This window comes from Zingiber officinale, chromosome 3A (genome assembly GCF_018446385.1).
Source record: "Zingiber officinale cultivar Zhangliang chromosome 3A, Zo_v1.1, whole genome shotgun sequence".
Lineage (NCBI taxonomy): Eukaryota > Viridiplantae > Streptophyta > Magnoliopsida > Zingiberales > Zingiberaceae > Zingiber > Zingiber officinale.
In genome coordinates, this window is record NC_055990.1 from 27,445,587 (window position 1) to 27,517,675 (window position 72,089).

The following is a 72,089-nucleotide window of genomic DNA, read 5'->3' on the forward strand; positions in this document are numbered from 1 at the left end:
TTATTTTTAAACTTAATTTAACAATTAAATAGATTATTTTTTAAAACTAAATTAAAATTATTTTAACACTTAATTAAATTATTAATTAAAATTATTATTAATTTTTTTAAAAAAAACTTAATCAAAATTATTTTAAAACTTAATTAAATTATTTTTAAACTTAATTAAATTGTTTTTAATTAAAATTATTATTAAAATTATTTTAACACTTAAATAAATTATTTTTTAAAAACTTAATTAAAATTATTTTAACACTTAATTAAATTATTTTTAATTAAAATTATTTTTGAACTTAATTAAAATTATTTTAACACTTAAATAAATAATTTTTAAACTTAATTAAAATTATTTTAACACTTAAATTATTTTCAAAACTTAATTAAAATTATTTTTAAAACTTAATTAAAATTATTTTAACACTTAATTAATTTCAAAACCTAATTAAAATTATTTTTAAAATTATTTTAACACTTAATTATTTTCAAAACTTAATTAAATATTTAAAAAAAAAACTCAATCAAAATTTTTTTAAAACTTAATTATTTTTTAAAAACCTTAATAAAAATATTTTTAAACTTAATTAAAATTATTTTAACACTTATTAAAACTATTTTTAAAACATAATAATTAAAACTATTTTAAAAAAAAAACTTAATTAAAACTATTTAAAATTATTTTAAAACTATTTTGTAAGTTACTTAAAACTATTTTAAAACTTAATTAGTTAAACTATTTTAAAACTTAATTATTTAAACTTTAAAAAAAACATCGATCGAATGATATTTTCAGTCGACCGTTTGAACAATTAATCGCGTTCAATTTATCGGTTGACCAAAACATTTTATCGGTCAACCGAAAATGTAATCCTGAACTCTTCAATTGTTCGGTCGACCGAACAATGGTTCAGTCGACAGAAATCTTGAATTCGCACCCATTCGATCCCTCTATGATCAATGTATCGGTCGACCGAAAACTCGATTCGGTCGACCGAAAACTCAGTTCGGTCGACCGAAAACTCGGTTTTGTCGATCGAAAACTAACACCCTCGTTTTGATTGGTCGAAAACACGACGATTTTAAGGGATCGGTCCACCAAACCCTTTATCGGTTGACCGATCGAAGGCTATAAAACCGCCCCTCGGGCAGAAGCCAAATCACATTCCACTTCATCCTCTTCTTCTTATTCTCCGCATTCTTCGCCAGTTTCACCTCCTACAACCTTCCTCGAAATGAGAATGTCTCGATAATCACCTTCCGCCTCTTCTCTTCTACATTTATTTACAATTTATTTATTTTATTTCCTTAATATTAGTGAAAAGAGTCATACATCTTCACAAAGGCTAGCTCCTTAAATCCCAGCCAAGATCCTAGGTTTTTCTTCAAAGAATTACGTTAATTTTTTCCTAATAAAAAGTTTAAGGTGATAGGAACTCGTTATCTTGATCTTCAATTCTATCAAACATACTATCCAGATATCATAGGCATCACACAACATTTTCAACTTGATAGCATTGTCTTTTACCGGCATACATACAATTCAATTCTATGTTCTGAATTTTATCACAACTTGTGTGAACTTGACCCCCATCACTATAAGACTAGAGTTGCAACCCGGGATATATGTTGTTTGATCTTGATATGTTTCTCAAGTTTTTATGAATCCAACCTTATGTTAATCACATCTTTTTCAGTGCCTCAATTCCTGACATCCTACCTACTCCTTTCGCTCATCTAACCCTTGACCTTATGTATGCTGATTTCTTTGAGGGACCTCGTCCCAAAAAGATGTCCACTGTACCACTCAGTCCAAATGACAATGCCTTTTATAAGATGATCGTGTCTTGCATTCATCCCTTGTCATCTAGAGATCAGAGCGTTTTGCGTCTAGTCCATCTTTTTCTGATGTATGCACTGAGACACAGACTAGACTTTGACTTAGGATACTGGGTGTTTAGATCTATCATCTAGTATTCGGGGTACAACACCTCGAATAAAGTTCACATGATTCAGTGTCATATTCTCACTGCATACATTGCTTATTTAGGTGTAGGAGTTCACCATGGTGGGTTGATTGAGTTGTCTGATTTTGATTTTGTCAGGATTAGGCAGTTGTCTTTAGCTGGGATTAGGACTAGAGCCGAGGGACTTGTGTATAAACGGACTCATCCACAGTACGTTCCACCAGCAGTCGAGGAAGACATTGTTGAGGATGATCTGATTTTAGTCGAAGTACCTCTTCCACCGATTGTTGATCTAGGATATACCTTAACGCCTTATTTTGATAATGCTCAGAGCAGTTCCTATGCGCCTCCTCCTAGCGATTTCTTTAGCCGACTTCGAGATGACATTTTTAGTTGGTTTGACTCATTAGAGACTAAGATGCATTATCAGTACAATTCTCTCCAAGGACAAATTGCGGACTTTCATCAGGAGATGACAAACCGTACTGATGCATTAGAAAGGGAGCAGCGGAGGATGTTTGATTATCTTCAAGCTGATGATGTGGATGAGGATGAGTGACCTCTAGGAACTATTACTTTTGACTTATTGTACTTATGAGATACTTTGCATTATGACTATGTATGCTTTTGGGTACTTTTCGGTTATGACCTTCCTTCAATATTTTTTGCTTATTCTTTACATGTTTATAGAATAGGTTTCTTAACATGTTTTTGAAAATATTACTTAGTAGTTTTTTTAAATTATTTTTGTAAAATTTCTCCTTTCAAAATTTTATTTACAAAATTTTTAAAAAATATTTTATTTTTCTGGAGTAGTTTAGGTCTTTCCCGTAGAATTGCATGATCATATAGTTTTAGCAGTCAGCATCTCACAAGCACAGTAGGATCTCTTGCTTGTACAACTTAGAATGTGTGAGATGCTTAGGACTTAACCTAAGATTTTAGATGCTTATGTCAGTGCATCGCTATAAATCTAGACTTTAAACAACATACATTGATCAATTTGAGTTTTCTACCTAGTTAGTCCCAAATGCTCAAATTGACTAACCGGAGTCAATAACTACTATCTTGTGGTAGTTAGCTTTGTACAAAGGTTGGACATTTCATCATAAAGATATTTTTTTTTTAGTTTTTAAACCATACTTAGACTTTTAGGAAATTATCGATTTTAGGGGGAGCTTCACACTAAACTTTCAAAACCCTTTCTTTTTCTTTTAACAAAATATTTTGAAATTTTATCTATAGTTTTCAAATTATTTTCTTTACAGTTTTTTCAAAATTATTCCTTAGTAATTTTTCAATATAATTTCTCAAAATTTTTTGTTCGGTCGATCGAAAAAGGTGATCGGTCGACCGAACACTTTAATGACAATAAATTTCCGAAGATTGAATCAGTATCAGATCTCATCGAAGTTGGAAGGGAGCTAGTTCGTTTGACCGAACCTAGGGATCCGTCGATCGAACATCGAAGACTCTTATAAAAGAGAGCTCGATGTCCAAGGCTGGGAACACAATCTGTCGGGTTCGAAGTTCATCTCTTTGCAAGTTGCGATTCATGCTATGACTACTCATCTACTGCTCCAAGAAGTGCCGACCGAGCCTTAACTTTTATATACTGTTGGTATAACTTTCTTTTGCTTGCATTGTACTTAATTCAAGTAAGATAGTAGGTTGTTATTATCTTACTTATCTTCTTGTACACACTACTTCTTTCTGAGATTTTCGGAAAGAAGAGATTTAGTGGATTACCCATTAGTGCGATCAAGGATCGCAGGCCTTAAAGTAGGAGTCGACCTAGGCTCTGTACCAAGCAACCGAACCTATTCTCTACTTTTTCGCTGCACGACTTTGTTTTAAATGAGTAAAAGAAAAGTTTTTAAAAAGTGCAATATTCACCCCCCTCTATCGCACTCTGTCGATCCTACATTGACCTTTGTAATAATCGAGAATTTAGAATATATGAATCATCAACTATTGAAATCTCCTCATCTAAGTCACTGTACTACTCTGGGGAAAGTTCAAATTGTTCAATCTGCATATCATCAGTTAAGAATTCTTATACATATGTATTGCATTATAATTCCTCTGCAATCCGAATATAATGCTCTTGCTCCTCACTCCCAGTAGGCTCAAAGTATTTAACAAGTGTTGTACAAGGATTCAGAACTTTATCTTCTAGGATACTTGCTTCTTCATTTAGATCAAATACCAAATTCTTGTATTTCTATTTGTGTTTCGCACACCACTATACTTAGATGACGATGGAATATTAGTTCTGGATAATTCTATTACATTAACTCCACATCCCATGACAGAATTTGCATCAAGCGTATTCCATATCTTAGAGAAAATTTCTTTAGTAATATGATTGCCCTTGAAAAATAAATTATAAACTAAGTTAGCAAAGTTACAACTACATAATCAAGTGGTGCTATAATTCAAAGAGTAAGTAACGATAGATATGATGTATATACTAGATTTTCATAATTTATTAATGGTTTTGACAAAATCTCACTTATGAACCTAGGTGTTAGGATGTATACTAAAAGCCTAGCTTTTTGTATGAACATTTATTTTGAAATAAGAATCACATTGGTCAAATGTCTACATTTAGTAAAATGCAGTTATCTATTTAATTTATATTGTAGATAACATGGTGTGTGGTGTCACACAGAAGATCATGTTATCAGTTCTTTATAAATTATAAATAGTAGCTCACAACCAAGATAGATTGGGATAAACCATTGGAATGATTGTAGTGTAATTTGACATTAGTTTATCTTGACTATAAAATTACACTAGTACACTATGTGTGTATTGAGCTGGACCATTTAAGGTTGTTCTTTTTATACTGACTGCATAAAAAAACACAACCTCTGTTATTATGGATGTGTGTACTCTTAATCTCATATAATAACAAACACATATACTTAGTATTTATTTCTTTAATTTATCAATGGGTGAGATTTATTTATTAAATCAATAGGCTCGATAAGTTGAGAAATAATATTATTTATATGGTGTGTTGTTGATTATAGAAGGAAATTGTGTTATAGTTATCTAGGTTGATGATGCCCCTTTGAGAAACTCATAAGGATTGTCATGTAAACCCTGTAGGTGGACTTAGTTCCGACATGACAATAAAGTTGAGTGGTACTACTCTTGGAGATAGATGTTAATTAAGTGAGTTGTCAGTAACTCATTTAATTAATGGACATTCGATATCTTAAACACATGGAGATTAACACACTCATGATAAGAAGGAGTCCATAATGTAATATGGGATTTGTGCGGTAGTTCAATAATAACTCTTTAGTGGTATGAGTTATTATTGATGAACTTGAGTCGGGTGTTCGGGGCGAACACAGGAAGCTCAAGCTCATCAGGAGGCCAAAACCAATTCCTCCTCTCGGTCCCTATTGTAGCCTCTTATTAAAAGTCTTTTTATCCTTCCAAAGCCTAACTTCTTACCTAAGTTAGGGGCCGGCCACATCCTTGCTTAGTGCCGAAGCAAGGGGCTGGCCAAGCCCATCTTGGTGTCCAAGATGTGGCCGACCAAGTCTTGCTTGGTGACCAAGCAAGGGGCCAACCACTAAAGAAATAAAAGAGATTTTAATTTTTTGTTAAAATCTCTCCTTGTATAGCAATCTATAAAAGTTTTAAAAGAGAGATTTTAATTTTAAAATCTTTCATTTTTTAGAGCCATCCACATTATTTTAAAATAGAGTTTTAAATTTTAAAATCTTTCCTTTTTTGTTGCCATCTATATTGGTTTAAAAAGAGAGATTTTAATTTTGGTAAAACTTTCCTTTTTTGTAACCATGATTTAAAAGAGAAGTTTAATTTTTAAACTTTCCTTTTGTAGTCATCACAATAGGAAATTTAAAAGAGAGAGATTTTAATTATTATTAAAATTTCCTTTTTTGTCATTATTGGAATTAAAAGGAAATTTTAATTATATTTAAAACTTTCATTTTTTGCATTCACCAATGATTATAAAAGAGAGGTAGATGGTGCCTTATGGAACAATAACACAACCAAAAGGTTCCCTCTTCTCTTTTCCTTGGTGGTCGACCCTTCTCTTTCTCTTCTCCCTTTGTTTTCTTCTCTTGAGGCCGACGGCACATCAAGCTCCATCTTATTGTGGCCGGTTTGCTTGGAGGGGAAGAAGAAGAGAAGGAAGTTTCCTATTGTGGCATTCCTTGGGTGCCCGAAACTTGTAGGCAAAGAAGAAAGACTCGAGTGTATTTCATCTTGGTAGATCGTCGCTCACACGATACCCAAGAGGAGGAGAGGAATACAGCAGAAGATCAAGAGGTCTTTAATTTACAAATAAAGGTATAACTAGTTCTTAATTCCGCAGCGAAACTAGTTTTTCTTTGTATGGATCCTGAAATATCAACACAAGAGGCTAGCGATTTCGTGTTTCGTTTTTTGTGTTTCGATTTAGTGTTTTGATCTTGTGCTTCTATTGAGGTCTCTGCAGTTAAACATAGAGTTACTGTAAGAAGTTTAAATATCCAATTTCTTTGAAAAATTTTGTCTAGGAAGTGGTGGATGATCCCATACCCAAGAAGGCTGAGTGTCTCGCCATGTTTAACTTGGAAGCCAATTCTTGAAATAGATATTTAATCAACTTCTGTAACATGGGATGAACTTGGATTAATAATGTTAAGTATCGTTTGCAATCCAAGTTTTAACTACTGAATAACACATGAGTTGAACTTGAAGTAAAAATGTTAAGTTCCGTTTCCAATTCAAGTTTAACTCATGAGGAACACATAGGTTGTTAGGAAAGTTCTGTGCTTGTACAAATTTTTGTACAGGGGAAGCAGAACGGAATTCCGAGTAACATCCAACACTAGGGTTTTTATATTTTTACAAAATTGCAACCGATAGAAAGGGTTGAGTGAGGATAAGGTAGATATGGTGCAAAACTAAAGTTGTAATCAATGATCAAAGTGTGCCTGATATAATAATATCAGATCCAACATGGGCCTGATATGAGATCAAATCAGACCCACATTTAAGATGAAACTTATCATAACGTTGGAGCACCTCTAAGAGCCATAAATAAGCAATGGATAACACCATTTGAGTCCTTGCAACACCAGAAACTCATAAGACTTCAAATGAGTACAATCAAACAAGTCTAGGTCCATCAGTGAGTTTTGATCAAAACTCACTGACGGACCTAAGATATTTGGATTTATGCAAACTTAGGAGAAGGTAGATATGGTATCAAATTAAAGTTTTGATCAATGAACAAAGTGAGCCTGATATATAATCATATCAGGTCCAACGTGTTGATTTTTATCATATTAGTCGAAACGTGCATGACCAAGGTCTAACTGAAATCTAACATCACAGTGGAGCACCTCACAAACTAATTAATGGAGGACACCATATTACAGGTGTTGTTCCATAATTCTTTCCCACACATCTATTGACATCATAAACATATTTTTTGTAATCATTTTTTGTTACAAAAGTGTACAATATATTTTTTTTATACTACAAACCAATTTTACAATAACAAATTAATACGTACATTGTAAAATTTTTATCTATCTTCTTTTACCAATTTACTATTGCTTGAAATTTGTCTTTCAATGATAATGTTTTTCAATGACGTTGTTCTTGAATGTTGTTGTTCTTTGAAGTTGCCTCTTGAAACCCTTACGATAATACTCCCACTAATTTGCAATCATGCTAAACTGCACGATGAGGTATGATAAGCAGAGGAGATTCGTGATAGTGTCGTGTTTATAAGAGCAAGAAGATGTATGGACGAAGAGAGAGAGTGAAAACATGTATGTCCAAACCACATAAATTATTTTTAAATAAAAATATAGTTCGGATGTCCTGAAAAATGAGATTGGGAATGGGGAGATTGAATGGAGAGGTAGTATAGGAATATTGCAGACTGTGTCATTTGATAAATACGAAAATTATGATACCCATTTTGATAAATTCATAATTTGAGGTATGTCATTTGATAAATTGATGATTATAGATTAATATCCTCTTATTATTCATGACCATATAAACATTTTTGTTAATTAATTGTAAGGACGAAATAAATTTTTTTCCATATAATTAATATTCTTATTATACATAATAAATTTAGCACCCCGAGAAATTTATGATCGAGAAAATAAATATAAAACATTAAATTTTTAATATTTTTACAAATTATTTTAACACTAAAACAATCCTTAAAATAAAATTTAATACAAAAAATATAATTTCATCATTAAAATTGTGTTAAAAAAAAACTCCCTATTTATATGTTGAACTATCGAAGCAAACCCCGTCACGACGTCTCCTCCCTTCCCCTTCCATTGGAATTGGCTGCGCCGAAATCGCCGTGCTTGTACAAAAACCTTGAAAAATTGCCTCCTTTTGGCTCCCCCTCCCCGTAGTCCGGTGACAGAGACCGTGTTGGCGTCTAGGAGGGTTGGGTCGGACCAGGGGATTCATCGTCATCGGTAAGATGGTTAGGGCTGGCTGGGGGTTTTGTTTTTTTCACAAGCCTTTTATGTTTCTGTTTGGTTTTCTTCTGTTTGCTCACACCTTGCCGTCTTCGATCGAAGAGTGCAACACTCTTCCTTCCTTCCTTCCGTTCCAATTTGTGCCGACTGTTTTGTCCTATGCCTATCGTGATAAGTTGTGTTCTAGACAGCATGCTATGTACACTTCTTCAGTGTTTATTTTGGTTAGTTTATCTAAAGTTGTGTGCCTTTTGGCAGTCGGCATTGAATCTATGGTCCGCGCACCATCTCAAAGAAAAGATGGCATTGGTAGCTCCAAGAGCAAGGGAGCCCCTCCAAACACGAAAGATCTTCTTGATTTGGGCATCTCTCCGACAATGCAAAATGCTAATTCTAGTAGTAAAGTTTCTGGCGGCAGAGGGAAGAACAGAAAAGATATGGTCGCCTCTAGTAATGGACCCAAGGATTCCTCTACCTTGAGGAGATCCGCTAGGGAATTTCGCATGACAATTTCAACCACGTCAAATTCCAACTCGAGGAAATCAGAACGGCTGGAAAACCAAAGCTTGGCCACCCCTTCAAAGAAGGTGAAGATAGAAAGGGAAGTCAAGAAATTGTGTCAGAATTCTCTAAGAAGGTCAGAGAGGATTGACAAATCTTCTGCCTCAGGTTCCTCAAGTTCTAAGAAGGCTAGCAACAGCTCAGATTCCCCCGTGAAGAAGAAAGGTAATGTAGTGACGAATGGAAAAAAGAAGTCAGTTTTAGTTGCTGAAGGAGAGGTTAAGTCTAAAAATCTCAATGAGAGAACTCCTCTGACGGGTAAAAAGAGAAAGCAGATGACGGCTAGGACCTATAGAGCTTTATTATCTCCACAACCTGCTAAGAAAGTTAGAAAGTCAGGTATACGTTTCTTGCTTGTTTGTACTACTAATTTTTTTTTTCACGAGTAAAAAGATTCCAGACAAAATTGTACTTATTGGCAACCTTTGTCTTGCTATGTTTAACCAGTATTTAGTGTCGGCCTTTGTGATTCTAGCTCAATGAATCTTTTGACTCTGGTTCTATATTTATTGTTTCATGCTACCTGACTTCTGCCTGGGCACCTTCTAGATTCTGCTGGAACACAGCATGAGTGTGATTCACTAGCTGTTAATTCTGAAACAGCGTTGGAGGGTGGAGATGGTTGCTGTCGAAAAAAGATCAGTGAGCAAAATGTGGAACTTTGCAAAAAGGAGATAAAAGAAGATGCAGTGTGTTCTAGTTCAGGTTCAAAAGAAGATTCAGAGAAGACCCTGGGAGTTGAAGGAGATGCAACTTCAGCTTGTGTCGATGCAGCTCCAAACCTTATTAAAGCAGTAGAACCCAAGTATGCCGATAACTTGGAACATTTTAAATGCAGTAATAACTCATTGCAACCTACTCTTGGAGTAATTTCGATGGAAGAAACTTTACATGATGCATTTCAGAGAGTGTTGGATGGTGATGACAATGATCCTGATGCATGTGAAAAAAATGCTGAAGATTTGGAGATCTTTAAGCTAAAAGAATTTTCTTTTCCACATAGATCCAATTGTGCTGATACTTCAAGAGAAAATGAGATCAGTCCAGTGGCTTCCACAAGCTCCCTGCCGACTCATTATCTTGATCCAGACATGGATTTGACACCAAATGAAAAGGATAAACTAGCTCAGGGAGTTCCTGCTGAAGATGTTTGTCTTTCAACCTCTTCCGCTAAGGGGGAAAATTTTGAGAAGTGCACGAAGTGTGTAAAGCTACAAAGGTGCTTGTATTATAATTATATCTTATTTTTATTCTTTTTTGTGCACACTTTGTTCTTTGATGTTGGGTGGGTGGTTTGATATGTAATTGCTAATTTTTGTTTAATGTGTTGCAAACTATGTGCAGGGTGCAAGACATGCTTGCTATGGATCCATGTTCCTGCATTGCTAAAAGGAAAAATGATTTATCTTTTGCTCCACTTGAGGTATAACCCAATTTCAGCATATTTATTTTGTTGCAATTTTGCCTTTCTCTAACTTAGCTTACATCATGTATATAGTGCAGAAATTGTTTTTATCTTGGATTTGCTGGTTTGTTTTGTTTACAATGCAGTTCAGTGGTTGTGATCAAATTCAATGTTTCATCTAATTCCAGATTCAATTTTTGGCGTAAGATGAAATGAGATTTAGCACCATGATACTGTGATCTCCACAGCTACTTGCCAAATGCTTGCTTTTCTGGATTGCTTATATTTCTAAAGTTTTGAATTTTGATAAACATCCCCATGATTGAGGCTGCTGAGTGCTTGGCATGCTCATCATCATGTATTTTTGGTGACATGCCATGGCCGAGGGTTCATCAACACTCAAAACACAGAAAGACTCAGAGGGTTACCTTGTACGATTAAATTAAGATAGAAAATAACGACCATACGGTGCACTTGTTCTCCTAAGTTATTATAAGCATATAACATTGTTTTGGTGGTAGGACATGACATGGCATAGATTTGATGGTGTGATAAGAATCACAGCCCACCTTGGGCTGTTAGTACTCACTGCTTGTTGTTGTCATTGGCTGTGACAGTACCAGAATAGGACAATGTCAGTCTGTAACTAGAAAATAAAAGTTAACTAGTTTCCATGTAATTGTGAGATACTGAATATCTGCCTGTAATGCTCTTTAATTTGCCGAATCAACCACAATAGGAAGAATGAGGTGTTTAACTATTGATTGCCTGGAAACCCAATTTTTCTTATAAATCTGCCAATTTGTTCCATTTCTGGTCAACCACTCTTGTAATAAGTATGATAACAGCAAAAGAGAAGAAGAGGAATGAATTTGACACCAAGATGGCTAGGAGAGACAGAGAAATTGTGAGAGGTGGATCAGGACAAGAAATGTACTGGAAGGAGAGCTGCAGTGTGTTGATTGTTATTATCTCTTTGCTTGATAACAAAAGGAGAAGCAAAGGTAGGAGGGAAGGCTATGGAAGGACAAGAACATGCACAAGTTGTTGTAGGCTTTGTTTTGTTTTATCTCCATGTGTGAAGGCACAATGGTGAAAAAGAGAGTAATCATGCCCTTAAAGGGGCATTTTTTTAAGACAGCCCCATATGTGTTTGAGGTACTAGAAAGTGAGTCAAACTCTCAACACCATTATGTTAATAAACACAAACATTTCTAATATATAACTTACTAAGCAGAAACTGTAACATCAATGCATATAGCAGAATTTTAAAAGAATGGGGAAACGATACATATTACTCAATTGAGAGATAGTTCAACTTTGTCTTGCTGACCTGTAGTTTGGTTTCTGTCAATTGACCACTTGCTGTCATCTTTTTGTACATATTTGCGAGCTCCTGTTACCTTTCTTAGCTAATTACCTAAGTTCATATCTAATTTATTGATTGGGTTGGGCACATGCAATTTCATCCTTGCTCCACTTTTGGTGGAATCTTGTGTTCTTGCTGATTCTTTTCCCATTAAACAATTTCCTCATTTTTCGTGTCCGGCCTGCCACATGTCACCAATGAGAGAAGCACAAGAAACCATCAGCTAGAAGGATGAAAAAAAATAACAACCACTTCTGTGGGAGGATGAAATTGGGTGATTCCATCCCAATGGAAACCGGTTTTTCTCATCAGTTATAGCTCCCTTTTCTCTCAGGAAGAATGATTTTGCTTTTGTTAGCCTATAATGCACAAGAACAAACCAGTTTCTCCCATTAGCAACGTACGGACTGTGAAACCTAGTTTCTTGCAAGATGATGATATTCCTGAAATAAATCCAATCAGCACCACCTTCATTACAGTAAGCTAAAGCACCAAAAGATTGAGGGCTGGAAAAACATGTTGGGTTTTAGACTGGGCGCAGATTATCTTAATGTTGGAATGATATTGACAGGGATTGTCAGCGAAAGAGTAAATATTGATGGATGGTACTGCAACTGGACTAATTATTATGAACTGAACAATTTTTCCTCAAAAAATGTGGGATTAGTAAAATGCCAGTATTGTTTAGGTTACTCAGAATTTTATTTATATGTATATTCTGAACTCTCATAAGATAGAAAGTAATAATGTTGAAATAACATAAATTTATTAAATTTGAAATCAGTTAGTCTGTGAATGCACCATTAAAAGTTGCTTGCCAATTTCATTTCTTATAAGATTGTTTCTTTTTCTTTTCTTTGCTTTTTAATGTTTTTCTTTTGTTAGCCTATAATGCACAAGAACAAACCAGTTTCTCCCATCAGCAATGTACAGACTGTGAAACCTATTTTCTTGCAAGATGATGATATTCCTGAAGTAAATCCAATTGGCACCACCTACATTACAGTAAGCTAATGCTTCAAAAAATTGAGGGCTGGAAAAACATGTTGGGTTTTAGACTCGGTGTAGATTATCTCAATGTTAGAATGATATTGACAGGGATTGTTAGTGAGAATCAATATTGATGGATGGTAATGCAAGTGGACTAATTATTATGAACCAAACAATTTTTCCTAAAAAATGTGTGATTAGTAAAATACCAGTATTGTTTAGGTTATTCAGAATATTATTTATATGTATATTCTGAACTCTCATAAGATAGAAAGTAATAATGTTGAAATAACATAAATTTATTAAATTTGAAATCAGTTAGTTTGTGAATGCACCATTAAAAGTTGCTAGCCAATTTCATTTCTTATAAGATTGTTTCCTTTTTTTTTTCTTTGCTTTTTACTGTAGGTAGTTGATAAAAAATTTGCTCCAGAAACACTTGAAATTGATGCCAATACTATGAAAGAAGTTGAAGAAAAGGGAAGTCCATTGTCAAAAGAAGAATTAAATGGAGCAAAAAAGTATTGACATCTAAGCTTTCTTTTGTGCCTGTTATATGTTTTTCAATTTAGGGTAAACGATTACTTTCGTTCCTTAATTGGCTATTATTGCAGTTTACACATCTTAGCAATGTATGTCATGATGTGCATATGAAGGAATTAGTAATTAATTGAGGCCAAGTAAAATTAGCGTAACATGAGTATCAAAGTTAAAAAGATGAAATAGTGTATCTTATTGGGTTTATGTTTTAGCATGATCCATTTTACACTCAACTCAAAATGCTCCTCCCCAATAACACACACTGTAGTGTTTGGTCACTATAAATTTGATGTTCAAATTCGCTAAATACAAGCTTTCCAACTTATGTACCAGTTTCAACCTCTACCCTTTTATCTCAAGTTGAACTGCTCCTTCCCAATAACACACTTCCCAATAACACATACACTAGCGATTGATTACTATAAACTTGATACCATTAGCTATACTTCTCACCCAACACACAATATTAGTAGTTTATTACACCACTCACAACATCCATAAGTATGCAGGGGTAGTGCACGCATACACTCCATATTTAAGGCATATACTTGATGGACAATTATTCTCTTCCTCACAATTATTACTGTCAATCCCTCGAGATAAAACATTGACAAACCAACTGATAAATTCGAACACCACATTACATCCACCTCCAACGATGATAACCTTCTCACTAGCAAAGCAAACACCAACTTGATGACTGAACAAACTACTCTGACAACATATAAAGGCACCTGATTTTTGACCGCTACATGACAATTCATTTATACAAGTTTTTAATGACCAAACCCCACCATGGATTAGTAACATCTAAAGAACCAAAGAAGAACATATTACCTACAATCCTCAATCATGATCTTTTGACATTGAAGCTTGGCTTGGTTGCACATACAATTGACATGTTACCATTTATGGATATAGATGCGGACATCCTACTTGATCAAGACAAAGCCAACCAAAAGAGAAAGATATCACTTAATTCTGGTAGTGGAGAGGCTCATCGTTATAATCTAGATCTATTTAACCTAGTTATTTTCTCCCTCTTTTCTCTCCCTTCTTTCTCTCTCTCTCTCTCTCCCCCCCCCTCTCATTGTTATTCTTTTTGTGCCCCCTGGGCATAGTCGAGATGGTTATCACATGGCAAGAGGGTTGATTCCTGACGAAGCCGATGGAAATACCCAAGGGCTTACTTCAGTGGGCCAGTCAGGAGTTGGATACCTAGTAGAAAAATGTTATTCTTTTTGTTATGCCCACTTAGATGAGAGAATTTGCATGTTGCCATGAGCTTGAAATCCTTAGACCCATATAACTTATTCATTTAACCTCACAAAACCTCTATATTAGTCCATAATTCACAATGTGAGATTAAGAGATACTTTAGGCTTGACTACCAAAATCTAGCTCATCCTAGAATCATCCCTAATTTGCAGACTGTGAAGTTTGATCTTGCTACACCATCAGATACATGACCCTTTTCACACCTCACCGCATATGATTATGCTTGCTCTAATACCAATTTTTTAAGCCTTACTTAGATGAGAGATACAACCTCTTAACCTCTCAAGCTCAACCACTGACATAAAATACTTAAGCCCAAGTCAATAATAACCCATCCATCTAAATTGGAGTATCATATCTTCCTCATCGCTTTTCCTATCTTTCTTGTTTCCTATCTGCTCATGTTCCCTCCTTCCTCCTCTCAGCAAAGATTGTGCTCTGTAGAGTTGATTGTTAAATGGATGATGGTACCATCATCTTTTTCTTTCTCTCTTATATGCTTGCTCTCCCTCCCTCCTTCCTCCTCTTAGCAAAGATTGTGCTAAGAGTTGATTGTCAAATGGACGAAGGTACCATCATTAGAGATGTGCCCTTGGACAATGCCTCCTTTCTTCATACCCTCTCTCCCTTTTGCCTTGTTCTTTCTCCCCTCTCTTCTTTCTCTCTTCTTCTTTCTTGCTTTGCTTCTCTCTCTTCTTCCTTCTCCCTCTTCTTTGTTGTTCTTCCTCTTCCCTGAACTCTTATTTGTCTTCCTACATCTTCCCTCCTATCACCCTCTTCTTTCTCTCTCCCCATTATTTCTTTCCCTCTTGCTCTCATGCTCTTTCTTCCTTCCTCTTCTTCTTGCATATTCCCCCCTATCTTCTCTTTTCCTTGGTCCCTTTACTCTCTATCTTAGTCTCTCGTTCCTCTTCCTCTCTCCTCTTTTCTTCTTCCTGCTTCCTCTACCACTTTTTTTCTTCTTCTTCTTCTTCTTCTTCTTCTTCTTCTTCCTCCTCCTCCTTGTTCATCTTTTATTCTTCCTTGTTGGAGCCTCGGTGAAGCTTTTTCTTGGGTCAATGGAAACAGTGAGAAAAGTGCAGGAAGATGAGAGGAAGAAGAAAAGAAGTAATAAAGAGAGAAAGATTGAAAAAGAAAACAAACCAATATTTCTTGACTAAAAACTGTCAACTGAATATCCTAGGAAGTTTTTTGTCACTTCAATTTGACAGAATAACACTATGTTCAAAATTGTGGGTTATTTTCATATAAATTCTAAAGGATAAAAAATTGATCTACGAAATTACAATAATACTTGTAGTTCATGCATGGTCATTTGAAGGGGAGCCTTGGCGCAACGGTAAAGATGTTGCTTTGTGACCAAAATGTCACAAGTTCGAATCCTGGAAATAACCTCTTGCAAAATGCAGGGTAAGGCTCCGTACAATGGATCCTTCCCCGAGACCCCGCATAGCGGGAGCTTCGTGCACCGGACTGTCTTTTTTTTCATGCATGGTCATTTACCCTTTAACTCATTTAATTAAATTGTTCTAGTAAGAGTGGATGGATCTAAATGTTTCTTCTACTTAAATAGGCCAAGTTGTTGTGTATCCCCAGTTTGTTCAACCAGTGTTGATGGCAATATGGAAAAGGTACTACATCTTTGCAACTATTTCTTTGCCATTCATTGAAAAGCATTGATTAGTTGGACTATGAGCTGCTTGATGTTATAGTTAATTGTTTGCTCTCTTGATATATTATATTAGGCGATTGAGAGTCCCTTATGTCATATTATGGGTAGCTCGAAGAAAGATGTTTGCTCAACCCTTATGAAGGAGCAGTTGGTTGAAATTCAAACAGATTGCCATCCTAATGCTTGTGTTTTTTGTAAACAACCAGAAGCAGAATTGTAAGTCTCTTTCTTCCACATCAATACAGTGTCTGTGCTAGTCGATGCATCGTAATTCTCAGATTGCTTATAACCCATAGTTTTTTTGTTGGCAATGCTTACCTAGAGCTTTTGTTTCTGTGTGAAGCTAAGATTGTCTGCTACTTAATAATCATATGGCAAGTTTTGCCTTGATAACTACAATGTTATTCTTATTTTATAACAGATCTTTTGGTAAATATCTTTCAATCACAGGTTCTGTTGTGGTAAAGGATGCAGCATACGCTATCATATTTCTTGTTTGGATCCACCCTTACCAAATGCTCCTCCTGGTATTTGGCTGTGTGTTTCTTGTATAAAAAGGAAAATAGAGTTTGGTGTATACTCCATATCTGAAGGGATTGACTCTGTTTGGAATGTTAAAGAAGGTGAGGAAAATCAACAATTATTATACTATCTTGATAGACTATTAGGTCTCTCATAAGTTGATAATATTTACTTATCCATGTCATGGTTCTAGGAGGGCAGAATAGCAAACAATACCTTGTCAAGTATAATGGTCTTGCACACGTTCACAATCAATGGATTTCAGAAACACAGATGCTTCAGGAAGCTCCTTCACTTCTTTCTAAATTCAACAGGAAGTACCAAAAGAACCGGGTTCGTCCATTCATGAACTTAATTTTATTATTGTACTTTTTGTAGCATAGTGTATATTTCGTTGTACGTTTGTTGATTAACTTAATTCTTTTCAGGTCATTAGATGGAAGCAGGAGTGGACTGAGCCTTGTCGGCTACTTCAGAAACGATTGTTGATGGCCCAAGAACTAGCAGATCAATTTTTTGACAGACTTGGTAATAACTTTACAAAGTGCTACTGTGAGTGGTATGTGAAATGGAAAGGCCTTGGTTATGAAGACGCAACATGGGAGTTGGAGAGTTCACCATTTTTACACACACCCGAGGCACTGTCATTAATGAAAGATTACGAGGTTCGTCTAAATGGAAAAGCAGCATTTGATTCTTCAAATGGTGACAAGGTTGGTTATTATTCAAGGAGATGACCTTATATTGTATATATTTTTCTTCAATGCTCATTGAAGTACATTGAAATAACTTTATACTTTTTTTCCAAAAAGTGAAAAATTAAGTTCACTTCGTCTTTCTTTGGTAGGCAGTAGGCTGTGTACCCTGAACCAAGTCAGCTACTATTTAATAGAGATAGTTGACCCTTAGAGGGAAGTATCCTGATGATTGAAGACATAAATTACTGATTCATATACATATACATTTGGTTATAGATTTTGTTGCATATCACGCAATATGAGTTGCACATATTGTTCTAGTGGATGACCAATTTTCATTGCTGTCCATAAGTCTTATTTGCACATAAAATTTTCATGTTCCTAGGATCTTCATTGTTGTGTGGTATATACATATCCACTAGAAAATTTTCATATTTCTAGATCTTCATTGTTGTGTGTTAATAAATAGTTGTCATTACTTTAGTCTGCATCTCATGTGGGGAGTTTTGTTCACCTCTTTACGCAAGGTTACAAAAATATGTTGCTTATGTGTGACTCACTTGCCTAATTTCACACTTGCAATATTCATTGTGGTCAATGTCCAGCCATTGTGCATACTTCCAAGCAAGATTTTTTTGCTAGTTGCTTTATTTGGCTACTTTGACATGATTAAGTAATTGTACTATTTAAGCATAGTTTGATCATAAGAAAAGGAATCAACACGAGAGGTGAGATATAGTTAGAAAATTACCTAGTTGGAAGAGTTCCCTAATAAAGCCTCTAATAAGAGAGATTAAAAAGTATTATTATTGGAGCAAAAGGTGATATTGCTTACCGCAAGCAGCTCAGTATCACCATCCCCACGACAAGATATAAGTAGGTAAATCACAGGGACATTTGCCCTAGCGCAGCAACCCTTTGTAGACACCCAATGAGACATTTTGCATCCGTTGGGAATTGGCCCCAGACCTATTAGAGTAAACACCCATGCAAGTACCAATTGCGCCAATTCGTGGAGGCAAAAAAAAAAAGTATCATTATGATTACAGAGAAATAGGCCATAGGGATTGCGTTATCTTGTATTTAATCTTCCCATATCAAACATTGGTCCAGTTCATCTTAAATATGCTTAGTTATTGTTGTTGTAATTCTTAGTACTATTTGCCTACATATTTTATCCAGTTCTGATTTACATGGGGAGCAATTATTTCTCATTTTCTGATTATACAGTGTATTAGCCTTTTGTGAATGCATGTGTTTTTTGCAGCTACTAACGAGACTTGTTATCCCAGGCTCTCGAGTTTAGGAGGAATCCATTTCATAAATTAGCACGGTTACCTGATGGTTGTCCTCGCGGTCTTCATAACCGTCATCTAGATTCTATCAATAAACTTCGTGAGTTTTGGCACAGAAGTCAAAATACCCTTTTCATAGATGATCAGGTATAATTTGATCTTCAAATGTTTAACATTTCTGTTGTTATATTTTCCTCACATTTTTGATTGAGCACCAAACATAAATTTTTGTTGAAATGTCATATAGTTGTAAAGCTAATGAAGCATGCTTTTATGCAATCATTACATATATAGATGTATTGCATTTCTATGCTCTACATGGCTATTTGCTTGAGGAACAATCAAGATACAATATGTTTTTTAATACTTGGAAAACCACTTAAAGATGTTTTGGCAAAACTTAAATAGTGTAGTCTGGTGTTTTTGTTTTCTTGTGCAATTGTTGTGTTAGGCGAATTGAAAAATTGTATGATTGTGGTAACCTTGGTCATAATTTTTATGAGGTAAAGGTGTTGGATGATTGAGAAATAACATAAAAAGTTTGTGATATTGAGATATGGTGTTGATATGGAGGATATGAAGAGTTATTATAAATAAATTTTATCTTATTTTATTATTATTAATCAAGTCTTTTTTTTTGTCTTCCTCGTTTGATGTGCATATTTATCATAATTTTAACATTTTTTTTTGTCATATCCATACCGTCTTAAATGTCCCTCAATAGATGCAATTCTGATTTTCTCTCTAATATTTTCATTTCTTATCTGTCTATTCTCATATGTCCACACATTTACTTTAACATTCTCATCTATGCAACTCCCAACATTCAGTTCATATAACATAGCAAGTCTAATCGCTATTTTGTAAAACTTCCCTTTAAGTTTTAGATGATCACATAGAACACCTAACTCTATCCTCCATTTCAACTATCCTGCTTGTACTATATGCAAGACATTTCTTAATCTCTTGAATTTTTTGCAAAAAAAGATCCTAAATACTTAAAGCTCTAGTTCCAGATCCTAACAATTGTCTCAATACGTCTAATATTATTAAACTTAAATTTCATATATTCTGCCTTTACGTTATCATAATAGATAAAACAAAAAAATATTCCTATTCATGATAGTTAAGTTTGTGCAAGTAGATAACACTGATGAAAATGACAAATACATTCCTTAAATATATATGTTGAATTTATTGAAGTTAAGGGCCGTGTGTGTTTGCGTGCACACAAAGAGAGGCCATAGAAAACTCTTCTTACCATACTCATATAAGTATTTTAGGTGGCCTAATTAATACTAGTGCTACATACTACCTAGCGCTACAACCTTGAGTTGCAATCTGTCATTGAGTTGCAATCTGTCATTGATTTCTCTTATTTATTCTCTCCAAAATACATGACATACACTGCTACATTTCTATCAACTTAGTTGCAATCTGTCATTGATTTTTCTTATTTATTTTTTTGACATTATTGGTTCTCATGTGATTGGGATCATATATCTGCAACATGTGACAACTCATGAAATCTAATTAATAACTATCTTTCCATTTGAACTATCTATTATTCTTGTTAGTTAGAGAATATGAATACTCAATAGCTATTTGGTATGCTGTGAAATGAGACAATGCTATTCTTGTAAGTTAGGATATGAATACTTCTTCATGGTTTGGACTTTTGCATCAACATTAGGCAAAGGGAAAAAGATTTGATTTTTTTTCCTCGTTATATGTTTGTCACACTCAAACTCTGCCCATGACGAACTAGTCATGACTGGTCCCAAGCCTGGATAAAGGAGGAGGGTTGCATTAGATTGCCGACCAGTGTTAAACTATAACAAATGTTAATGAAGCCGACCCCACATAGTGGGATAAGGTTTGATTGTTATATTATATATGTTTTTCTCACTCAAATTAGTGACCATCCTATTTGTCTCTTGTAAGTTGCTACTCTTTTGTATTTCATTGCTACACTAACTATGTGAATTTTATTTTTCAGGAACGAGTTATTATATCCATCCTGCTCATTATGTCCTTGCAATCTTATGCATGTAGGCCTTTTCTCATCATCTGCCCGTCAACTTCTCTCTCAGTATGGGAGTCAGAATTTCATCGCTTGGCACCTTCCATCAATCTTATTGTCTATAATGGGACCAAACATGCTCGCAATGTGATTCAAAATTTAGAATTTTATGAGGATGGTGGTCGTATAATGTTTCAAGTGCTTGTTTCACATGTTGATGCGATTCTCGAGGTAAATTGGTTATCTATTTGTAATTAGCAATTTTATTATCATTTTAATTTAAATGTTTTAATTGAAGACTTCATGCCCTAGAAAAATGCATTATATGCCTAAACACATTTTTGTTTACAATATTACTTGAAATTAATGAATTCAAACCTTTTGACATGCCATGTAAATATAGGATTTTGATAAACTAGAATGTATTGGCTGGGAAGCTCTGTTTGTTGATGACGGCCAGAATTCTAAGATATCCAAACATTTGGAATGTCTTAAACGCTTTTCTACTGGATTCAGGCTTCTCCTTCTTAGTGATATGGTGAAAGTAAGTATTATTATCATCCCTTATGAATGCACGATTCTGTTCTTGTCAACTCTGTTAATGGTTTGTTAACTCTTGAACAGGATAAGATTGCTGAATACCTCAACCTCCTCTCATTTCTTGATTCAGGGATAGACAAGAACTCAGCATTTGCAACTAGTTCTGTCTCAAATGATGCTATTGATACACTTACTTTGAAAGAAAGATTATCACATTATGTTGCATATGAGCGGAAACCTGACTCTTCAAATTTTTTGGAGTACTGGATTCCTGTTCACCTTTCTAATGTGCAGCTTGAACAATATTGTGCTACTTTGATTTCAAGCACTATGTCTCTTCGTTCATGCTCAAAAGATCTTGTGGGAGCTCTTGGTGACATTCTCATCTCAACTAGGAAGGTTGGCCTTCAATTACTATTTGATTAACATCATGGGAGTTTGATAATTTGTCGGAGTTTGTATTTTACAGTTCTTGTTGTAGTTCATTAGCATATCAAAAGTTTTTTTTCACAAATTCTGTATTTTCTTTTGTGGCAGTGTTGTGACCATCCTTACCTTGTCGATGACAATTTGCAAGGTTCACTTACAAGAGATCTACAAGTTACTGAGTACTTGGATATTGGAGTAAATGCAAGTGGTAAGCTACAAGTACTTGACAAGATTCTTCAAATGGTTAAAGACCAAGGGTTAAGGGTGATAATTCTTTTTCAGGTTTGTGATATATAATCTTTTAGGCTTCTCTATGTAACTTCTGAATTCGTTTAGGTCATAGTGCTTGCACTTTGGCATTCATATAATGAAAGTGCATGTAATGCGCTAGTTAAGATATTGATTCTTTGTCTTTATGTGAATAGATGTGCTTTATTGCTACATGCTATATTCTTCTCTGTTTAAAATTGTTCAAATTTACTGGAGATAATGGGTTTTTGGTTATGAAACTAATTAAATTGTTACATTAACATTTTAAGATGAATATTATAATATACACTTTCAGTCTAAGACCAAGAGTACATGCAGTTTATTGTTTAAATCAAGCAGTTTATTGTTTTATTCATCTAAGATATTGTTACTAACATAAATTTTTTTTTATAAAATGTAAATGAAAATTTGATTATTTACTTAATTTTGGTAAATTTTACTTTCATAATTTGGATCCTGGTTCAATATGTTTATTGAGGGCCACATAAGTAATTTATTGGTTAGTGAATGGTGTGCAAAACATTTGTTAGACATTGATGAATGAGTGTTTGCAAGTATTCAATTTCTTCAATTTTCTTTTATTGGCTTGCTATGCATTTCTGGCTATCTTTCTACAAATGGATGGTCACATACTTCAAAATTTTAGAACAATTACAGAAATCTGAAGCAGATCTATTATCACATGCTTGGCATAGTCAGCATTAAATTAAGCTTCAATACAAAGATGCCATTTTTCTGTAAAAATACGAGGTTCCTTAACACTACTTTATTTAGTTTTAAGACAATATCATGTTAATTCAAAGAGGTATAAATAGATTAGTTGAAGCTTGAATTGCAGAAAGAAACTCAGAAAAATAATTATTTTAAATTGTGTATAACTAGAATTGAATATAGGGAAATGTAGTTTGGATAATAAGGAAAGAAGTGGGGGAATTGGACAGATGATTGCACATGGATTTAATGTAAGACCTTTAGATATCTTAGATCTATTATTAAACCAGAAAAAGATATTGAAGAAAAAGATATTAATGAAGATATCACTCGTATGATAAAGAGTGAGCATTTAAAACTAGGAGCTTTCAAAATTTGGGTATGCCTTTATGCAGTAGGTGAAATTTTATAAGATTTAAGTACGTTTTAACATACTCATGCATGACAGTGTTAAAAATGTCCATCTAATGGGGATGAGATGCTAAGATTATGCGTAAGTTATTAGAATATACCAATAGTGAAGTTGACCAAAAAGTATCGAAAGAATCCAAATACATTTTTGCCACAGTCATGCCTTCTGCATGACTACCCATCAAAATGAATATCCTCAATGCAGAGAATCTTAATTATAATACTCGGAGGAACTGATTTGGATAAAAATGAAAGATGTTGGTAATAACTTGACATAATTTTTCAAAGCACGGACAAAAAAGCTTGAGATTATAAATGGGTTTCTTCAGTTTGCATACTCATTCTTTCAGCCATATACCCTAGAGTTTGTTCCAATCATCAAGAAAAATGACCTTTTTGACATTCATTTGACACTTACCAATCTGATTGACAAGTGATAAGATAACACCTTCATATCAAACTCATTCTTGCATTGAAGGGATTGAAGAAAACTGAGACCATAGAAGAGGTGACACTCGTACCAATCTGAGAGGGAAAATATTGTAAATCACATGTAGAAAACTCGGACATAACATTCAATCATCAAATACTCCATAAGGGACTTAACTCATAATTATATATCTAAAATTCTTAACATTATTTTAGTATTGCCATTAGGGCCTTGTGAGAATCGAGGAAATTTTCTCTTGTTCTCTCATTCTTTCTGACCTCACTAGAGTTGAAGCATTGACTTTGATGCCATGTACAAAAAATCTTGAGATTATAAATGGGTTTCTTCAGTTTGCATACTCATTCTTTCAGCCATATACCCTAGAGTTTGTTCCAATCATCAAGAAAAATGACCTTTTTGACATTCATTTGACACTTACCAATCTGATTGACAAGTGATAAGATAACACCTTCATATCAAACTCATTCTTGCATTGAAGGGATTGAAGAAAACTGAGACCATAGAAGAGGTGACACTCGTACCAATCTGAGAGGGAAAATATTGTAAATCACATGTAGAAAACTCGGACATAACATTCAATCATCAAATACTCCATAAGGGACTTAACTCATAATTATATATCTAAAATTCTTAACATTATTTTAGTATTGCCATTAGGGCCTTGTGAGAATCGAGGAAATTTTCTCTTGTTCTCTCATTCTTTCTGGCCTCACTAGAGTTGAAGCATTGACTTTGATGCCATGTGAAATTCAAGGAGGCCTAATCTCATCAAAAATAACAATTAGGTTGAGAACTCAGGATTATCCTAATATTTAAGCATGCCCAGGTGGATGCCACTTAATTATGCGACTAAGGGGAGAGGACATTATCTCTTATTGTTTCAGTAATCAAAGGTCAAACAAACAGTAATGATTATTCAATTATTTTAAATATTGTGTTGTTGATATTACTGCAAGTTTTAGAATCTCATTCACAGTCATTTAATCCATTTTATGCCTTTTCAATGCAACAGACCATTGGAAGAACTGGAAAGATTTCAATTGGTGATATATTGGATGACTTTCTTCGTCAGAGATTTGGTGCTGAGTCATATGAGCGTGTGGACCAGGGATTAATCATGTCAAAGAGACTGGCTGTGTTGAACAAATTCAATGATAGGACGAGTGGAAGATTTGTATTCTTAATTGAAAATCGTGCTTGCTTACCAAGCATTAAAGTGTCATCAGTTGATGCCATAATTATCTATGATAGCGATTGGAACCCATTGAATGACCTACGTTCCCTCCAAAAGCTGACCATTGAATCACAGAATGATCAGATACTTGTTCTTCGTCTTTATTCATCCTTTACGGTAGAAGAGAAACTTCTGGTGTTAGCAAAACAGAACATGCTACGTGACAATAAAATTGAGAACGTAAACCCCAATGTCTGTCATTCACTGCTTAGTTGGGGTGCTTCATATCTCTTCCATAAACTAGATGAATTTCATCAACCTGATTACTCAGATAAATCAACTGAAGATTCCCCAGATAAAATGCTTTTGATTAATGATGTGAAGGAACTGTTATCATATGTACCAGACTATGCATCGTGTGAATGCTCTATTATAGTGAAGGCGCAGCAAAGTGGACCATCTTATTCAGGAAACATTATTTTGGTTGGCGAGAAAGGAGGAGCATCCTCCTTGGTTAATGATCCACCAAGATTTTGGTCAAATTTACTGGATGGAAGGTATCCTGAGTGGCGATACGTTTCAGACCCATTTCGTAGTCATAGAAGTTGTAGAAAGGTGCATAGTTTGAATGATTCTGCAAAGCAACCTGAACCAGAAAATGATGAACTAAAAAGGAGGAAGAATAAGGAAGTTAGTGGTAGTGCCGTTGGGAGAATATCTTCAAGCAGTTTGCCTCTAGGAAGAGAAGCTGAAGGCAAGAATACATTGTTGTCTGGAAATCCAATTCGGCCATCTATTAGATCATTAACTAGGACAGCAATTGTTCCAGATAGCTTGCTAACAAAGACTGGTATTGCAGTATTATTATTCCATTAATAATCTTGATGGGTAGTGTTTTTCATCTTTTGTTGTAGATCTTTGTTAATCTCCTTTTTTTTTGTGTGGGTGGAATTCAGTTGTTGCAGAAGTTCATTCTACAAGTCAACAAAATTCTGTGCTGCACGGGTCTCCAGTTTCTGGTGGTACTTCAGATGATACTCATGAAATTGACTCAGAAGTGGGAGAAAAATTACGCACTGCTCAGGGGAACCTTCATCTCTTACTGAAACCACAGTTATCAGAATTGTGTGAAATATTGAAACTTCCGGTAAGTTTGAAACTTCTGAAATGTGATAAGTTTCAACAATTGTTGTAGCTTTTGGAGTCTTTGCATCTTTTGTGAAATATGTATAGTTCATATTCTTCAGTTCAATTAACTAGCACTTCCTTTTTTCATCCTTCAACATTAATTAAAATCATCAGTGCTTAATTGCTTTAAGTGCACTAACAACTCATCTGAAAACACATTCCCACTAGAATGTTGTCATTTTGGTTCTACCCAATTTTGGTTTTGTTATAACTGTCTAATAAATGAGGCTGAGAAAGAATGGTAGTACAATAAAATTCATGGTTGTTAAAAGGTTGATACAAATATGAATTGCCCATGCTGGATTGGCATCAACAAAGGTTGATTCAATTATTCCTAAGAAATTGGCATCTTAAAAAGCTGAGAAGTTTAGAAAAAAACTAGAGTTCAACGAAAATGGTTAGAAATTACTTAAGTTTCACTAGAATATGAATGGAATAAATTCAAATTACTTAGGTTGATTCAATTCAAATTTGGTCATATTAAGAATGAAATTGGATGGTATTGAGTAAAATTTTGTCCAATTGAAATGATTTTGAAAATTCAAGTATTCTAAGATTCTCGTCCATCCCTACTTGATTCCTAGTGAATTCACACAAGGAGGGAGTTTCTGAACATACAAAAGTTTATTCAATGATACACAGTCTAAAAACTGCAGAAGTAACTATATCATGTCTAGATTGAAGAAACACAGTTGCTAAAGTAGTAAAAAATACAGAACTCAAAAAATTTATGTGATAACTCTAACTTCAATAACAATAGTGTCTCAGCAGCAAATGAAGCATTATTCCTAATAACTTGACTCGATGCCTCTTCTAGTCTCAGGTAGGGTTGTAAATGAATCGAATATCTGTGAACAAGCTTAGTGTTCGGCTTAGTAAGAGCTTGTTTATGTTTATTCAATATACACAAGATTAATTAAATGAACAAACTTGAACAACTCGTTTAACTAAACGAACAAGCTTGAACACATGTATTTAGCTCACTTGTTTGCGAACGACGTTCGTGAACCATGTTCATCGATAAAACTCTTATCAACTTGTTAAATAAATAAACAAACTTTCAAAATAAACAAATAAATTTGTGTTATCAAGCTTAATAACTAATCAACAAGCTTAAAATGTAAAAGTTTCAAGTAATCAATAAAACTTGAATTGAGAGATTGATAATATCTAAACGAACCAAGCTCAAGCCAAGCTCAAGCTCATAAAAAAAAGAAACTAAGTCAAGTTTGAACAATCATTTTAACGACTTGGTTCATTTTAGGCTCGGGTTGGCTCAGTTACCTTATCAAATAAGCTTGAACTAAAAGAGCCTCCCAAAGGAAATCAACTAAAAGATTAGCCAAGTATATAAATAAGAAAGGTGAATGCAGATACATCATAACTTTTCATATATATATATATTCATCTCTATGATGTGTCAAATTCTATCTCAAACTTTTATGTAAACTCTTGAATGGAGAAGCTGCTTGCTATGCGATAAAGGGGTGTATACCACTTATATCAATTGAGGGGTGGCGTTAGCAGTTCGGTTGGAACTAATGACCTTGTTGACAAACAGATTTGTGTGATTTTTGTATGATGCTTACTGATATACTTGAAGTGCTCCAAAACTTCTATATATTCTTTTACCAAAAAAAAACCAACAGCAAACAGGCTAACATGAATTTGTTATTTTTGATTTGGATTTAATATGAAATTCATCCTTTCCTGGGTCTTCTTTCTCAAAACCTTCCTTATAATCTTTTCAAGCAGCAATATTAATTTTCTAATGGTAAAATAGGGGGTTTATTCATATTTTTTTATTTATATGAGCAGTTTTATGTGGTTTCTTTGTTGGATGATTTATAATTGCAGGAGAATGTGAAGGATATGACTCAACTTTTTCTTGAGTATATAATGCATAATCATCATGTCAGTCCTGAACCAGAAATAATCTTGCAGGCCTTCAAGATCTCACTGGTTAGAACAACCTTCAATATCTTTATTTCTGTTGAAAATGTGCTTGTACTTTTGCTGCACTTGTATATTTCAATATATATACTTCATCTTCAAGTTTCTATTTCTGAATGTTATTTTTACAGAAGCAAGAGAACTCATGGAATAGAATTGTCTTATCAGAAATGGACTTGGATCCATTAACCAATTTTTTCTTCTTTTCCCTAAAAAGTCAAGCTTTTGCTTGCCTGACATCTATTTCATGTCTTAGGTACATACCACGGGGACTTAGATTTGTGTTTGTTTCCTATAATTTATAGAAGGAAGTGTAGTTGAAGTTTTGGTCTACACTATCTCCACATGGGTGTCCATCAAAGTGTGTGACAGGGTTGTTTTTTTAACACTCTTACATGAGATCAACATACATGTGCAACACATGCTATGGAACAGTTATTTGATTCCTATTTTAATTTGATGTTTAATGCATATATTTTGTAGCTCCTATCAAACTTTTAAAATCAAATAAATTAGATTTCATTACTGGCCTTTTATGAGATCTCGAGTATCTCTAGGTTGTGTCTACCTTCAGTAGTCAAAATTCTCCATATGCTTCCTCTATGTAAATCAGATTATTTGTTCAAAGTTTGTAACACAGTTTTTAGTTTTTATTCTCTCTTGCCATAGATAAGAGATTAATTTGATCTTTGCAAACATTGGATTGGCCAAAACAAAGTATATAATTAGTAAAATGAAGCTGAACTCTGCAAAACATTTATCTTGAATGCAACCCTTCTCTTGGTTTAATTTGGCCTCTGTTGATTTTGTACTTTGTTCTTTTGTGATCTACCAGCAGTTATGTGCTCTTTATCTGACTTTTGAAATCTGCTTTTCTTTGGGCCTTGAAAGTGTTGGCGAGCTGCTTCCTTCTTGAAGCACAAGATTGACCATGAGGAATCACTTGCGCTTGCAAGGAAGTACTTGAACTTCATGTGTGATGGAGAGCAAGCGTCTAATATTTATTCCAAATTAAGAATTCTAAAGAAGAAGTTTTCACAGAAGGATGGGGCTGCAAGGGAAAAATATGAGCCTGATTTATTAGAGCATCAACCACCTTCATATGGAGCTGATCTTACTGAAGAACATGTCTTCAAGATGTCATTAAATTCTTCAGGGCATGTTTCTGAACTTGAGAAAGGTGAACCTAGTGAGGATCTAGGACAGAGTGTTCTTGAGCAATTAATAATGCCAGAGCAGGAGCAAGTACCTACATATGCGACTCATACAGATTTTCAGGAGCACCCTGGCTCTGGAAATGATGAATTTATTAGAAATCAAATTAATTTGATTAACAAAATTTGCTCAAGAAGGGAAGCAGATCTCTTTGTCAAGCAACATAAAGAAATTTTAGATTTCAACATCGACAAGGAAAAGATGGAGATGAGTCTTAAAAAGGAATATGAGAAAGGGATTGAGCCTTTTCTCTTGGTCAATGATTCAGCTGAAAAAGATCATAATATTAGATTATATTCGGAAATTTTTTCAAAGAAAATGGCTGCACTTGGTAATCACATGAGTTTGCAATATCAAAAACTGAAAAATATGCAGTCAGTTGCAAAGGATAAGGAGTGTCAGATAAAGAATCACGGGTTGGAAGAAGCCAAGGCTGGTAAATTAGAGGCTGTTAAATTAGTTGAATTTTTTCAGAACATTCCATTGTCAGATTCTGGATTCACACTGGAGGAGTTCAAAGTGTTGGGCCAAGATAATTCTCATGATGATTTGGAAATTGGAACATACGAGTCTAACACAACTGGGCCTTTTCAAAATGAACAAACCGGCAATGTGTTAACTGTGTGCAACTTGGTTAGCACTGAACTGCCTTCAAAAAATTCTGAAGTTGCTGCAGTTTCTTCTCCTGGAGTAGCTGGCTGCCTTTCAGGTCAATATGATATATTTATTTCCCAGTCCAACAGTATGGATGAAGTACTTAGAGATATGTCTTTGGAAGTTCCACATAGTGTTCCATTTTCAGATATGATTGACATGAACATGGATACTGATGCTCTTGCTTCTGAGTTACCTATCATGGGCATAGTGACTAATGTGGTTGATGGTATGGCTACCAATCGTGGAACAGCAATAACTGACAAGCAGGGCTTTGAAGATGATTCAGAAAGATCATGCTTGAGAACATGCCCATCTCAAAATATCGATCAAGGCACACATATGGACAACTGCGACGGTGCATGCTTGGCAACTTTCTCTACAGAGAACCAGGTGAACTTTCCTTGGTAAATTTTGAAAATTAGTTATCATCAAGTCACTTTGTGTAACTAATTAGCAAAAAAAAGTCTCATTAGTTTCTGATTTCTTAATCACTTGACATCTTTGTTAACTCATTTATTTTCCTGATTAAATGAACAAACTGCAGTTATGATGCAATCAACAAATGGTAGTGCTTCATTATACATTAAATCTTGACAAGTGAACTATAAAGCAAATTGAGGTTTTGTTTGTTCTGTTGTATGCAATATTTAGGACATAGATGACATGATTGCTCTTCCAGGATGTCATGCATGGATGTACATGCATTATTTCATTCTTGCTTTTATATGTTCGAAGCAATATACATGTTTGGTCTAACATACTGAAAAAAGTTGCAGATAGTAACTAAGAAAATCTCTAGAAACTGCAGTCTAGAAAAAAAATGAGCCTTATACAATCTAGACAAAGTGAATTTATAAATTACTGTATGAAACTTAAATGTTTGAGACAATCAAGCTGTTGGATGCCATCAACAAATGTAGACACCAACAGATGGTCTCCGTGGAAGAAACATAGAATCTAACAACATTTGTTATAGGAAAATGTTGTATGACAATTATGGAGCTTATCATCACTATCCTTACATCATCTTTTGCTTTTCATTCCTTCAACAAACAAGATGGTTGCAAACCTTCTTCAAGGGTCAAGAACCATCATTTTATCATTGCCTCACCAGCTAATCAAAATGATTGTGTAGTTGATGTTGGATGGAAGATTAGAATGACCCCAAATCCATAATGAATCTCCTATACTGAAAGCTCAATTTAACATGAAGTGAAGTGATCTGGGAAACTTACAACTAGATTTGCCTATTTTTTTTTAAAGTATAACTACGGAAATCTTATGCTAAGGTTTTCAGAATTCATATCCAATAAGCAGTAGCATATAGAGACAGTTTGACAACTGCAAACTTGGAATTGCCTAATAAAATTTAGCTTCTTGCTAGGCTAGCAAAACTATATATAAACTGTGGTATGATACAAATTTTTATCTTGCATAATTTGAGAAGTGTTGCTTGCTTTATCATGTTTTTCAACAGCAACAACCAATCCTTATCCCATTAGGTGGTGTCGGCTATATAGATTCTTTTACGTTATTGGGCTCTATTCCCTACTATATCATCATCTATACTTAAATAAATTTTATCTTATTTTATTGTTACTAACCAAGTCTGTTTTTGATCTTGCTCTTCCTCTTTTTTGTTTTTTTTGTTTCTTCGTATTTTTCACTTAATAAAATAATTGGATGACATTGACATAAGGTACCACCTATATCTATTCCAGAGTTGTCACAAAAAACTTGAAATTACTTTGTTAGGTGTGCACTTGCATAGACTACTAGAATATCTGTGTTTCTTGTTTCCATTGTTAATTTTTCAGCATAATGTTTTTGTGGCAATAACACAGCTTGTGAAGTTGATTGAGACCTATAGTGTATTTCACACTAGCTCCTTTTCCACTTTTGTGTGTATTGTTGTTGTGTTACATTTTTTTGATTCTGTTTCCCTAAGGTGGAGTTTGATAGCATTAATTTGTAGGTAGGCTCAGTAGAACAGCTATGGACAGTTAATTCCAGTTTTAAATAATGTCTATTTCACTTAACCTTTGTTATCTTTCTTCTGTATAGCAGAGGCAAAGTATTTGATAGAATCACACGATCAAATCTTTGCATTAAGCACTAATTCTGACAATCTGTCTGGTTGTGCACCAACAGGAACTTTGTATAGATGAGCATGAAAGGACTGAAAATTCACCTGTTTTGGATGGCCAACGCATTGGGTCTTCTCAAGAAATTCCCACATCAAATTCATCTGATTTTCTCAACTTCGAAGATGAACTGACCACCAATAACATTTCTGTCTCAGATTATTTTGACAATCCACTGCCTGTTGATAGAGTCCCTGTGTTTGCACACTGTGAAGATAGTATAGCTGCATCTCGAATTCAGCAAGAGCCTTCTGGGCAGATGAGCAGTTCTTTGCAAAATGACATGCCAGTGTCTGGGCTCGCGATGCTATCTTCTGATCTTGAGCAGTCTAATCATTCCTTTGTCCCCCAGATTGTAGATCATTCAATTTTACAAAATTCTCATATCAGAATGCAGAGAAGCATTGGAGATGTAACAGATGTTTCTAGACAACCAGAATCAAATTGTTATCCCCTCTTTCCTCTTATACAATTAATGCCAACTAGAAATCTTCAACCAGAACCACTGAAGAATGAACTAGCAAGAATACGGATGCATGGGGATAGAATTGGCAAGATGCATGAGGATATGGTTTGCTTTATATCAGTTATTTTAAATGCTTTTCTACATGACCTTTACTCATGATAACCTTATGTTTTTTTTTTTCAGAAATTGAAACTCAAACTTGAGTGTGAACAAGAGTTGCTGAAGGTACGGAAAAAATATGATATGCTTCTTCAGGATGCAGAGTCAGAATATGTGCAGTGTAAGGAGATGCTTGGGACCATCTATAGTAAAGTGTTCATGAATCAAGTTTTGGCAGAAGAGTTTAGGGCCAAATTCGTTGAGAACAAAGGGCGGTCTTCTTTGACCTCACAAGGTAGGATACTTAGCAAAAACTCTTCAGTTAGGAAAGTATGGCCTGCGGATTGATGTTCTTACTCAGCTTCTTTGTCTTACTAATTTATATTCATACTAAATCCTACCCTTTTAGTTCTTAAAATTTTGAACGTAATTCAATATTAATATGACATTGTACTTATCACGTGTATGCTTGCAAAGATGAGTAATACATTTTGATTTTTTTTTCCACGGGCAATGAGTTTCTGGTGGAGAAAATGCAACGAAAATTATCATCTGTTTGTTAGTGACCAAAACCAATTTGAGGAGCACTTTTTTTTATAACAGTTTCATTTTTTTTAGATCATTTTTTAGAACATTGGACAGGAAGTGAAATAGATTGCATGATATAGGCATTACTTGGGCCTTATACACTGTCAAAATAAGAAAGTAGCCTTCTTGAATCTACATACACCATGTATATCCTTTACAGTTTTCAATAATGGTTGATCTTTATTAAGCTTGAATAGTATTTTCCTTCTACACGTATCATCCATCCCATGTGTACCCTCTTCGCTTAGGTTGTGAAGATCTCCACATCTGTGGCATGGGCTAAAGATGTTTTATTGAAGCTAGATGTTCTATGTTCATAGTCCCGTATGGACAAGTGCTTTGCTCAATGATGTGCCTATATTGATAGGGCATCCTCCTGAATGAGTTGAGCTAAACTCTGATATAAAGCTGTGTTATGTGCCAGGTATAGAAGAATAGCTACCAAGAACCAGTTTGCAGTCACTTGACCTTTAGAGACTTGTTGACAAATTTGGTTCCATTACTAAGCTAGGGCACTGACTTATCTTTTAGTAAACATATTATCTTGCTGCCATGACCAAAAATTCACTGGCTTGTGTAGATGCACTGCCATTTTTAGTTGTCAGCGCTCAATTTGTGACAGTAATTGTTTAAAATTCTTCTTGACATTGAAGTTCCATATGCCATCCTAGGTTGAGTATTTTGAAAGTAGCCTTGGTTGTGAAAGCACCTGCTTTTGTTCTAATTTTGAGACAGTTGAATGTTCACATTGTACTTGTTAATTTGTTTAAATTACAGGCCAGCGATCATTGCATCATTTACCTCAGGCCTCCCAACCTCAATTTGTACAGAGGGCTGCATTATCAACAACTTCCGTGTCTAGCTCACTTCCAGTTACTCATCCGGCGACTGCTATCCCACTTCCAGTTAGTCATCCAGCAGTTGCTAACCTTCCTTCAGATATGCTTCTCTCAGCAGCTAACTCACTTCCAGTTACTCACCCATCAGCTACAATTCCACTTCCAGTTACTTTCCCAGCAACTGCTAACCTGCCTCCTGCTACTCATCCGTCAGCTTCTAGTATGCTTCCAGTTACTCACCCATCAGCTACAATTCCGTCAGCTTCTAGTATGCTTCCAGATACTCATCCATCAGCTGCACAATCAAACTTACTTACCTCATTAAGACTTCGAGCACCATCCATCCCTTCTGGTCAGACGGTCTGCAGAACATCTTCAGTTTTCTCAAGTAATTCTGTTCGACCTCACTTTGGATCCATGCTTCCTACAAAAACAAACATTCAGGGCGGAAGTGAAACCCGTGCACCTGCTCCACATCTCCAACGATTTAGAGCCAATGCATCACTGACATCTCCGAGTATTGTTCATACGAGCAGGGCAAGTCAGCATTACCCTCTTGCCAATATTGGCTCAGCCGCCATGGGACAGGTTGCAGCTAACCCTAACCTACAACCGTGTTTTGTGCCAACAAGTGAACCAGGACAACCTGCCTTCTTGAATTCTTTACCTGTTTTTCAAGATGTCTCTTTGTCTAGCGTTGGATTGCCTTTGGATGTCAGGGACACCAGCGTTGGAGCAAATCAGCAAAGCTCATTTCAGATAGCTGATTTAGTCCCAATGTTCGATAGAAGTTCATCCAAGCTTCCATCAAGAACTTCTGGTTTGCCTCAGTCATCTGCCGATGTCGATAGGCACAGTGCTAACTCAGGTGTTGTATGTATATCAGATGATGAGAGTTGATGCTGTCAATAAGGATTCTTAATTCTAGTTGTCCATTCCCGAATTCTGTATGCTTCTGTAAATAACAGGTAACAACCTCAGGCATGCTTGACTGACCATTTTGAGATCAGAAGGTCAGAAGTTAGGTTAGGTAGGTTTTCATTAATTGTCTAGGTGATTTGGCTTTTCTTGTGTTCAAGCAATGAATCAGAGTTTTATCTATTCGTTCTCATGACCCTGTTCTGTTATCATCGACTGGATACTTGTAATCAAGAAGCTTGTAGCCAAAAATGGCATTATTTGATCACCGCATCTTAGTTCGATACAGATTATATTCTATGTATTTACAAATTTCTAGAGAGTCCAACTCAAAAGTGGTGCAGAATGTGTATATGTAAAATGTGCACCTGCTCAATTGATTGAACAGTTGGTACAATAGTGCATTATTACTAGCTTGCTGTTGACTTTCTAATTGACTTGGAAGAGCCTTCACCATCAGTTGGCAAACACATCCCATTCTAAAGGTAATTTTCCCTACAAAAATTAGAGAATAACTAGTTTTCTAGTGAATCTCCATCTTTTATTTCTACAAATCTCTTGTAAATATCATTTGTTTAAGCAAAACTTATATTAATGATACTTAAATTAAATACTTAAAGTGTTCTTATTATATGATACGATGATGAAGAGAGACTCCGCCAAAGAAGGGTCAAAGGAAGAAAAGGTCTGTTAATGTGGAAGTCAAGGTCAAAAATAGTCAAATGCCTTGGTTGGCCGATTGGACTAGACAATTGGGAGTCTCTCGGTTGGCCGGGCGAAGATGTTGAACTGCCATCCTCTGGTAGTGGCGACTGAAGTTAAGAGGTAAGCGACAATCCACAGTAGGCCAGTCCTCGTCGTTTGAGCGGCATGGTCGGTTGGACAAGGTGATCATTGACAGTTGAGAGGCAGAGAATGGGACAAGCCAGCAGCTCCGAATGGCATGATCGGATTGGGGGACAACCAATCCAAGCAAAATTCGATCGACCTATAGTGGGATTCAACTGCATATCTCATTGTACCCTTTTGGAGGTTAGTACCACTGAGAATAGAGCATGTCTAGCAGGTAAATCGTACTTTAGAAGTTTTTCGTCTGTCACATCGCGGTCGCTTAAGGAAAGATGTCACAGACATTTTTTGACTTGTCTTTTCTTAGGACACTTGGGAAAATGTGCATACGCTTTGGGAGACATGCACAGACACTTCAGTGACACTATAAAAGAGGGTTTCTATCTATAGGTGGAGGTATGTGCAACTTTGCTATTCTACACGTTCTTTCCTACAATATTCTTACTATTCTTCACTGTGTTGGAAACTGACTTGAATGTTGGAGGGCCAACGTCGTGAACCCCTTCCCGGTTCGACACTAACGACTTTTGTATTGTTGAACCGCGTAGAGTCACTGTTTAGTCAACCACACAGCTACGCTCCCAGCTTGCTAACTTCTCCGCTTTCGGACAGGATCATATTTAGTGCCGTCTGTGGAAATTTCTACCTGAATCCGAAACGTGAAGATGGAGGATGCTGAACGACTTACAACGGTAACACTAACATAAGAAGATTTGGAGATGTTGATACAAACCCAGGCTGTGAAGATGGTGGAGTAGCAGTAAACAGCAGCCGAAGGCCAAGCGAACGATCCCGTAACGTCAATGACAGGATAGCAAGCTGATCCCAGAGCCAGAGCGAAAAAGCCAAACAACAGCCTGACTGGTGTCGTCCGTGATGCTCTGAATGCGTAAATCCTCTACCATCGGGCATTATTCCGCATGCCCTCAGAAGAGCAAGGACGAGCGTAAAAGACACAAGGGTCCTCTTCAGAGGAAGCACCTGTCCAGGACTGGCAGAAAGGCAAAGCACCCCGGCTTGACGACTCTCCCAAGCAGATAAATAGACAGTTCTCTCAAGAGATCCTGGACAACCAACTGCCATCTCACTATAGACCACTGACAATCAAGGAGTATACGGGGGTGACCGACCCTGACGACCATCTGATCAACTTCGACAACATGGCCACATTATACCAATTTACTGACGGAGTCAAGTACCGAGTATTCCTCACCACGCTCTCCTGATCGGCATAGTGGTGGTTCAAGCACTTGCTGATCGGATCCATTTATAGCTTAAAGAATTCTTAATGACTTTTCTACAACATTTTGCAAGTAGCCATCGCTATCAGAAGACGAACGTCAACCTGTTTGCGGTCAAACAAGTGCCCATGGGGGCATTGCAGGCCTACATAAAGAGGTTCAACCAAGATACTATGGACATCCCATCGGCTACCATGAAAATCTTGATAAGTTCCTTTTCCTAGGGACTTACAGATGGCGACTTCTTTCGATCTCTCATCCGAAATCCCCCAAGAGTCTTCGACCGGCTACTTAGGTGGGCTACTAAGTACATTAATGTGGAGGAGGCTTAGCCAGCTCGAAAGAAAGAAGTGATTCCTGAGTCGATGGTCACCACGTAGCGTTGAGCGGTTCACATCCACCAGCCGCCAAAGGGGCCTTGAGCAGACGCCACTCAGTAACATTAGGAGCCTGTAGCCCATGCAGTCCAGCATGTTGAAGCCGAGCCAGCGAAATCGACTAAGTCCCAACCATGGACACCTCTAGTCTACAACTACCACCGCTCGGTGACCCATAACACTAGGATTGTTATCGTTTCAAATTGAAGCCACGTCGACAGACTCCTCCAAGATTCCACAGTCGATCCCCATCTCCAAACCGCCACCATCATCGCTGATTGGGAGGATAGCACGAGGAGGCTAGGCTGACATCGAAGGAGCATCGCAATAGCCCCAACGAAGAGATTACGAGAGGCCTGCTCGAGCCTCATCCAAGCGATCTGCACGTCAGCTCGGGAAGAAGAGAATCACAGCAACGTTGCTTGGGGCGACATCGGTATGATCATAATAGATCTGAATGACGGTTATTCCAACCGAGCTCGCAAGGCACATGCTTGGTGATTAGAAATCCATGTTGTCCGATGCAGCCAAGAGAGAGCAGATGGGCTAGAGATCAATTTTGGCCCTTGAGATTTGGAGGGAGTATAGGTTCCTCATGACGATGCCTTGATCATCCGAACGGTAATTGCTAACTAAAATATTCACCGTACTTTTGTAGATATTGGTAGCTCGGTGAACATTATATTCAAAAAGATGTTTGATCAATTGCAAATCGATCAGATCGAGCTGCAGCCCATGACAACGCCCTTATATAGGTTCACAGGTAACGAAGTGTTGTCGATCGGTCAGGCCCGGTTGGCCATATCCCTTGTAGAGGAGTCGCTTAAGAGGACGAGAATGGCGAACTTCATTTTGGTAGACGCTTTGTCTGCCTACAATTGTTAGAGTGTATATTAAAAGTTTAACTTTTTGTATAAACTTTTATTTTGAAATAAGAATCACATTGGTCAAATGTCTACATTTATGCTAAGTGTAGTTGCCCATTTAATTTATATTGTAGATAACATGATGTGAGGAGACACACAGAAGATCATGTTATCAGTTCCTTATAAATTATAAATAGAGCTCACAACCAAGATGGAATGGGACAAACCATTGGAGTGGTTGTAATGTAATTTGGTATTAGTTTATCTTAACTATAAAATTACACTAGTACACTATGAGTGTATTGAGCAGGACCATTTGAGGTAGTTTATTTTTATACTGACTATATAAAAGAACAAAACCCTGTTATTATGGAAGTGTGTACTCTTAATCATGATATAATAACAAACACGTATACTTAATATTTATTTCTTTAATTTATCAAAGGGTGTGATTTAGTTCGTTAAATCAATAGGTCCGATAAGTTGGGAAATGATATTATTTATATGGTGTGTTGTTGATTATAGAATGAAACTGTCCTAGTAATCTAAGTTGATGATGCCCCCTTGAGGAGCTCATAAGGATTGTCATGTAACCCTGCAGGTAGACTTAGTTCGACATGACGATAAGGTTGAGTGGTACTACTCTTGGAGCTAGATATTAATTAAGTGAGTTGTCAGTAACTCATTTAATTAGTGTGCATTCAATATCTTAAACATAAGGAGACTAACACACTCATGATAAGAAGGAGCCCATATTATAATATGGGATTGGTGCAGTAGTGCAATAATAACTCTTTAGTGGAATGAGATATTATTGATGAACTTGAGTTGGGTGTTCGGGGCGAACACGGGAAGCTCAAGCTCATCGGGAGACCAAAACCAATTCCTCCTCTAGGTCCCTATTGTAACCTCTTATATAAAGCCTTATATCCACCTAAAAGCCTAGCTTCTTAAGGCCCAAGCTAGGGTCGGCCAAGCTTTGCTTGGAGACCAAGCAAGGGGTCGGCCAAGCTAAGCTTGGAGCCCAAGCTAGGGCTGACCAAGCCTTGCTTGGTGCCCAAGCAAGGGGCCGGCCACACACAAGAAGAAAAGGAAGTTTTATTTTTTTGTAAAATCTTTCCTTTTATAGAGATCCATAAGAAGTATTTAAAAGGATAATTTTAACATAAAATTTTACTTTTTTAGATTGGTCATAAAAGGAAATAAAAGGAGTTTTTATTTTGTTAAAAACTTTCCTTTTATGATGGTTTTAAAAGAGAGTTTTAAATTTAAATTTTTTTCCCTTTTATAGCTTTCTACAAAGGAATAAAAGAGAGATTTGAAATCTTTTCTTATTTGTAGTTATCTATAATATGAAAGAAAGATTTTAATTTTTGTTATAAAACTTTTCTTTTTGTAACCATGTTTTATTTTAAATCTTTTCTTTTTATAGATATCCATAAAATGATTTAAAAGAGAGAGATATTTTAATTTATAAAACATTCCTTTTATAACTACCCATAAAAGGGATTTTAAAAGAGAGATTTTAATTTTGTTTAAAATCTTTCCTTACTTGGAGCACAAGCTTGTCCTCGACCATGTCATGGGAGAAAAGGAAGTTTTATTATTTATTATAAAATTTTCTTTTTTTTGACAAGACCAAAGAATATAAAAGAGAAGGAGGGGGGGGGGGGGGGGGGGGGCCCCCCCTGATAATACATCTTCTATTCCTCTCTATTCTTCCTTGGTGGCCGACCCTTGTTCTTTTTCTTCTCTCCTTTTGTTTTCTCTCTTGGAGGCCGGTGACATCAATTGTGGGAGATCTCTTGGTGGTCAGTTGCTTGAAGGAGAAGAAGAAGAGAAGGAAGCTCTCTTGTCTAACATCCCTTGGAGGTTATTTGGTGGTCGTATCTTGGAAGCCTTGGAAGAAGCTTAAGTGGATTTCATCTTGGAAGATTGTCGCCCACATGACGTCCAAGAGAAGGAGAGGAATACAATAGAAGATCAAGAGGTCTATAAGCTATAAAAGGTATAACTAGTTATTAGTTTCCGTATCATAACTAGTTCATCTTTTGTATAGATTTTGAAAAACCAAACACAAGAGGTTATCGGTTTTAAATTATCGTTTTGTTATCGATTTTACTTTTCGATTTCATGTTTCGATAATGTGTTTCTATTAAGGTTTCTATAGTTGAACCTAGTTTACTGTAAGAAATTAAATATCCGATTTCTTTGTGAGGCTTTGTCTAGGAAGTGGTGGATGATCCCATACCCAAGAAGGCCTAGCGCCTCGCCATGTTTAACTTGGAAGTCAATCTTTGAAATAGATATTTGATAACTTCTGTAATATGGTTTAACTTAGGAAGATCACATCGGTTGAACTTGGAGTAAGAATGTTAAGTTTCGTTCCCAATCCAAGTTTAACTTCTAAAGGGAAATTTGGATTAATAATGTTAAGCATCGTTTACAATCCAAATTTAACTTTAGTAGAGCACATGGGTAGCTAGGATAGTTCTATGTTTGTACAAATTTTTGTACAGGGGAACTAGGACGGTATTCCGAGTAGCAACCAACAACAATGTCATATTAGGCCGACCAACACTGAACGAGTTCCGAGCGGTCGTCTCTGTATTTTGCTAAAAGATTAAATTTCCTGTGGATAACTTGGTCAGTGAAGTTAAGGGCGACTAGTTGGCAGCTCTTTGATGTTACGTGGAAATGGTGAAAATTGAGTTGCGAGCCACTCTGAAGGCCCAACGACTGGAGGTTAATGCAATTTTAGAAGAGCCTCTTGCGCTGATCTAATAGAGGAAGTGCAAGTGCACCCCAGTTGATCAAAGGCCACTACCTTTATAGCCGCCGATTGATAGTGAGTCTGTCACACTCACAAATCAAATTAATTCATTTATACTCAACCGAAACCCTTAACCTACACTAAGGTAGTATAGTAGAGGACCGGGTCATCTTTCACGTGGAAACAGTGATAGGACGCTTGCTCTCAGACGAAATCGAACAATGGGGTTTTGTTTTGGAATTTCTACACCTAATGCAAATAAGGAAATCCTAACTAAACAGCAAATATAAACTCATAATGCAGTGTCACTCTACACTATGAGGATCCAAGAAACATTAATAAAGGAAGCAATACTCAAAGACAATTAACTAAACAAACTTAACGACAATTAAACAAAACCTAATTATGCATAAAAGCTAAACTTGTACCATATTGTCACGCTATGATACAAGATCAACAATCATACATAATGAACTAAACAAAATACCAAAACTAATTAACATGCATCATAAGAAGATCGATCATGAAATTAAGCTAACAACTACATATTAAACAAGCAAAAGAACTTAACTATAAAATGAAACAAGAACAACAAATAAATCCTAATTAACCAAACCACTTCTCCACAATCAAACACGCAAAGTATTCTGTCTGTCACTACAAAATCACCGAGGAAGAAGACCGCTGTCACTCGAAAAACCCCTGGATCTGGTGGACGGCTGACTTTGCTGGTCGGAACTGCAATCAACGGCGGTGGAAGCGCGAAATCCTTGAAGAAATCTCTCCTTGGAAAGCTGCTGGAAATGAAGGAATAACTCCAGCTAAAACCCAGTCTCCCTAACTCTAGACTCTTCACCGTTTGCCCAAAGAAAGGTAATATGAATCTGAGCTTGGAGATAGCTATGGAACTCCTCCAACAGAGGTGAGAACAGCCACCAGAACTCGGAGCTACTGCTTTCTTCACCGTGCCTGGCAGAAACTCGAGCTCTGCTGCTGTTGTAGAGGGAAATGCCTAGTGGAGGAATGCTGAAAAAGAACCCAAACTCGAAGCCTTGTTGAGACGCCACTGCTTTCTCCACTGTGTCCGACAGCAGCTCGATCAAAAGGGGGAAAGCTCGGAAGGAATAAATGAACCAAAGAACGGAAGTTCTAGTTGGTGCAAGGAGAGGAAATGGTGTCGGAGGAGAACCGAAGCTTGCTGCCCGTCGGTGAGTCGCTGCCTTCTTCACCGTGCCCAGCAGGGATACCGACTGGATGCGAGATGGATGAAGGACCGCACTGGAGAAACCTCTCCGACACTGTCCGATGATCATCGTCGCTGTAGCTTCGCCGGAATTGCCACCGTCGTCTTCGTGTCTTCGATCGGGAGAAATGGATCGGGGGTGTCGGGGGAGAAACGCGAAAACCTAGCCCCAGCCCAGTGCTACTGTGCATCCGCGTGAGGGTTAAAGGAGAAGGTTTTCTCCTCCTTTAATCTCAGCCGTCCGATGAGATGGATGAAGATCCGGCCGTCCATCTTGTGAGGAGAAGAAGAGAATGTTTCTTAATGGGTTGCCGGATCCAGATTAAGAAAGCAAATCCATTAAAGATTGAATCCGGATCCATTATGAGAAGTGAAATTGGGCTTTTATAATTGGGCTTGAGGAATGGGTTTGAGATGAGGCTTTACTTCTTTGGATCTCCTTGATGTCTTGATCATGGATCTTGATCAACGGTCCATATTACTTCCCTACAAAACAAGATGCATATTTTAGATAAAATATCAGAAAAATATAGGAAAAATTAGATCAACGCTCTAAATAAATCTCAACTCATAAAACATGATATAAATACAGAATTAAGCATATGAGAGGATAAAAATATCAAGTCCAAGATCCAAAATAACATATAAAAACGCTAGTTATCAACTCCGCCACACGTATTCTTGCTCGTCTCGAGCAAATCAACAAAAGAAGAAAATAACTAAAATGTAATCCCCTAGCAATTCTCAACCATATATAGAAAATAGTGAAAAGAGAGTTATCTAAGATTGTCAAATTCAAATAACCTAAGCATTCATGAATTCAATTTATACATTGATTAACAAATATGATAATTTCAATCCATAATCAATAAATTGAGAATGATAACAAAATAACCTCACAAGGTAAGTAATGGTGGCTCTCCTCTAATATACATATAATAGTGGAGCTCACTCAAGCTACTCATGGATTCATGCCCTACCATCTGCTTGCTTTACTTCTAATCTCCACCACTATATACACAAGAATGCACAATAAAATAATGAAGGCTTATTGAGATGTAAGGGAAACATAATCAAATCAAATGATAGGATAAGAAAAGAAGTGAAGAAGATAAAGCAAATTATTGGTGGAAAATATGGATATATTGAAATGTTGCATAGATGAGTACAAGAAAATGATGCCAAAAAAAAAGTATCTCATCTAACTTCCAAGCTAGCTCTAAAAACTCAATCAAAATGTAAACAATCTCTACAATAGCTTTTCAATAAACGTCCACTCATGATCTACAATAAAATCCAAATTTTGCTACTTTAAAGATTGTTACTCACAAAAAATTCTATCACCTTTCATCAATACAATAAAAATGTGAACAACTCCTACTCTAGCATTTCAATAAACATCCACTCATAATATACAATAAAATCTAAATGTTGCTAAAGTAAAATTATCACTCACAAAAATTCTACCACAAATGAATAAAAATGACACAACATGTTAATCATGATTTTTTTGTTGTTGTTGTTTTTCCTTTTTTTTTTCTTTTTTTTTTCTTTTCTGATTTTGCTTTTTTTTTCAAATATGTTGTGCATTACTATATAATATCATCAATAGGCAATAGCTCAAATAAAAAGATAACTAGCATGGCTCACCTATGGTGATCAAGCATGGTTCACCTATGCTTCTCTTAAATCCACTAAGCTATATCTCTCATTAATCCGGATCCGGATTAAGAAAGCAAATCCATTAAAGATTGAATCCGGATCCATTATGAGAAGTGAAATTGGGCTTTTATAATTGGGCTTGAGGAATGGGTTTGAGGTGAGGCTTTACTTCTTTGGATCTCCTTGATCTTTTGATCATGGATCTTGATCAACGGTCCAGATTACTTCCCTACAAAACAAGATGCATATTTTAGATAAAATATCAGAAAAATATAGGAAAAATTAAATCAACGTTCTAAATAAATCTCAACTCATAAAACATGATATAAATACAGAATTAAGCATATGAGAGGATAAAAATATCAAGTCCAAGATCCAAAATAACATATAAAAACGCTAGTTATCACCGATCTAAGTGTGGAGAAGAAGGCGACACTGATTGCCTATCTAAGGCAAAACCATGATGTATTCACATGGGTGACTCACGAGCTCCCGGGTATCTCGTCGGCCATCGCGCAGCATGAATTGCATGTTCGACTAGACGCCAGGCCAGTGAAGCAAAAGAAAAGAGATTTCAGCACCGAGTAGAACCAGATCATCCTATCGGAGGTGGAAAAGCTACTATAATCCGAGCACATCCGTGAAATGCAATTCCTGAGTTGGCTAGTCAACGTGATGTTGTTCTCCAAACTGGATAACAATGGTAGGTCTACATAGACTTCCGAGACCTGAACAAAGTCTGCCTGAAAGACTACTACTCGTTGCCACACATCGATCAAATGGTGGATTCCATGGTAGGATGCGAGTTGATTTGCATGCTGGATGCGTATCAAGGCTACCATTAGGTTTCGATTGCCAGGGAAGATCAAGAAAATGTCAACTTCATCACAATGGATGAGACCTTCTGCTACAATGATATGCCATTGGGGCTGAAGAACGCTGGAGCCACCTATCGTTGGTTGATGAATAAGGTGTTCTGGAGGCAGATCGACTGAAACATGGAGGTATACATTAACGATATTTTGATCAAATCTCTCCGAGTTGCTGATCTCTGTACAAATATTGAGGAAACTTGCCGAATGCTGAGGAAGTATGGAGTCAAGCTCAATTCTAGCAAGTGCATGTTCGGAGTGAAGAGTGGACGCTTCCTGGTTACATTGTTACCAAACGGGGAATTGAGGCAAAGCTAAGCAAAGTGAAGGCGCTGTAGGATATGCCCCTCCGTGCAACCTAAAAGAAGGTCAACGACTAACCAGTCGGATAACAACTTTGTCAAGATTCATCTCCAAGTCATCCGACCAAAGTCATCCGTTCTTCAAAATCCTATGTCAAGCCACAGAGTTTCAGTGGGATGCGGAATGCGACAAAGCGCTGGAGAAACTTAAGAATTATTTAACTTCTTTACTTGTATTGACAAAGTCCATCGTCGGTGAGCCACTCTGGATGTACCTGTCATCCACAGAGAGAGCAATCAGATCAGTGTTGGTGCGACAGAATGACGTCGAACAACAGTCGGTGTATTTCTTGAGCCACTTATTGAAAGATGTCGAATGTCGCTACACTTGTCTCGAGAAGTTGTCATATGGACTGGTCCTTGACATTCGGAGGTTACGACCTGATTTTCTCTCGCACCCCATAATAATGTTAACTAAAGTGTGCTAGGGAAAGTACTCCTCAACCCAGAGGCGTCCAGGCGGCTAATCAAGTGGACTATCAAGCTGAGTGAGTTTGATATACAGTACTAACCTAGAGTGGCAATTAAGGCATAAGCTTTAGTCGATTTCATAACTAAAGTCCAAAACGCCGAGCCTAAAGTAGCTTGGAGAGTATATGTAGATGGATCATCCACCCGATAGGGCAGCGGGGTGGGCTTACTCTTGATATCGCTATGCAAAGATCGAGTGCAGCTATCCGTTTGGTTGGACTATCAAGCTACTAATAATGACGTGGAATACGAAGCGCTGATTGCTAGCCTACAGGAAACCAACCATGTCGGAGCCATACGGGTCATTTTACACTTCGCCAACTGGCAGCCCAACAACTCTCAGGTACTTTCGAAATAAATAACGCTAGGTTAAAGTTATACGCTGAGGCTTTCGAGAAGTTAAAGGTGGGATTCCAAGAAGTGACCATGAAAAAAATCCCCTGGGCGGACAACCAATACACGGACGAGTTGGCCAAGTTAGCCAGTTCATTGAACCTGGTGGTGTGGGATAAGCCGATTGAGCATGTGAAGTTGGTAGCTCACATCGAAAGATCAATTGAAATGGGAGCCTTAGATGATTGGAGGGCACCCTTGATTGAGTTCCTCCGATCAGGCAATGTGTCGGCCGACCGGGAGCAGGCTCAGTTGTAAAAAAGAGAGCCAGATGGTTCACATTAGTGGGAGATCACCTGTACAAAAGAACCTTTTTGAGACCATTGTTGAAATACATTGGATCATAAGACATTCAATACATCCTACAAGAAATTCACCATGGCTCCTGTAGAAGTCACCTGGTTGCCGTTCATTGGCAAGAAAAATCCTATTGGCAGGTTATTTTTGGCCTACCTTACAAGTCGATGCTGCTCAAATGGTGGTGACCTGCCTATCTTGGTAGAAATATCAGAACATACCACACAGGCCTACTGAAGAGCCGAAGGCCTCCATTGTCTCTTGCACGTTCGACCAGTGGGGCATGGATATCGCCAAGCCTTTCTCCTTGATGACCAGATAGAGGAAATTTCTTCTTGTGGTTATAGACTACTTCTCCAAATGGGTGGAAGCAGAGTTGCTTACCAAGATAACCAAGCAGATGGTTATGAAGTTTTTGTGGCAGAACATTGTGTACCGGTTCGGCATCCCTCATAAGCTCATTTCCAACAATGGAAGACAATTTTAAGGACGGAGGCTCGGAGAGTAATGTGTTGGTTATGGTATTACACAAGCCTTCACTTTAGTAGCTTACTCTCAAAGTAATGGCTAGGCGGAAGTCGCCAATAGAGAAATACTCAGAGGACTCAGGGATCGACTCGACAACGTTGGAGGAAGTTGGGTGGATGAACTATCGAGTGTACTATGGGCCTATTGCACCACACCTAGAGAATCTATCAGCATAATCCCGTTCCACTTGGTGTGGTGCCGGTCGATATAGGAATTGAGTTTGATGGGAGGCATCTCTACGACGAGAAAAATTCTGAGCGATGCTTTATGGAATTAGACCTAATTAATAAAATTAGGGATAAAGTAGTTGTTTGACTAATGACCTACCGGTAAAGGATAAAGCAGAACTATAATAGAAGGGTAATTACGAGATCCTTCCAGGTCGACGATTTAGTTTGAAAAAGAGTAAAATCGGTTGGCGATGTTAGCAAGCTAGAAGCTGTAGGACCGTTGTGGCCGGTTAGAAGGGGGGTTGAATAGCCCTGTAAAACTAAAACAAAAGTATCATTCTCGAACTCTTAAACTAACACTTGCATAAAATAAAAGCAATAAATAAAATCAGAAAAGTAAAAGGCACACCGAGATTTACTTGGTTACAACCGGGGAGGTTGTTAATCCAAGAAAGCGTAGCACTAGTGTCTCCTTCTGGCGGAGAAGCCTTTTACAGCAATGAAGCGCACAACAGAAGCTAAACTACAGAAAAGCGTACAAGTGTAGAAAGAATGCTTGAGTGCTGCATTGATTGAGAGCTTTTGGACCAAAGCTATATTTATAGCCTTGGTCGGGGCGCCTGGAAGGGTTCTGGGCGCCCTAGGGGGGGGGATAAATTTTATCCCCCAACGTTCAGATCGAGATTTGACTCGATCTGGTGAAAATTTAATCTCCGGGCGCCCCGGGCTGGTCCGAGTACCCCGGACTGCTCCGGGTGCCCCGGACCCTAAGTCAACTCCTGTTGACTTTTTTCACCTAGGTCCGGGTCTTCAACTCCGGTTCCGTTCGCTTGGGTGATCTTTGCCATCTGGAATAGGGCTCACCCGAACCCAACTTCCGGTCTTCTCGAGCGGTCTTCCTTCCGGCTTCTCGTCCCTCGGAATCACCGCGTGTTTCCTTCTCATTCGCCTTCTCGCTAGCTGCGTCTCTTGCTCCCCGAGCAATCTTACGCTTCGACTTTCATCCCTCGGAACCACCGCACGCTTCCTTCTCGTCCGCCAGTGTACTCTTCCGCAGCACCTCGTCCCTCGGACGCACCGCGTGCCGTCCTTCTCGCTGGCTGCATCTTTCGCTCGACTACCTAAGCTCCTGCACACTTAGACACAAGCTTAGAAACACACATGACCTAACTTTACTTGTTGATCACACCAAAACAACCTTGGGGTTCCAACAATCTCCCCCTTTTTGGTGTGAGCAACCCAAGTTAAGCTAGGGTAAAAATAGACATAAAATAAACTTAACTAAATTTGCAATTTAAGTGCAAAAAATAAAACAAGTTAATATTTTAGTCTACCTCCCCCTAGACTTATACTAATCCTTCTTACCCTTTGATCACAAACAAAATGGGGTTTCCAGAAAAAATCTAAGGGTTGAAGACTTAGAAAATTTTGAGATTCTTAAAAATTTGCAATAATTTTCACATACAGAGTCTCTGAAAAAAATTTAAGTAAAATTTTCTAAGTGAAAAAAAATTCTAACTTAGACATTTTTTGCAAAAACATTAAAAAAAATTTCTAAAAAAAAATTTAAGTAGACATTTTCAATTTCATAACAACCTTTTTAAAAAATATCTTCTGAGAATTTTTTAAGTAATTAAATTTCTAAGTGAATTTCACGTAAAGTATTTTTCTAAGTATAAAAATATTTTGAGAGAAAAAAATATTTGAAAAACTTTGAAAGCATTAATTAATTCTAATTTTAATGTTTTGACAGAAAGTTAATTAAACATTTATTTCAATATTTTGGCTTCTAGGTCGTGGCGAGACACTAGGCCTTCTTGGTTATTGGAGCAACAACCACTTCCTTAGACAAAATCTCATAGAGAAATTCATTGTTTAATTTTCTCACTAAAAGCGCTAATTTTTATTAATATTTAGACTAAGCAAGATTTATGAACCCAATAAAGGTTCCAACCTACTGGATTAACTAAAAAATTTTTAGGGATATACTTTCTTGAAATGTTCCTAATTTGTCCTAGGTGATATCTAAAATATCAATTTAAATTATTAGATCTTTTAAAATTGGTTTTAGATGAACATGCATAGTTTTTCAAGTTGTCTATTTGATTTTTCAAATTTTGATTTTCTAATTGTAGTTTTTCATTTTCTAATTTTGATTTATCTAATCCTTCTAAAGGGCAGGATTTAGCTAAAATTATTTTTAAATTTTTTATTTATTTTTCTAATTTACAGCAGTCTTTAGTTAATAATTTAACAAACTTAAAAAGTTTATCGGGAGGAAGAGAACATACCTAACTTACCTTGTCGAGTTCGTTGTCCGTGTCTCTCCCTGACTGCTGCTTTCTTCTGACGAAGCTCCCCCTTCATCGATGCTCTCGATGCTCATCTCGGAAGAGCTTGAATTGCAGTCGTCGTCTTGATGACTCGCCATCAGTGCGAGTCTGGAGAATGCCTCGACTTCCGATTCGGACGACGTATCGTCCCACGTCGCCTTTAGGACATTTCGCTTTTGGATAGACTTCTTACCCTTCTCCTTGTTCTTCAACTTGGGGTAGTTGTCCTTGACGTGCCCTTCTTCGTCGCAGTGGTAGCAACGGATCATCCTTTTCTTCTTCCCCTGCGGATGGTTAGTAGATCTAGATTTACAAAGTTTCTTGAGTCTTCTTACCATCATTACCATTTCCTCGTCGTCGAGAGAAGATTCCGACTCGAGTTCGTCTCTCGAAGCTTTGAGGGCGACGTTGTTCTTGGGCTCCTTCATTCCTGCACATCTTTACTCATGTACTTCAAATGTTGAAAAGAATTCTTCTAACGAAATTTTTTCTAAATCTTTAGAAATGTAAAAGACATCTACTAATGATGCCCATTTGACATTTCTAGGAAAGGAATTCAGTGTGTATCTGAGCGAATCTCGGTTACTTATCTTTTCTTCGAGATTTGAAAGTCTGGCAATAATTTCTTTTATTCTCGAGTGCAGATGCGCGACTGACTCGTTTTCCCCAAGTCGCAGGCTGGTGAGCTGATTGCGAAGTAGATCTCTTTTGGCGAGCTTGGCTTCGAACGCCCCTTCGTGTAGCTCGAGGAACTTCTCCCAAAGTTCCTTTGCTGAGTCGTAGTGCTCGATCCTGTTGACTTCTTGAGGTGGAAGAACGCTTAGCAGATGGTATTCTGCTTTGCCGTTCGCCACGAATTCCGCCTGCTCCTTTTTTGTCCATTGACATTTTCCCTTATCTTCTGGAGCTACAAAGCTAGATTCCATTGTTAAAGTTAATTCAAAGTCTGTTGTAAAAAATACCTGCATCAGATTCTTCCAGGTAGCGAAGTCCCCTTTGTATTTCGACGGGTGTATGCTTGGTCCGTCCATCTCGTTGTTTCGTTCGACAGTTAGTCCTCTTGAAGCGTCTCGGCTCTAATACCACTTGTAGGACTGTTGCGGCCGGCTAGAAGGGGGGGTTGAATAGCCCCGTAAAACTAAAACAAAAGTACCATTCTCGAACTCTTAAACTAACACTTGCAGAAAATAAAAGCAATAAATAAAATCAGAAAAGTAAAAGGCACACCGAGATTTACTTGGTTACAACCGGGAAAGTTGTTAATCCAAGAAAGCGTAGCACTAGTGTCTCCTTCTGGCGGAGAAGCCTTTTACAGCAATGAAGCGCACAACAGAAGCTAAACTACAGAAAAGCGTACAAGTGTAGAAAGAATGCTTGAGTTCTGAATTGATTGAGAGCTTTTGGACCAAGGCTATATTTATAGCCTTGGTCGGGGCGTCTGGAAAAGTTCTGGGCGCCCTGGGAGGGGGATAAATTTTATCCCCTAACGTTCAGATTGAGATTTGACTCGATCTGGTCAAAATTTAATCTTCGGGCGCCTGGAAGGGTTCCGGGCGCCCCGGGCTGGTCCGGGCGCCCTGGAAAGTTCTGGGCGCCCCGGACCCTAAGTCAACTCTGGTTGACTTTTTTCGCCTCGGTCCGAGTCTTCAACTCCGGTTCCGCTCGCTTGGGTGATCTCTGCCATCTGGAATAGGGCTCACCCAAACCCAACTTCCCGTCTTCTCGAGCGGGCTTCCTTCCGGCTTCTCGTCCCTCGGAATCGCCGCGTGTTTCCTTCTCATCCGCCGGTGTACTCATCCGCAGTCTTCGTCCCTCGGACGCACCGTGTGCCGTCCTTCTCGCTAGCTGCGTCTCTTACTCCCCGAGCAATTTTCCGCTCCGGCTTTCGTCCCTCGGAACCACCGCACGCTTCCTTCTTGTCCACCGGTGTACTCTTTCGTAGCACCTCGTCCCTCGGACGCACCGCGTGCCGTCCTTCTCACTGGCTGCGTCTTCCACTTGCCTACCTATGCTCCTAAGCTCCTGCACACTTAGACACAAGGTTAGAAACACACAGGACCTAACTTAATTTGTTGATTACACCAAAACAACCTTGGGGTTCCAATAAAAGCCTCTTAAGGAGGACCATATAAAGTGATCTAGAAGCTCAGTTCATGATCTTATTATTTACAGGATGAAAATAGGAGGGATTTAGAACGGCCTTTGAGTGCAAACCATCTACAGTTCTACCGGGCCAGGTAGTAAGTTGGTGATTGAATTCATATAAATTGTAAAAACATTTGTCCTATGAATGCAAGAAGGTTTAAATGAAAATTTTCTATGTGCTAAATACTTACGTGCTGTTTGGCCGTGTTATAAGCGAGCGAAGCCCTTGCGCCAAAGGTGTCAAAGACTCACATGTTGTTCGACCTTGTTATAAGCGGGCGAAACCCTTGCACCAAAGGGGCCAAAGACTCACGTGCCATTCGGCCGTGTTATAAGCGAGCGAAGTCCTCACACCAAAGGTGTCAAAGATTCACGTGTTGTTTGGCCATGTTATAAGTGAGCGAAGCTCTCACGCCAAAGGTGTCAAAGACTCACGTGTCATTCGATCGTGTTATAAGCAAGTAAAGCCCTTGTGCTAAGTGTCAAAGACTCTCGACCCATTCGAGTGAATTATAAGTGAGCTAAGCTCTCGCGCCTCCAAATTCTTGTAACAACCCAAATTTCCTCAATTAGAGTCCTAAAAGTAATTTAAAAATATTTAAAAATGCTATAGAAATATTCTAGGGATTGTTAGAAATTTTTAGAGTATTTTTATGTAATTTTTGGAGGTCGTTTGGTATTTTTACTAAACGAAGGAAGTTTCGACAAAAAATATGTCCAAGCCGAGAATTGAACCCACGACCTTTGACTCGGTCAAAACCTGGCTGACCAGGTGGGCAAACAGATTTTTCTGTTTAGAAAAGGCAGCGAATTTATTTAAGATAGTTAACAGAATATTGGATTATAAAAGGGATAAGTTGATCTTGGATTTGCCTGTTTAGAAAAGGTAGCGAATTTATTTAAGATAGTTAACAGAATATTATAAAAGGGATAAGTTGATGTTGGATTTGTCTGTTTAGAAAAGGTAGCGAATTTATTTAAGATAATTAACAGAATATTGGATTATAAAAGGGATAAGTTGATGTTGGATTTGTTTGTTTAGAAAAGATAGCGAATTTATTTAAGGAGTTAACAGAAATATTAGGTTATAAAAAGGGATAAGTTGATGCTCTGTTTTCCCCTGACTTAAACCATTCTCTCCTTCTCTTCTGCGTACGATGGCGGAGCCCGGGCAGAAAACGAAAGGAGTTAGGGCATCATCTCCGGCGGCCGGCCAAGGTCCTAGAAGCCCTTTTTGTTTGGTTGTGAGTCCAAGAATCAAGGTAAGTGCTTCTCACCTGCAGTAGGAGTAGTTTTGGACCTTTGTTCTTCTTGAAATCGAAGCATAAGAAGCGCTTATAGTGCAGATTTTAATTAAGCTTATAATGTAGATTTTTTATGTAGAGCTTATATTGTAGATTTTAATTAAGTGCTTATAGTGCAGATTTTTAATTAAGCCTATAGTGTAGATTTCAATTAAGCTTATAATGCAGATTTTTATGTAGAGCTTATATTGCAGATTTTAATTAAGCACTTATAGTGCAGATTTTTAATTAAGCCTATAGTGCAGATTTCAATTAAGCTTATAATGCAGATTTTTATGTAGAGCTTATATTGCAGATTTTAATTAAGCACTTATAGTGCAGATTTTTAATTAAGCCTATAGTACAGATTTTAATTAAGCTTATAGTGCAGATTTTTATGTAGGCTTATAGTGCAGATTTTAATTAAGCTTATAGTGCAGATTTTATGTTTGCATAGTATGCAAAAATAGTGTAGCATAGAATGCAGAATCTTGATTAGAATAGTATGCAGAATTTTGATTAGCATAATATGCATATTTTTGTTTATGCATTTCAAAGTTAGAATTTGTTTAAACATTTCAGTTTTTAAAGAAGCATTCTTTTATTAGAAGTATTAACAAGTGTAAAAAAGATAAAGAAAAGAAAGAGAAAGGCCAAGGAACTTAAGTAGATCCCAAAGTCAAGACTTTAGGGATTTTGGCACACAAGGTGCTAAAGAAAATGCCGAGGTATTATATAGAAATATTAAAAGATAACAAGTATTTTACTTTTATCAGTGGCACTGTGCTGGACTCTCAGTTGTCCTTGGGTTGGGCTCCCATAGTCGTCCCTAGGTTTAGATAACCTAGTAGTAACGGCACGACCGACGATCGACGGTCGACGACCCGAGGGTCGCCAAATGGGCCGCCGAATGGGTCGGGTCATTACAAAAGTAAAAGCACAGTTGCTGAGCCCAAGAAGAAAGTTGATTATTATTTTGAAGTATTAAAGTATAAGTTTTCAAACAAAAGAAATAAGCTTCACATAAGTTTAAAATTCAGCAAGTTTAACTTTCTTATATACTGACATGTTGTTTAGATTTGCTTACATGTTTAGTATTTCAGTATGCTATGTTTCGTTTACTAATAGATGAGCATTTAGTTTCTATATTTCTTTTGGCTTACATGCATACTCGAGTTTTGTGAGTTAGATAGCGCTTACTAAGCAATTTTGCTTATAGATACATTTCCTCTTACTGCAGATAAAGGAAAGGAAAAGTTATAGCAAAGGAAGGCGACAAGGAGGTGTGGATGGATGTGTGATGCCTGGACTATAGAAGTCTTGGGATTTAGCATAAGAATTTATTAATATTGCCATTTATTAAGAATGTATTAGATGAGTCATTTAGTCTTCCGCTGCTAGTTAATTGTATGTTTTGAGTTTTTTTAGAGTTTATGTATTGATATTTTCATGCGAACAACTCTAATTAAGTAAAGTTAGTAGTTCAGTAGCGCTCCGCCCTCATAGTCCAGTAGTGAGGAGGGTGGGGTGTTGCAGTTCGGCCAAAGGGGCCAAAGACTCACGTGCCATTCGGCCGTGTTATAAGCGAGCGAAGTCCTCACACCAAAGGTATCAAAGATTCACGTGTTGTTTGGCCATGTTATAAGTGAGCGAAGCTCTCACGCCAAAGGTGTCAAAGACCCACGTGTCATTCGATCGTGTTATAAGCAAGTAAAGCCCTTGTGCTAAGTGTCAAAGACTCTCGACCCATTCGAGCGAATTATAAGTGAGCTAAGCTCTCGCGTCTCTAAATTCTTGTGCCGCTCGGTCAAGTTATAAGCGAGCAAATCCCTCGTGCCTAAGTGTCAAAGTCTCTCGACTCGTTCGGGCGAGATATAAGTGAGCTAAGCTCTCACTTTTCCTGACTCTTGAGCCACTCGGTCAAGTTATAAGCGAGCAAAGCCCTAGCGCCTAAAGACTCTCGACCCATTTGGATGAGTTATAAGTGAGTTAAACTCTCAGACCTCTAGACTCTTGAGCTGCTCGGCCAAGTTATAAGCGAGCAAAGCCCTCGCGCCTAAGTGAAGTGAGCTAAGCTCTCATGTTTCTAGACTCTTGTGCTGGTCGACCAAGTTATGAACGAGAAAAGCCCTCGCGCTAAGTGTCAAAGACTCATATGCTGTTCAATCGTGTTATAAGTAAGCTAAACTTTCGTTCAACATATTACGCGAACAAATCAAAAAGGCTAAGTCTCTTACGCTAAGAATAAGCTAAAAGATAGTAGAACTCTAGAACAGAGAACACAAAAGCGCTGAACGGGCATGCATGGATTCATACTTAGAAGATTTTTTATAGGTACAAGAAGCTGCTACCAAACTTAAGAAGACCTACGAAAGATAGTCAAGCATGTTGTCCAGAAGTGAATCTGCGATCTTCTCCCTTTTTATAATTTTGTTCGAAGTCTCGGGAGAGAGGTAGCCACCATCCTTCAGCTATTAGGGTTTCATCAATGTCATAGTCAAATAGGCAGAGAGTCCGATCGGTGAACATTTGGTTGAAGTCTGGGGAATGAAGGTACTTCACCCTGAAAGATTCTTGCTGATCGGGCTCCTTCTCCTTGAACTTGTTGAATGCCGCCTTAGATGCCTCTAACTCGGCCTTCAGTGTGATCAGCTCGGCATCTTTCTCATCAATTATTCGTTTGTGCTCCCTAAGCCGGAGCTTGCTCGCCATCTGCTCAACGGTTCAGCTGACTTGCTTGGCCACTAAAGCTACTTCTACCTCTTCAAGCTTCTTTACCAAGACCTGAGCTTCCTTGTTTTTGATATTCAGGTCTTCAATGACTCAGAGCATCCTAACATCAACAGAATTAATCTTTGACTCAAAGTGATGAGCCTGCTCGGTTAGCTGATCGAGTTGGAGAGCTTGATCATGATTTTTGTTCTTTTCCACTATGACCGCCCGCTCGGACCCCAGTAGTTGCTCGGAGCTCATGTCTAAATCCTTCTTCAGTTGGGTCACCTTTGCAGTTAACTACTAGACTCGAGCCCGTGAGATGTCTGTTTACCCGACGGGGGCTCGCAACTGCCGATTCTCGTGCTCTAGGAAGGCCAGCTTTTTGCATATAGTCAGACTCTTCACCTAGAATTGCAATCTAAAGAAGCCAGTTATTGCCGATCGGGAAAAGTAAAGAAAAGATTCCGGCTAAACTTACCATAGTTGCTTTCTGACTAAAATTGTCAGCAAGCTCCCTGGGTGAAATGGTCACCACTCTGGCCCTAGCGTTTGCCAAGGTCTATGCTAGGGGGCCTTGAATTTTAATTTGGTGCTTGAGGGAGCGTGGCTCGATGTCATTTGGATGGTGCTACTTGTCGGTTGGCAAGCGGATGATGGCCCTGATGTGTCTACGGTTCGCTCGGATCTGAAGGCTCTGAGGTGGCCAAGCCCTTGGACTTGGACATCGCGGAGGAATGAATAATGGAGGTAGGGGCCTCTGCACTGACCAATGGGGGCGGCATATAGGCAATCAGCTGCTTGAATATTGTCGCGGTCGATAGTCCAGACAAAGAAGGAGTCCGATCAGAAGGAGGAGTCTGTAGGACATCCTCCCTATTAGGAATGAAGGAGGAAGAAGTCTCGCCTTGCTCGGATGGAGGACGGGGAGTCGCTGTGGGAACATGGGCCTGCAGAGTCGAAGTTGCCGAGCGGGAGGAAGACTCTACTTGGTGCCTCTTGCGGTGATGGATTAACGACTCGACATAGGTGGCTGACTTTGATGGAACCGCGATCAACGCCATAAAGGGGCACTCGGGCGGCAGCTCGCCAATGTTGGCTGCTACGTTGCTGACCACCACCCGACTTCCCCCTGCTTTGTAGGTCGACTCGTTGGAATGCTCAACCGGCAACAGACTGCGGCTCTCCAAATCGGCCACTCCTTTGGCGTTTATCTCTGCATTAGAAAGCTTACACTTGCCGCTCAACAATGCCCCATTCATGATTTGATCTGCAAAAAAGAAAGAGAAATTAGTTATATTCAAAGATGACTGGAAGAAAATTGATGTACCTAGAGGGGCGTGCAGTCGTGTTCGGATAGGGCTTATCCCGAACACATACAAGACTCCCTCTAACAACAACCTATGTATGTGATACTTTTGACCGACCAAATTCACGACTACTTGGAGGAAAGCCAACTCACCTTGGTATCTCCCGAGCGGAGGAGGTTTCGACAATTCTATCAACCATCCAGTCAGAAAGACAGGCTGGTCGGGAAGACGAATGAAGAAGTAGTGCTCTTTCCAGTGTTTATTTGAGGTAGACATTTTGTCAAAATAAACAGTGCCCACTTGGGCTTGGAAAAGGAAAGTGTCCGGCTCAGACAACTTTGGATAGTAAAAATAGTGGAATATATGGGGTACAAGGGGAATCCCGTACAGATGAAATAATACAACACCCCGCACAGTAATATAAAGGAATTGGGCACTAACTGGTACAAGGAAATATGAAAGTGTCTACAAACTTTCGAGAAGAAGAGATGGATGGAAAAATGTAGGCCGACAAAGAAATGATCTTTGAAGAAGGGAAGAAAGCCATCTAGAGGTGTATGGGGACGAGCATAAGTAGAGGGGATGGTGATTTAGTAATCATCAGGAATGTGGTAGGTGAGTTTTATTTGACCGATCTCATCACTATTAAAATTAGATGTAGTAGAGGTGTACCATAGCCCAGGGACAGTCGGGGAGGAGGGAGGGAGAAGGAGAACGCGCCATGAAATAAAAGACAAAAAGCGGAAATCGAAAGGGAGAAAGGAAGGAAGCTTACTGAAGAAAGATCGTCGGCGACAAGTAAGGGACCAAGAGCAGGGAAATGAACGAAGGAAAGACGAAGGCAATATAGGAGATAAGAAGGAGACAAAGGGTTTAGAAACCCTGGACACAACCATCCTCAGCCATCTGATTAAGGGTTTTCGAAAAACAAGGTTTAATCATGACCGTTGATTTTGAAAAGGCAGTTGTCGCATCGAATTCAAACAGTTGCTCGTTACATCACACATGCGGCAGCAGGGAAAAGTGATGCGTGACATTCGATTATAGGTGATATTAATGGGGACGCATAATTAAAGGGCATGGCCAAGCGTGCTTTACATTAATGGTTGGGGTTTTGAACGGTTTTTGAGAAATTATGGTGATGTCAGCAACACTAAGTGGGGGGTGAGCAATTAAAGCTGAGATTAGAACGAAATTAAAAAATGGCTAAGTGTTGGCTAAGGTCGATCAGAGCATCATCAACCTCAGAGTATAAAGTGATTGATCAGAGCAAAGATCAGAAGGAAGTTGAAAAGTGGCTAAGTGTTGCCATGATAGATCCGAGCGGTATCAGCCTCGGCGTATGCAGAGCCGATCGGAAGAGTGATCAGAAAGAAGTGCAAAGATGGCTAAAGTGCCTTTCATAGTCGAGCATCGACTCTAAATCCTAGCACCTCTTGTCGGAGAAAAGGCAACTTCTCGACAAATGGCAAGAATAGTGGGCATCACAACCGAGCGATGACTCTAAACCCTAGGACATCTAGTCAAAGAGAATTCTGCTTCTTGATAAGTAAAAGGAACTATGAAAGCCAAGTGGTGGTTCTAAACCCTAGTGTGTTCGGTCAATGAGAGTGTTCACGAAGAACATCGAAAGTCCAGTTAGTGGGACTTACAATCTCCTTCGACTAAATTTAAAGGGAAGGCTTCTGTTACAGTGATGAAGAGGGGCCTCACCAAAGAAGGGTCAAAAGGGGAAAAAGCCTGCAAATGTGGAAGTCAAGGTTAAAAATGGTCAACGGCCCTGGTTGGCCGATCATACCAGATGATCAGGAGTCCCTTGTTGGTTGGGCGAAGATATTGAATGACCACCCTCTGGTAGCGGCAATTGAAGTTAAGAGGTAAGCCACAATCCAAGGCAGGCCAATCATCTTCGATCGAGCGGCATGGCTGGTCGGACAAAGGTGACCACTGACAGTCGAGAGGTACAGAATGGGACAAGCCAGCAGCTTTGAACGACATGACCGAACGGGGACAACCAGTTCGAACAGTATCTGATCGGCCTACAGTAGGAGCCAACTACATATCTCATTGTACCCTTTTGGAGATTAGTATCACTGACAATAGAGTATGTCCAGCTGACAAATCATACTTTAGAAGCTTCTCGTCTGTCACACTAGAGATTTACGTGCTCGCTTAAGATGTCAGAATACTTTTTGATTTATCTTTTCTTAGGACACTTGGAAAAAATGTGCATACGCTTTGGAAGACTTGCACAAACATTATAGTGACACTATAAAAGGGGTTCCCATCTATAGTCGGAGGTATGCAAAACTTTACTATTCTACACGTTCTTTGCTACAACATTCTTACTATTCTTCGCTGTACCAGGAACTTACTTGAGCATCGGATGACCAACACTGGAAATGGCTCGACACTAACGTCTTTTGTGTTACAGGACTACGTAGAGTCATCGTTTAGTCAATCACACAGCTACGCCCCCAACTTTCAATTATCTCTAATTCATTATATATATATTTTTAACTATTCGTTCACATCCACATGTAATATCAAATTATATATCAAGAGTGATAGCCTCCGTGAGAGTCTATGGGCGATGTCCGACGATCTTACGTAGTTAATTTCTTTTTAATCTCTCTTTGCATGCAATAATTTTTTTTCTCTCCTTTAATGACATGTAAAGTGATTCTGATTTTTACAAATCATGATCTACATGGTGTTGGTTTATAGCCAGCATCAGATCCACCTTATTGCTGGCCAAAACCATTTGATATTGATTTTTACAAATCAGTACCAAGATGATTGTGATGTTGATTTTTATAAATGAGTACTAGTTTGGTGCTAAACTGATTTGTACAAATCAACACCAAGTGCTGATAGCTATACATGGTGCTGGTTTGTAGTCATCAACACCATTTGATATTGATTTCTATAAACCATATATATAAAATTTTAAATGATATATCCGCAAATCAAAATAAAAAAATCACAATTTTGCGCTTCTGTGAGTGTTGCCCATATCTGTGGCACATGAGATATCTGAAGGATAACATCAAGCTATATATATAGTGATACGTTGTGCAACTCATCCTTGCATGCCTATGCGTGATGGGTGCTCGAGGCGTCTGGAAGTGATCCAGAGGCCTCAATATTTAGGTACATCACTTTTTTTAAGTTAAAAATTCCTTAAATATTAAATCCCAAATATTATACTCCAAATGTCGTACACTCTGTGAGCATATAAATATTTTAATATTTTTTTTTATCTTGAATACTATAGTCAACTCATGAAGTCTAAAGGCAAATTTTTATATATATATATATATATATATATATATGGATTGTGCAAAATTTAAATTTCTCAGAAGAGTAATCAAATTAATTAGCTCAGGAGTTGATTAATTAAGACAGCACTTCCCTGGCTCAGTCTTACTAACTAAACTAATAAACAATTTAAAAATTATAAAAATATTTCCCAAACATAACCAGGCAAGATCAGGTGACTGTCTCTCTCAAGATAATTTCTTTGTTGGTAGAAAATCCGTTTTTTGGCATTTGGAATTTTTTCTTTTATTAAGACAAATAGAACATTAATTTTGTTGACTGTATGCAATGAATTAGGTGGTTATGTTTTTCATTAATGCTTCAATTTGCCTAAAATCTAAGAACTGATCTAAGCAATATAATATATTTGTGGGCAAAGAATTAAGGAAGTGCCTTAAATTTTTAAGATCTAGTGCTAGCTCTTGATTTTTATAATCAATGAAGGGCGCTCCCTAATTAATAGTACTTATCGATCCAAAATACTTCTATATATTTCTACCATAGTTAATGAAACACCTATTGATAGTTTTAAAACTATAGGTATTTCGTGATAATTTTTAAAATTTTAAAATTTGCTTATTTTTTACTCTTACATCTTTTTCTGTTAATGTCAAAATTACAATATGCCTAGCATATTTCTAGATATATAATATAACTCTAACATGAATTATATATGACTCTATTAATCAAGAGCTTTAGATAGATATACGGTATAAAACATGCAATTAATCAAATAGAAACTATCATTAAGATTCTCGATCTCTTGCTTACTGAATGTCTAGTGAATTAGGTGTAACCACTGTACAAATACAATTAATGTGAAGATATGCTTGCTACATATATGTTAATAATAACTAATGGAGAGTTTATCAAGTAATTAGTTGCGAATTTGCAATCAAGTTGATAAGAAAATAATGCATTGGCTTGTAACTCTCCCCCCTTTTGCTAATTAAATTTGGTGAAATTCAAAATGAAAGCACGTTAATATCCTTTTTGCTATTTATATCGAAAATAATTATAAGATTTATTAGTAATTTTCACAAATATATCAATCAGTGATGTAGAATTCGAAACTCAGCTGCGGCGTATTATTGAGAATTTTTCTCATTAATCAATTAGAAATTTAGAGTTCTCTTTAGTTCCACATCTTAGAATTGGTAACACTGCGCGTAGAGAATTTTCTATAAATACCTTGGGTCGGCGATGTTAAAAAGTATATTTTTCTCAGATTTTTTACTAAGATTAAGTATGACATTAAATTAATTTTTTTATAAGGAGCTAAAATTAAGTGTAATATTTATTCTTATCAGTTTAATATTTGATATAAAAAATTAAATTAATTTTTTTATAAAAGAGAATATATTATTCGCATGCGTTCATATATTATATTACAAATAGGTAAAAGAAATAAAACATCTTCCAACTAATGCCCCATGTTAATAATAATGTTACAAGAGAGCTAGGTAAGCTCGACCGATCCAAAGAATAAACTGATGGATTGCTGAACTAACTTAGATGGATCAGACAATAGTTCATGTTGAAGGATCAGTCACTGCCCACAGTGTCATGGTCTGCAATTTCCAGCCGAGAAGAAATGGTTAGAAGAGAATCATAGATGTGGTTGGCAGAAGGGCGGTGAGAAGGATCTCCGTGGGTGCACTGAAAGAAAAGGTCTACCAAACACTTTAGTATTTCGGCCTCTGCATTAATTTGGAGGAGAAGGCAGTTGTCTTGGATTGTGCTGTTGGTTCATCTTGGGATGCTCCTGCTAATGCTTCTAATTCGGGAGTGAGCATTGGCCACTGTTGCATCTGTTGATCCAATAGTGTAAGATATTCAGTAAACAGCTTCAGCATTGCTTTTAAATTTTATCTGAGCTCATCAAGTGTCGAATGTCGATTGGTATCATTCAGCATGATTGAAATGCCAGCATTGGATACAGATCTTATGTTGGTACCAGCAAAAGAAATAATAAGTAAAACATAAATAAGTGCCACGAAAGGTGCAAAGCTAATGAACTTGCAACAATTTATATTACTCTGACTCAGATAATCCTTGGTAATCTAGTTCAAGGATAAGGAACTCTAACAAAAGGCATCCATATGACCAGATATCAACTTGCTGCAGAAAGGACAAAGATTACTACTCCTGTAACACCAAAGATTTAAACTACAAACTATCAAAAGCAGAGATGTCTTCTTCCAACTCCAAACAAGAGAAGTCAAAACAAGTGTCACACAACAGGGAAATGTATGGCAAACTTGATGATATGACTTGCAGCTTTCCTAATTGATCAAACCAATCATGTTTGGATAACGACTAAAGATAACAAGTGATCAACTGAAAGAACAAAATAGAAAATTTAGGCAGAAACTTAAATAAAATGAAAAAAAAATAGACCAGCATGAATTGTGATCCTTCGGCTCAAACATTACTTGGTATCATCCTGCTTCAAAATCACAGCATGATCTCAGACAATCGTGAAGTGGATTCCAATAGTCTAGTGTATAGCAGTAATTTAAGAGTGAAATTAGTCCATGAGATGATGGGAACAGAAATGATCTTACCAGACCATATGAACGTTTCTGATGCATAGCTTGGACCACCTCTGAAGCCATCCACCAAGATGTACCCACTCAAACATTAGGTGGATGTGCAAAGGTGAGCAATGCAACATGTATGTGCAGAGGAATGAAGTGAAACTGATCTGTCAAAATCGCAAAGCTTGGCAATAGGCACTGTGTCAGCCCGGGATACAAAATCAACTAAAATGTTCTCACTTTTTATGTCCCTGTGAATAATTTTCTTAGAATGCATTTCTACATGTGCACAGGCAACATCCCTAGCAATACACAAAAAGCAATGCCAACAGGAGCATGCTATCGGCCCTTTTCCCTCAATGGATCTAAATAACTCTGCAAAAATTCGGCACCTATCCACCTTTAAAGAACAGCCATTCACATGCTCCATAACAATCATAGATTGCAACAACCTATGATCTTTGTTCCCATCTTCTAGTGGAAGCCACTTCAGTATACCGAATTTTCGGTATACTGAAATTCCGATATTCATATCGTTTAAAGTAAATTTTTGGTATCAGTATGCTATACCAAAAATTTCATTAAAATTTGTATATCGATATCGAAAATTTCGGTATGGTATAATACCGTATTGAAATTTTCGGTATTCCGTAAAATCGGTATAGTTTAGTTAATTTTGGTACAATATGTGTAGTATACAAAAATTTCAATATCCCCCCCCCCCTCTTTCAGTATAAGAAGAAATAGTAATAAATGTCAGCAAAAGATAAGTGAAATTTAAATCCTATGATCATGTCAAAATGGAAGAGTAACCAATAAATATTGCCCAAATGTGAGGGAAAGTGCTAAAAATATCATTTTTAAACCATAACCCAAAATTTAACAAGTTATTTATTCAAAGAAAAGAGAATAAAGAGTCGACGATAAATGTTAATATCGGACGTAAAAATGACAGTTTCATTTACCTGATAGAGAAATGGCATATGGAGAGCCTCGTTAAGCACTTAAGTCCAAAATCTCAGACAAGATAGATGAAGCAGACAACCTAGGTGGGGTCTTGAACAATTCCAGTTCCATCAAAGACTTAAGCTTTTATAAGGAGAGAGGCTAGAAATTTCTGGTGAAGAGATCTTCAGCTGCAACCGCTCGAGTTCCACCTTGTCGATAACCTCACCTCAGGCGGCAGCACCTCGATCGATATCATTACTAAATAACTTAAGCGTTTTGAATGCATCGAGCCACCGACCCAGGGTTGACCTTGACTTTTGGGGGCCCTTGGACGAAAAGAGAAAAGGGACCTCTATAGGAAAAAAAATTACTAACGTATAATTTGAATATAGTTTAATAGAAAAACTTGAAAATCAATATATTTCATTTAAAATATGGTAAACTCCATATAAAATTTATTTTTCAAGATTCTTTAAAAAGTGCAACACTATACAAAATATATTTCCTATGTTTATTCAAAAAGTATAATACCTACAAATACAAAAAAAAAAAGTATGAAATAATTATTGAAAAAAATCTATACTTTCTAACATTTTGAGAAGTAAAATCATCAATAAGATATTCAAAATCAAGTTTTTCTAACATCTTATTTTCGATACATAAAATTGTCAAACCATTTACATTCAAATCATTATCATCATTTTCTCTCAATTCTTCCTGCTCATTCGTTGCATGATTATGATCATCATTTTCTCTCAATTCTTCCCACTCATTGATTGTATGATTATTTAATTCTTCTTGATTACTCGATTGCTGCTCATTTGTTGCATGATCATTTAGTTCTTCTTGACTTTCTTCTTGTAATTCATCAACTGAATCTTCAATTGAAGAGCTAGCTTTAAAAAACTTAAGAAGAATACTTTTGTGAGTTTTAATAATCTATTCCACTCTTTTGCTTTTGTTTCTTTTCTAACTCCAAGATTGATATTTTTTAGAAATATGTTTGTACTACAAATTTTAAGTGTTAAAATAAGACACACAAAACCAGCAACAAAGCTAACAATGAAACAAGCACAAGCAGTGAAAATAATAGTTAAAGAACAATAAAGCCTGGTTAAGTAGGTAACTTACGTTGTAAGTTTATATATTGATGAATGATGATCTTGATGAAACTAAAATTAATAAACCTTTCTAATTTAATAACAAGAGATTCAAAGGAGAAGAAGGGAGGAAATTAGCGTTCATAATTCATACTTTACTCTTTAGAGTCTTATGACTGTTGTAAACAAATTAATGAAAAAAGAATTGTACACAAAATAAAATCTTGGAAAGAGAAAAAAGGATCATTTACCTTTTTTTTTTTGTTTCTTTTCTTTTTTAGATTTTTTCTTAAATTTTAATAGAAAATATATTTTTGGACCTTTATTAAAACAATTCAAAAATATATATAATTTTAGACCTTTATTAAAATAATCCAATCAAATATATTTTTTAGGTTTTTATTAAAACAATCTAAGTATATACAATATATTTTATATATATATATATATATATGTCAAATTTGGGGCCCTTAAAAATTGGAGGTCCTTAGTCATTGTCCCTGATGACATACCTCAGGGTTGGCCCGTGCCGGCCCAATCCCCCTTGGCAGAAGATGAAATGTGTTATGGAACATGCACATATCGTCGATAGTCATGTCCTCCCATGAGTTTCCGGAGACATCGCCGGCCATGTCACGCCCCAGAGGAGTCCCTGTCCGAGAAAATTTCGGCAGCATTTCCCCTGTACGGTGGACAATCTGAAACTTTTCTATATCCTCACATACCTCAGCCACAGGCGGCTGGAATAATAACAATAAATAAAAACAATCACCACGCAGTTTATATAGATATTCAGCCTCTGGCTGTCACAACCACGCAGTTAATAATAGTAATCACAAACTATAGTACTCTGACTCGAAATCCACCCTACTCAACTATACTCGTAAAGCTCAAATCCGACGAAACTCACCTCTTCTGCCGTCCAGGCAGGCATGTAGTAAAAACATATCGAATAGAACATCCATCAATATCAAAAGAAAAACATACGATGTCCAAGTATCCAAATAACCAAGTACACACATAAGCAAATAAAAACCAAACCAAATGGTAAATAAATTCTCAAGGTCTGCAGGGATCTAGCACTACGTGCAGTGAGGACTAGCGACTGGAACCCCCTCCGGACAGCATCAACCTAAAAATAACAACAATGGAGGCGGGGTGAGTCCAACACTCAGCAGGTACAATTGATATGCAAAGTAAAGAAATAACCCCTAGCACTAATCATGCGTACAGTCTCCTGATAAAAATAAAGATAAATGCAAACCGAAGTAGACAAGAGAGAATCTGTACTAACCAGGACCCGGTATAAGGACAAACAGTCTGAAAGGTATAGAAGACCTGTATGCATGTCAAACATAGGTATCCAAACAATATGCAACATATAAATGCAGCAAACACAATCACAAACAATAAATGCATCATGCATATGATGCCAATATCATGGTCACCCCTGACGCCAGTCAGCCAACTCATAACAAAAGTGGGGCGAGTGGGTAGAGCTGTGACAACCGTGCACTCTGCATCACTACCCCTGATGAGTGACCGAGTGGACGGGATGCTGTCGGAGTACACACATACTCCTACCCTAAATCATAAATGGGGGAGCGCAATGCTCTCATCTCCCGGTACACGAGGATCTCTAACGTGCTACACGCTGCGTCACACTACCCATGAGCGGACCAACGGAGCACCGGAAGAGCCAAACTGACGTGCTACCACGCTGTGTCACGCTACCCATGAGCGTCACAACGGAGCACCGAACAGTGATGAAAACTGGCAAAGTGCTCGACAATAATGGAGCAATCTCTCACACAGCATGCAATCATGCGAATGGTGCATGTCACTAAGCATGGTAATATGCTAAATCAATCTTTGGACATATAATAATGTGCACCAAAGAAAATAAATCATATCAAGGTATACTGATCAAATAAGGTATCAAACCTAGGTCCTGACATGGTAAAACATGGTTATATCACTACCCATGAGCATGTGAAATCAGATAGGTATCAATACGAGATGCAAACAAACAATCAATCAAGCAGGTAACATGTATCGGGCAGTGATTAACCGAAACAAATAAGAAACCACAATTAATGCAAATTGTTAATTTCATTACTAAGCATATCAAAGACAATAAGTCAAAAGTACCCGCCTCTGAAAATAGAAAGGTCCAATCTGACTCCGAGATACTCATCTCGCGTCAAGGTCCTGTATCACCAATACACATATATTTTATTTAGCTACACTCATAAAAATAACTAAATAAAATCCCCAAAACTAATTTAGGGAAAAACCCTAATCACATAACCTCAATTACCTATTTAAATCTAATAGTTAACTAGGGTTAGTTGTAAAATACCGGAAAATAGGCGAATATTAATAAGGAAATTTTTCCGGAATTTTTGGAAATTTTTCAGGATTTTTTCGGAGCTCGTACGGACGAGTTGACGGGGATAAAAACGGGATCCGGAAAAGCCTGTTTAGGCTACCCCATTTAAATGAGGAAAAGTTTTATTTTCTTTTCCTTTTCTTTTTCTTTTTCTTTTTCCTTATTTTTATTCCCCCGTTTCTTTTTCCTCTTCCGCGAGCCCGAGTCTTCCCCCCCCCGACGCCGATTTCCCTCTCAGCCCGACTCCTCCGAGCCCTAACCGCCGGCCACTCGGCGGTTTCCTCCTCCTTCCCCTCTTCTCTACTTATCCCACGCCGAGTTTTCCTTCTTCCCCGAGTGCACCAAGCTCTGCCCCGACATCAGCGACGCCGGCCTTCTCCACCCGACGCCTTCGCCAGCCACCGAGAGTCCTCCGACCGCCGCCGACTCTTGACCTGATCACCACGGCAGGCTTTGTCTTCATTTCTCGGAGTCGTCCTCTGCACGGAAGAGGCAAGCCCTAGTTGAGCCTTTGCCGATCTCCTCTGTGCCGGCCTCTTCCACTGAGCCATGCCCTAGATTCACCGCCGGCCACCTCTGCCCTAGCCTCTTCACCGCTGCACACTGCCGCCCCCAGTTGCTGATGCCCTCACTGATCTCTCTGTCAGTTTGATCGAGCCGACACCGTGGTTCCATTTTTCTGTGTCGTGTCTTAGCAGTGATTGAAGGTGAGGGTTTAGAGTTGGTTTTTCCTTTTTGTGCTTTGTTTTGTGTTCTACCGTGAGAAGTACTATGTTGGGTGGTCTCTGATTGTAGGGTCCTGGTCTCCAACAGCGGCTACTCCTTTTGGCGGCACTATCCCTAATTGTGGATTAATAACAGTGGCTGTGAGAGTAGGTAAGGTTTATTGGGTATCTGGATTAAGCATTTGCTTAGTTGTAGATCGTAGTGTACTTGATTTTTGTTAGATGATTATTCATGTGTCGGTTGATTAGGTTTATGTGTTTTTGGAATTAGGGTTTTTGCCCTAATTTAGGGTTAAAGAATTTATTTAGCTATTTATAGGAATTTAGCTAAATAATCGTATATGTTTGGTATTACAGGACTTTGACACGAGACGAGTATCTCGGAGTCAGATTTGGACCATTTTATCGGAGGCGGGTACTTTTGACTTATTGTCTTTGATATGCTTAGTAATGGAATTAACATGTTTCATTAATTATGTTTCTTATCTATTCCGGTTAATCACTACCCAAATCTTGGTACATGTTTGATTGATTGATTTGTTTTGCATCCCATGTATACTTTGCCTGTCTATACATGCATATAGGGGTAGTGATATGCCATGCTTGACCATGTTCAGGACCTAGGTTTTATACCCTCTGTATACCTTTGGATTGTTTTGGATTCGTTGACCTATGATGCATTTTTATATATACGTGGATTAGGTTAGGATATTTTTGTGGTTAGTGCCATGCACCATTTGCATGATTGCATGCTGAGCGATAGTCCGCTCCATTATTGTTGAGCAAATCGCCAGTTACATGGATCTGCACACACCACCACTCATGGGTTAGTGGTCGATTCAGGCAGAGTGTGTTGCAGCAGGGACTTTGTTAGGCACCGTTGGTCCGCTCATGGGTAGTGTGACACAACGTGTTATCCGGCAGGGATTCCTCCCCGTCACTGTGTACCGGGAGTTGAGAGCATTGCGCTCCCCCATTTATGATTTGGGGTAGGAGGATAGGTGTACTCCGACAGCATCCCGTCCACTCGGTCACTCATCAGGAGTAGTGACGACAGAGTGCACGGTTGTCACAGCCCTACCCACTCGGCCTCACTATTGTGTGTGAGATGATCGACTGGCGTCAGGGGTGATCAGGATGCATCATTGGCATCATATGCATGATGCATTTATTGTTTGTGTTTGTGTTTGCTGCATTTATATGCTACATATTGTTTGGATACCTATGTTTGACATGCATACAGGATTTCCTTATCCCTCGGACTGTTTGACCTTATACTCAGGACCTGGTTAGTACAGTATTCTCCTGTTTACTTCAGATACATTTTTATCTTTCTTATCAGGAGACTGTACGCATGATTAGTGCTAGGTGTTGTTTCTTTACTTTGCATATCAATTGTACCTGCTGAGTGTTGGACTCACCCCGCCTCCATTGTTGTTATTTTCAGGTTGATGCTGTCAGGAGGGAGTTCCAGTCGCTAGTCCTCACTGCACGTAGTGCTGGTCCCTGCAGACCTCCAGGATATGTTTGGTTTTCTTTGGTTTCTTTTCTGTTCTAGACTGTTTTGAACATGATATGTTTTGGATTATTTCTGCTTATGGATATTGTATGGATTTTATTATTGCAATGGATTTGGATTTGAATTTTATTCTACTACATGCCTGCCTGGATGGCAGAAGAGGTGAGTTCGTCGGATTTGAGCTTTACGAGTGTAGTGGAGTAGGGTGGATTTCGAGTCGGAGTATTATTTTACTGTTTAATTATCTTAACTACGTGGTTGTAACAGCTAGAGGCTGAATAGATTATATATAACTGTGTGGTGATGTTTTATTTTGTTGTTATTATTCCAGCCGCTTGTGGCTGAGGTATTTGTGAGATGTAGAAAAGTTTCAGATTGTCCACCGTACAGGGGAGATGCTGCCGAAATTTTCTCGGACAGGGACTCCTCTGGGGCGTGACAGATTCCGCTTTCCGATCTTTATTCGATTTTGATTTTCGGTTATCCGCTGCGATATTTATTATCGCGACATAGATAACCACCTGCCTAGAGTTTTTGGATACCGGTTGAAGGATATTGAGTGTGCCTAGCTCCGAGTCAACGGCATAGCTATCGTTTTCGAGGTTATAGTTCCGTTTCGGATTTATTTGGATTTCCGCGATATACGTTCGAATTTTGAGGTCAAATTGGGAACCGGACAGCGACGGAACATCTCTAGACGGCAAATAGGTATGTTGTTATTTTATGTTTGTTATATTGGTATTGATATCCGTAATTTAATTTAACAGATATGAGACGATCTACTCGTATTGCTGCGAGACGTGGTGCCGGACGACCACGCCAGGATCTCTGGATATGCCAGAGATGCCCACTGTTAGTGAGCCTGTCAGTCAGGGACAGACTCAGGATGCAGCGGGAGCATCGGGCTCTCAAATCCCGATAGCTCCTGTAGAGATACCTACTTTGGCCACACCGACGGTATCCACTCCTACCGTATTTACGGTATCATCAGGTATACCATTGGCGTACCCGACATTTGCTCCAGAGCAGCCTACGACGTACTCGACACCACCGCCACTTGGATCTACAGTGTATCCTATACCAGTGGCACCTGTACCCCCAGTGCCTACGGTAGCAGCAGCTGCTCCACATCCGGTACCTTTTCTTACCGTACCAGTACCACCGACGGCTTATGCTCCACAGCATCGGGAGTTCCTCCTCCGGTTTATTCCAGCGGTACCACCTGTAGTATCGGCTCCAGTGTTTCCGCGCTCACTGATATTGTCGCTGCACGAGCTAGGATTCCAGCACTGGCTGAGTCGATGAAGACTCGTTTCACTCTTTTCCGCGGAGATCTCGATCCTAGTATGGCTCTGTCATGGATAGAGACTATGGAGCAGACTTTCTTCTATATGGCTTGCTCCGAGTGGGAGAAAGCAGAGCTGGCCGCCTATCATTTACGGGATGAAGCTAATGTCTGGTGGATTACTCAGCGTTCTATTATTGGTGAGCGCAACGTCACATGAACCAGGTTCAGAGATGCTTTTGAGAGTCGTTTCTTTCCACTGTCTTATCAGATGGCTCGGCTGTGATTTTATGAGTCCGAGGCGTAATAATCACTCGATGATCGAGTATAACATCAATTCCTCCTGCTGGCTCGCTTTGTCCGAGTTAGTCATGAGGACGTAACTCGCATGATGCATTTATACAGGATTGGATGGTTATCTCGCATGTACGCTTCGGATTAGGATTTCATCTTACATCGATGCATTGAATCGAGCTTTGATGATAGAGTTAGCTCAGCAGACATCCGGACAGAAAAGAAAGCATACGGGTCGGACATCGTGGCAGGTCCAACAGACTCAGCGACAGGACAGCCTCGAGTAGTCGCAGACGGTCAGGTCAGGGTACTGGGGCGTCTCGTAGGCCTCGTAAATCAGGCGGTCTTGTTCAGGACGTTCCCGGTTTTCTCAGCAGAACCGCAACCACCTTCCGGATACACATTGTTTCGTATGTGGATCCAGATCACCTCACCTCGGCTTGCTCTCGGGACATATTATTGCAAACCGCTGACACTGAGCCGAGAGTGTCATCAAGGCTCAGACACGCCTGCAGGAGGGTCAGTCGAGGGGACAGTCTAGTCAGGCATATCGAGGGTAGAAAGCTCACTTTACAACACAGGAGCAGCCCTCAGAAGATTTGGCATGCTTGACAGAGTACTCAAAGGTTTGGTAGCACTCGAGTTTTGTTCCGGGACCTTATTATCCACTCTGTAAGCGACGACGCAGCCCCACCGGACAAGATCGCCACCATCCTCTCGCCTTATCTCGCACATAGTCCCAGTGGTAGGACCGGGCAAGTTACCACCTCCTCCTCCGCTAGAGACCGGTCGTGTTCATGTGATTACCGCGGGCCGACGGATCCGTTTTCCGCTGTACGATTTCCATTTATGCATTTATCACTGATATTTTGATTGATATTGGTAGTTCGCACTCTTTTATATCCGTACCTTTATGCGGGAGATTGGTAGATTACCCACTTGCAGGCGATTGACTGTCTCTCTACCGTCCGGTGATACTTTAGATGTCACCCAAGAGATCAGAGGTTGCCCATTAGACTTTGGCAACATGATACTTACGGTAGATCTTCTAGTATTGGAGATGGTCGAGTTTGATATTATTCTTGGCATGGATTGACTATCAGTTTATCATGCTACCGTTGATTGCCAGACGAGGGTGGTCACCTTCCAGCCTCCGAACCAACCCTCGTGGAGTTTCACTGGCATTAGAGATGACGGCATCTCAATTATTTCGGCGAT

The 72,089-nt window shown here is 37.8% G+C and overlaps 1 protein-coding gene across 4 annotated transcripts; it reads left to right on the forward strand.

Annotated features, from left to right (window-relative positions):
* The first annotated feature begins 8,281 nt into the window (after nt 1-8,281).
* Nucleotides 8,282-35,164, forward strand: LOC122051558. Of its 4 annotated transcripts, XM_042612750.1 has the most exons (23): nt 8,282-8,451; nt 8,713-9,041; nt 9,124-9,354; nt 9,565-10,234; nt 10,360-10,438; nt 13,188-13,300; nt 16,171-16,228; nt 16,343-16,485; nt 16,720-16,892; nt 16,985-17,124; nt 17,220-17,504; nt 18,782-18,931; nt 20,784-21,038; nt 21,211-21,351; nt 21,432-21,746; nt 21,885-22,058; nt 24,632-25,643; nt 25,750-25,940; nt 27,839-27,943; nt 28,826-30,196; nt 31,958-32,521; nt 32,600-32,810; nt 33,881-35,164. In XM_042612750.1, exons 3-23 carry the CDS (start codon nt 9,291-9,293, stop codon nt 34,840-34,842), a joined length of 7,176 nt encoding a protein of 2,391 aa, XP_042468684.1. In that variant the 5' UTR covers nt 8,282-8,451; nt 8,713-9,041; nt 9,124-9,290; the 3' UTR covers nt 34,843-35,164. The 4 variants fall into 4 exon arrangements, with proteins under 4 accessions (XP_042468684.1, XP_042468682.1, XP_042468683.1 ...); XM_042612748.1 differs by having other exon boundaries at nt 8,713-9,354; XM_042612749.1 differs by having other exon boundaries at nt 8,713-9,354; nt 9,619-10,234.
* The last annotated feature ends 36,925 nt before the right edge of the window (nt 35,165-72,089 follow it).

Bases quoted from the DNA above. Each gene is read 5' to 3' on its own strand.
- LOC122051558 (XM_042612748.1), top strand. From the start codon at position 8,727: ATGGTCCGCGCACCATCTCAAAGAAAAGATGGCATTGGTAGCTCCAAG. The intron at 10,439-13,187 runs GTATAACCCAAT...TTTTTACTGTAG, and splicing joins TATCTTTTGCTCCACTTGAG to GTAGTTGATAAAAAATTTGC. The intron at 18,932-20,783 runs GTATAATTTGAT...TTTATTTTTCAG, and splicing joins CCCTTTTCATAGATGATCAG to GAACGAGTTATTATATCCAT.